This window comes from Salvelinus fontinalis, chromosome 3 (assembly GCF_029448725.1).
Source record: "Salvelinus fontinalis isolate EN_2023a chromosome 3, ASM2944872v1, whole genome shotgun sequence".
NCBI classification, from domain to species: Eukaryota; Metazoa; Chordata; class Actinopteri; order Salmoniformes; family Salmonidae; genus Salvelinus; species Salvelinus fontinalis.
In genome coordinates, this window is record NC_074667.1 from 29,075,836 (window position 1) to 29,147,924 (window position 72,089).

Below are 72,089 nucleotides of genomic sequence, written 5' to 3' on the forward strand. Positions count from 1 at the left end.
TACTGTAACGTAATTATGTGAAGTTGTCAATCTTCTTACATCGTTATATTTTATTAGGGTATTGTCCAAACATACAGGTAACTGCCAAAATAAAAGAAACCCCAACATAAATGTTTTAATAGGGCGTTGGGCCACCACGAGCCAGAACAGCGTCAATGCACATCAATATAGATAGAACAAGTGTCTGGAACGTTATTGAAGGGATGCGACACCAATCTTCCACAAGAAATTCCATCATTTGGTGTTTTGCTGATGGTGATGTAAAACTCTGTCTCGGGCGCCACTCCAGAATCTCCCACATGTGTTCAGTTGGTAACTGAAATGGCCATGGCAAATGGTTTACATCGTTTTCATGCTCATCAAACCATTCAGTGACCATTCATGCCCTGTGGATGGGGGCATTGTCATCCTATGGGGGCATAGCCATGACAGCCCAAATAAATAGCCCAATCTTTAAATTATGATCCAAACTATGGCGATATGTCAATACATATAGCCATGATAGCCAAAATAATGGCTTGCCCGGCATTTTTCTACATGACCATAAGCATGGCGGGATGCTAATTTCTTAACCCTTGTGTGGTGTTCGGGTCTGTGGGACCCATTTTCAATGTTTACTAAAGGAAAAATTGTACAACCTGAGACTCATTGGCCTTGGCTCATTTTCTGTGAAGAACATGTAGAATAATACATTTTCATTGAGTGCACACTGTGCTCCCCCGTACACATGTATATGTTGTTTGGGTCCAGTTTCCCCAAGTGTGGGAAAGTGTTTGCGTAGGTGAAAACAAGTAAAAATGAAACCTAAATGTGTGCTGTGTGCCTTCACTCTGTCTTCCTCATCCCTGGGACTGCTGTTTCAACATAGCACCAATAACCTGTCTGTCTCCCAGCCTGTCTGCCTGTCTCCCGCTTTTCTCACACTCCTTACCCTTTGTAATGTGTGAAACTGCACAAAATGGTGCCAGCACATTTTCAATGTTATCACAATACACTATTTCGATACATTATTTTGATACATTGTAAAACAATCTTATTTTCCCACACACCAATCCACCCAGGTGCAAATTGGGGTAGAGACACAACAAATAAATAGTTTTGCATGGGTGGCTCCTTACCACAAATCAATCAGTATGGCATAAATAATCTCTGCTCATAGGGCCTATTTTTGCAGAGAGAAGCTAGTGTGGAAGGAGCGTCTTCCACTTTGGAAGATTATGAATATTCTGAATATGAGGATCATGTCTCTGTTCATTCAGAGTCTGACAGTGAGTTGGAAGAAGAGGGTGAGATTGATCCTCAACCAGCACCAGCCCATCAGCAACCAGCTCATCAGCAGCCTGAAATGTAATAGTCTTCTTGCCCAAGGAATTACCCACCACGTATGGCAGCCAATGTGATAAGACTGCAACCAGGGCCGACGCAAATTGTGGTTACTCATGTGCAAGACATAAAGTCTTATTTTGAACTGTTCATCCCAGACACGATCCAGAATTTTTTGGGGGACTGGACTAATTTGGAGGGAAGGTGTGTTTTTGGAGAGAGATGGAAGGAGATGGAGCAAACTCATTTAAATGCATACTTTGGGATTCTTATCCTTGCTGGTGTGTTCCGATCCAATAGGGAATCCATAGAATCCCTGTGGGATGCAGAAATTGGCAGAGAACTTTTCAGTGCAACAATGTCTCTGGAAAACGACCACATTATTTCCAGGATTATCCGCTTCGTTAACCGAGACGCCAGACCAGCTCGGCGGCAGAGAGACAAGCTAGCTGCAATCAGGTCAGTGTGGGACAAGTCTGTGGACCAGCTTCTCTGTTTTACAACCCTGGGCCCAATGTTACTGTTGATGAGCAACTTATGCCATTTAGGGGTCGCTGCCCCTTCAGGCATTACATACCGTCTAAACCCACAAAATATGGAATCAAGATCTGGGCTGCCTGTGATGCTGCTTCATCACATGTGTGGAACTTGCAAGTGTATATGGTGAAGCCAGATGGAGGAGTCCCTTCTCCATCATTTTCTATTATGTTATTGACTGTACGTTGGTTTATTTCACGTGTAACTCTGTGTTGTTGTTTGTGTTGCACTGCTTTAATTTATCTTGGCCAGGTCGCAGTTTTAAATGAGAACTTGTTCTCAACTGGCTTATCTGGTTAAATAAAGGTGAAATAAAAAAAATATATAAAAAAAGAACCAAAGGATGTGGGTTGTCTTGGACATGACACAGGGACTCCGTGTCCACAACATCACATGCGATAACTTTTTTACCTCACACAAGCTGGGAGAGGAGTTCCTCAAGAAGAAGCTGACGATGGTAGGAACAGTGCGAAAAAACAAGCCAGAGCTCCCACCTCAGCTGTTCAATACATGGAACAGACCTTTCAATTCCTGTAAGTTTGTGTTCATGGCTGACACGTCCTTAGTGTCCTACGTGCCAAAGAAAGGCAAAAATGTGGTACTCATGAGTACGCTTCATAGGAATGGTAGAATCTGTGGCCAGGAACATGAAAAAAGAGAAATCATAATGGATTACAATGCCACAAAAGAAGGATTGGACAATTTAGACAAGCTGGTGACTGGCTACAGCTGCAAAATAAGAACCCTACGCTGGCAACTTGTGATATTCTTCAACATCTCTGCGTACAACACATTTGTAATCTGGATGTCGTTGAACCCAGACTGGAACAGAGGGAAGCTCCAGAGGAGACAGATCTTTCTCGAGGAGCTGGGCAAGGCATTGGTAAGACCTCAAATCCACGAGGCAACATATCCCAAAGACCCCAGTTTCTGCAGCCATCGTGAGGAGGATTCAGGAGGAGGATGTTGGTGCCCCATCCGCCCGACAAACAGAACCAACATCTCCTATAGAGACATACCCCAAGAGACTTGCCGATGTAATTGCTGCAAAAGGTGGATCGACAAAATATTGACTTTGGGGGGATGGGGGGTGAATACTTACTCAAGTTTGCCGTTTTTTTTGTCTTATTTCTTGTTTGTTTCACAATAAAAAATATTTTGCTTCTTCAAAGTGGTAGGCATGTTGTGTAATTCAAATGATACAAAGCCCCCCAAAATCTTTTTTAAGATTCTCGAGCCACTCGAGAGCACACTTACCTGCCGATCTAAAGATTACGTCTCCGTAATATAGCATGGGTAGGATGGTCATCTGAATCAGGATTAGTCTGGCAGCTGGGGTGAAAGAGGAGAAATTACGATAGAGGAAACCAAGTCTGGATTTAACCTTAGCTTTGATATGTGCTGAGAGAAGAACAGTGTATCGTCTAGCCATACTCCCTAGTACTTGTATGAGGTGACTATCTCAAGCTCTTAACCCTCAGAGGTAGTCATCACACCTGTGGGGAGAGGGGCTTCTTCTTACCAAACAACATGACCTTTGTTTTGGAGATGTTCAGAACAAGGTTAAGAGCAGAGAAAGCTTGTTGAACACTAAGACAGATTTGTTGTAGAGCGTTTAACACAAAATCCGGGGAGGGGCCAGCTGAGTATAAGACTATCATTTGCATATAAATGGATGAGAGAGCTTCCTACTGCCTCTATGTCGTTGATGTAAATTGAGAAGAACATGGGGCCTTGGTGACAGGCAGTAGCTGAGACAGCATATGTTCTGACTTTATACACTGCACTCTTTGAGAGAGGTAGTTAGCAAACCAGGCCAAAGACCCCTCAGAGACACCATTACTCCTTAGCCAGCCCACAAGAACGGAATGGTCTACCCTATCAAAAGCTTTGGCCAAGTCAATAAAAATAGCAGTACAACATAGCTTAGAATCAAGGGCAAAGATGACATCATTGAGGACCTTTAAGGTTGCAATGACACATCCATAACCTGAGCGGAAACCAGATTGCATATCAGAGAGAATACTATAGACATCAAGAAAGCCAGTCAGTTTTTCCAACAATTTTGATAAACAGGGCAAAATAGAAATTGGCCAATAACAGTTATGATCAGCTCAATCTCCCCCTTTAAATAAAGGAAATGGGAAACTCTCCAGAGAAGAGAGAGGTTAAAAAGGTCAGAGATAGGCTTGGCCATGATAGGGGCAGCAACTTTAAAGAAGAAAGGTTCTAAACCATCTGACCCAGATGGTTGTTTGGGGTCAAGTAAGGAGCTCCTTTAGCACCTCGAACTCAGTGACCGCCTGCAGCAGGAAACTTTGTAGCGGGGCAGTGGAAAAAGAGGGAGGAGCATCAGGGCTAGTCACATTTGAAGGCTTGGGAGATGAGGAAATGTTGGACGGTCAAGGAGGCATGGCTGAGTCAAAAAGGAGTCCTGACTTAATGAAGTGGTGATTAAAGAGCTCAGACATGTGCTCTTTGTCAGTAAAAACCACATCAACATTAACTTCTTGGGGTTAGACCCAAAGAGAGAGAACTGCTCCTTAAAAAAGTAACTAACTTTGGCCTTCCGTATAGCCTGAGTGCACTTATTTCTCATTTGCCTGAATGGGAGCCAGTGAGCCTGAGTATGCATGTGCCGAGTCTTTTGCAAAATGTAATTCTTGAGGTGGAGTAACTCCGCAAGATCACTTTCGAACCAGGGCCTGAACCTGTTCTTAGTTCTTATTTCTTTATGGGGGCGTGTTTGTTAACAATACCACTGAAAAAATCAAAAAATAGGTACAAATCATCTTCGACAGAGGGGATCATGCAGATTCTATAGCAATTTACAGAGGCCAGGCCATGAAGGAAGGCTTGCTCATTACACTTTTTTAGCAAGCGTCTATGACAAATCAGGACAGGTCGTTTCACTGAGCAGCCATTACGAACACAGGCTGTAAAACAGTGATCACTAATGTCATTACAGGAAACACCAGACTGATACCTATCAGGATTATGCGTGAGGATAACATCAAGGAGAGTAGCATTTTCTGTGTGTTTGGAGTCATACCCTGAGAAAGATTTAGGTAGTCCCATTGCTTTAGAACTTGGTCAGGTGGTTTAAACTTGGTCAGGTGGTTTAAATGTCCCAGTTTAGGTCACCTAGCAGGACAAATTCATACTTAATGTAAGGGGCCAGGAGAGAGCTTAGGGCAGTTAGGGTACAGGCCCGTGCTGATGGAGGACGATAACACCCAGCAACAGTCAACAAAGTGCTGTTTGAACGTTTAATGCTTAAAACCAGCACATCAAATTGTTTGCGGACAGACAAAAGATAAAGGTAAAGATTGCCACTCCACCACCTTTGGAAGATCTGTCTTGCCGAAAAAGGTTATAACCAGAAAGTTTAACATCAGTATTCAAAACACTCTTCCTTAACCACATCTCAGTAATGACCAACACATCTGGATTGGAGCTGTGAACCCACACTTTCAATTGATCCAAGCTTCTAGTGTTAACGTGCAAAAAACCCAGGCTGTTACGAGAGCAGAAATCAGTGAAGCAGATATCAGAGCACAAGTCAGAATTGGGGCTAGCAACAGTAGATGGGCCAGGGTATACATGCACATTTCCAGATATCATCAACACTAATACAGTCAGGGCACAGCAGAGGACAGGGAGAGCTCTGCAGTGTTGATTTATGACATTTGATTGTATATTAGATAGCAACAAGATCATATTGTACAGCAATTTCGTCAGATAACATGAATACAAAGCCGACGAGAGGTGGTTAGAATAGGATGGGAGGCCAAGAGTCCGTGTAACCAACAGAGAATAAGACTCCTGAGTGTGGGAACATAGTCTGTCCCATGGTTGGGTAAACAAACAACAAATGTTCATAGGAAACAAAGCATACAGGAGTCATGAGGCAAATAGCATAAAGCACAAGAAAAAAATATGACTTGGGGCTAGCCATTGTATGTTCAGTCACTCGCCCCAACAGTGCGTGTGCTGAAGGCAAGCGAAAGCTCGGGAGAGAGGGGGAGTGTGTCGTGGGTATCTGTACCAGACAGGGGGAGACAGGCCAGGGCAGACGGTGAACAGATCGCCAGGTGGAATCCAAGCAGCAGTGCAGCAGGCAACGGGAGTAGGTGTCATACCCACTTGGGAGAACCTTTTTTCTGGGGGCAGATTCCTTTTAGAAAATGACAGGGGATGGTCTCTGAAAAGCGGGAGAGAGCTTCAATTTGGGTGGGGTAGGCTGTAGGCTGTGAGACTGTGAGACTCTCCTGCCATTGTTGGGCTCGAAAGCTTTGACACCTCTCACTTCACACCTCAGTGCTAATTGAAGTTGTATCTGTTCTGTCCTAGCAAGCTTGGTAGCCTTAACTTAGCGTTCAATTCTTATAAAGTAAAATATATCACTGGAATGTATTTTTCTTTTTGGCTTTAGTACATAAACTGAGGTTAACGTATTATACACACAGTGCATTTGGAAGTATTCAGACCCCTTAACTTTTTTCACATTCTGTTATGTTACAGACTTATTCTAAAATTGATTAAATTGTTTATTTCCCCCTAATCAATCTACACATAATATCCCATAATGACAAAACAAAAACTGATTTTTAGACATTTTTGAAATATAACATTTATATAAGTATTCAGACCTTTTACTCAGCACTTTGTTGAAGCACTTTTGGCAGCGATTACAGCCTCAAGTCTTCTTGGGTATGACGCTACAAGCTTGGCTCACCTGTATTGGGGGAGTTTCTCCCATTCTTCTCTGCAGATCATCTCAAGCTCTGTTAAGCTGGAGGGGGTGAGTCGCTGCACAGCTATTTTCAGGTCTCTCCAGAGATGTTCGATCGGGTTCAAGTCCGAGCTCTGGCTGGGCCACTCAAGGACATTCAGAGACTTGTCCCAAAGCCACTCCTAAGTTGTCTTGGCTGTGGGCTTAGGGTTGTTGTCCTGTTGGAAGGTGAACCTTCATCCCAGTCTGGGGTCCTGAAAGCTCTGGAGCAGGTTTTCATCAAGCATCTCTTTGTACTTTGCTCCGTTCATCTTTCCCTCGATCCTCACTAGTCTCCCAGTTCCTGCCGTGAACATCCCAACAGCATGATGCTGCCACCACCATGCTTCACCGTGGGGATGGTGTCAGGTTTCCTGCAAACCGCACGCTTGGCATTCAGTCCAAAGAGTTCAATCTTTGTTTCATCAGACCAGGGAATCTTGTTTCTTATGTTCTGAGAATCTTTAGGTGCCGTTTGGCAAACTCCAAGAGGGCTGTCATGTGCCTTTTATTGAGGAGTGTCTTCCGTCTGTCCACTCTACCATAAAGGCCTGATTGGTGGAGTGCTGCAGAGATGTTTGTCCTTCTGGAAGATTATCCCATCTCCACAGAAGAACTCTGGAGCTCTATCAGAGTGACCATTGGGTTCTTGGTCACATCCCTGACGAAGACCCTTCTCCCCCGATTGATCAATTTGTCCAGGCAGCCAGCTCTAGGAAGATTTGTGGTGGTTCCAAACTTCTTCCATCTAAGAATGATGGATGCCACAGTGTTCTTGGGACCTTCAATGCTGAAGACATTTTTTGGGACCCTTCCCTAGATCTGTGCCTCGACACAATCCTTTCCCGGAGCTCTACAGACAATTCCTTCGACTTCATGGCCTGGTTTTTGATCTGACATGCACTGTCAACTGTGGGATCTTATATAGACAGGTGTGTGCCTTTCCATATGTCCAATAATTGAATTTACAGCAGGTGGACTCCAATCAATTTGTAGAAACATCTCAAGGATTGTTAATGGAAACAGGATGCACCTGAGCTCAATTCCAAGTCTCATAGCAAAAGGTCTGAATACTTATGTAAATAATGTTTTTCTGTTTTTATCTTTATAAATTTGCAAAAATTCTAAAAACCTGTTTTTGCTTTGTCAATCAACACAATAGTGATGCCATACTGTATGAGTACCTTTTTTAGACAAATTATCAGGTCCCATCATAGCCCAAATAAGGCCATTTCTTTACATCTGATTTATTATGTCATATGCTACAACATGGGTCCGGAATTGGTTAGGTTGGCCAACTACAAGATCAGGGAAAACTCTGCCCCAGCAGCCTCGTCTCATGATTTAGTGGCCATATATTGACATGTTGAAAGTCAATATGTAATGAAAAAGGCATGGAACCATTTGTCTTGTCTAGGACATGTGTATTGATTCACTGGCTGACCCAAAGCCTAGGGCTAGTATTCATCATTTCATAATTTTCCTGATTTTTCACCATAGCTGTGGGAAGGGTTAGGTTAAGGGGTGTTCACCCCCTGCGCCTACTCAAAACATCTTCCCGGAGCTATGTTTGAAACACATGACCAGCACTGAAGAATTATCCTTAATAATAAAGCACATGCAACTATCGTTGCATTTGCAGACAAACATTAAAATACAATTCCTGCTATGATGAGTAGGCCTAGGCCTAGATTGGATACCAGTAGCCTAGTCACTGCAGGTTAGAAAGTTATTTAACTCACGACTGTTTTCAAAAAAGTCTTATGTACAGAGCATACATTTGGGTCAGCCCAAGGGGTCAAAATGGTGTCCTTTTATGAATGCATTTCATGCAACTATACAGTACTTCCGTTTTACAGACTGGTGACATTAGCAGAATATGTTTAAATACCACAAAAAATACCGAAATGACAGGCTACTTTGATACTGACCAAATGAGATCAATCGAAACAACCTTGTCTTGAATGTAACCAATAGCTCCGGTTTACAAAAAAGATGGGAGACGAACATATTGTACAATATGACATCAATCAAGACTAATTATATAATTTTGGCAATTTTAATAACATTTACCAGGAGGTGCTGCAGCATCTCCAACACCGCTACTTCCCGTCGCTATGAATAGTAGGCTTTGGTTTCAGCCTAGAACTAACAAAAAACATACTGTCGGTATTACAAGCAGAAGGATAAGATAATTATATGACCCCGTGTTACTAGTCTTTGTCCTCTGTGACCTCTAGGTATAAGGTAATTTCCTTTACTTTTTAAGTCAATCCCCTGATTCAATTAAATGATTTTCTGAACTGAGGGCAAGGGCAATTAAATTTGAACCAATCTTTTTCACACCCTCAGTATTTGAAATTGAATTCAATGAGTGAAATAATTTTGACATGTACAAATGCACTGAATTCAAGGATTTTACATTCTAGGGTTCCTAGAGTGATTTGTTTCCATTTCCACCCCTGCACACCACCACCATGTTCACCATGTTTAACTGTTGCCATGAGGATTCACCCTGATCACGTGAGACTTCATGAGAAATGTTTTTCTGGTTGTCTCTGCAAAAGTTGAATGAGAAAAGACCCTTTGTGTTTCCAGCGCTGCTCGAAGTGGCTTCACATACAGTGTCTTGAACAGATTATGGGCAAGTTACAAGACAAATAACAAGAGGTCCTACTGTGTCAAGGAGTTAGACTAACATAAACATCTTATAGGACTGCATTGGGTTTCATGAGCGTTCAACAGGGGTATCGCTCCATGTCGCGAGGAAAGTATGAGGACTTTAGAGAGATTGAGAAAGTGATTGATGGACATTGAAAGCAGTTAGAGTGAGAGATGGAGAGTGAGGATGATAATGAGAGGGGAAAAGAGTGAGTCAGAAAATGAAAGAGCAAGTCAGAGGAACAAGTTAGAGAGAGAGGGTGGGGGAGGGAGAAAGAAAGAGAGAAAGAGGAGGGGTTTTAAGACTGCCTCTCAATGAGGTACCAGTGAGGATAGGCGGTCACTGACACACACCACCACCCACACTCGCTCAGTCAGTCATTGAAGACAGAGATGGCTAAGCAAAGTTGACCATTGGACCCTAGACTTCTTGTAAGTCAACATCCGGACGTTGATCATTCCCTCTTTCGGATTGTCACTCCTTTCCTTCTCTTTGCTCTTCATCATTATGCACATCAAGTGGGAAATAATCTCATCTTCACCAAAGACAGGAACTCTGCTCCAATGACTCTAAAAGTGGACTCTACTCTGTTCTACTTGCCTAGGTCAGCCAGATGAACACACACAAACCAGCCCACAAAGCCAAGGTAGGTCCCCTACTCTGGAACCTGGGCATTTTGAGGTACTGGTAACATTCCAAAATGTTTTGTTAACGGTAATAACTGATGGACTGCTAATAGTAAGTACCTACTATAACAATTGTATTTTATTAAGCCATTGACGCATGTGTGAATTTGACAAGACAGTTATTTAATTGTATTAATCTGAGTAATTTACTGCAGTAGCCCAGGCAATGCACAGAGTGGTTACTGTTACTGTGAAGTATTTAGTCTGTAACGTGATACCCAGATGTCTAGCCAGTAGATTTTAGGGAAGTGACAATAAATAGTATTTTTTCTTCATGTAATGAGCCCGGGACACGTCACAGGTTTATGAAACAACTTCTGTGGCGCAGCTAGAACACACAGTACCACACTCAAAACATCTAAGAGGACATAAGTGTCTTTTAAAATGTAAATTCTTGACTCACTAACTCAGCTCTTCTTGTTGGTTCTTTGAGCTGCTAGTTTGTGTAACTATTTTAATGCTAGAAAGTCGTACGTTTAGTTGTTTTATAGATGAACACGTGGGGCCGTGCTGAGGGGGGAGTAAAATCACAGTTGGGGTGCCCGGTTTAAGGACATAGTAGATAATAAGTTGTAGTAGATAACAAGTTGTAGTGTCCCTAAACACTGCTCCACTATCCAGAACTCAAGATGTCATTGTATATGGGTGATTTTGCAACTACGGGCACTTTTGGCATGTCATATTTAAAATAAAATGTTTCTTAAAAAATACTTTTATCTAAATAAATACTGTCCTCATTTTATCAGGAGCCATAACCTGGTATTGGCTGTGACCATTTTATTCAACAATAGATGCAATTTACTTCTGCAAATGTTATTACCATCACATCACAAAACCATCATAAAATCACAAACAACATGTGGTTTGGGATTATTTGGTTTATCTGTCAATAGGATTTGTCACGACTACATTTAGAAATAATTGTTTTAATAATTCCTTATTGCATAAATATGGCTGTTTGCTGCCTGTGTTTGTATACCTGCACGGCAGCTACAGTACCATGAACAATGCAATTACCTGTCGAAATGGTTATGTACTTACTCATTTTTAAGTTAATCTGTTGAGAACAAGTGCTTTACACTTGATGAAGAGAGGAGTGTGATATTTAATGTGTACATATATTTTTTATTCAGAAATATTTGTAGATTGTGGTGGTAAAGACCGTGTGGCAATAACGACAGGATAATGTTGTTAAAAATAACTTTGCGGAAATGGGTATTTACAATATGATCGATTGTTATAAAAACAGTAAAAGATTATGCGATGAGCAATGTTGAGCAGGGGTTTACCCATTTGATACAAAAGTTTTACAAAAAGTCATTCTTTTCTGATGGCAATAACCTGGAAATTGTCATTACCGACCCTATTTGTGGTGGTAATGACAGTGTTTTAATGACAATTTGCACATTTTTGGGATTTAACTACCAGGTTTACTTTGTTAATATGATCAGCTTCCATTTGATAAACTCCAACCACAATAGAAGGAGATGTATCCTTCCAAATAGAGGACCATCTAGATGACGTACAACCGTTTGACACATTCCAAGTTACTTTACTTGGAGGTGGATATATAATATAATATATTATATGTCATATCCTTGTTCTTCACTGTCACTTCACAGTTCTTGTGTGACTTGATATGTACAATTTTGAAAAAGCACAGCGTGATGGTAACGATGCAATACTGTGGGACAAATTCGGGAAAACTGTATTTCGTGGAATACGATAGATTTAGTGCTTATGCACTTTGAACATTAACTTTCAAAAAATGTTCATGTTGAAATACATTGAAGAAGTTCAAAAGTAATGTTCTGGGCCAAGTGCCTTGTCAATGCAAAACAGTAAAATGTATGGTTATGTTAGGGTCCACTTGTAGAATAATAGTGAAGACATCAAAACTATGAAATAACACATGGAATCATGTATAACCAACAAGCCAACCTTTGCCTTGATGACAGCTTTGCGCACCCTTGGCATTCTCTCAACTAGCTTCACCTGGAACGCTTTTCTAACAGTCTTGAAGGAGTTCAAACATATGCTGAGCACTTGTTGGCTGCTTTTCCTTCACTCTGCGGTCCAACTCATCCCAAACCATCTGAATTGGGTTGAGGTCGGGTGATTGTGGAGGCCAGGTCATCTGATGCAGCACTCCATCACTCTCCTTCTTGGTCAAATAGCCCTTACACAGACTGGAGGTGTGTTGGGTCATTGTCCTGTTGAAAAAAATTATAGTCCCAATAAGCACAAACCAGATGGGATTGTGTAATGCTGCAGAATGCTGTGGTAGCCTTGCTGGTAAAGTGTGCCTTGAATTGTAAATAAATCACAGTGTCCCAGCAAAGCACCACACCATCACACCTCCTCCTCCATGCTTCACGGTGGGAACCACACATGCGGAGATCATTCGTTCACCTATTCTGCATCTCACAAAGACACTGTGGTTGGAACCAAACATCTCAAATTTGGACTCATCTGACCAAAGGACAGATTTACACCTGTCAAATGTCCATTGCTACTGTTTCTTTATCCCAAGCAAGTCTCTTTTTCTTACTGGTGTCCTTTAGTAGTGATTTCTTTGCAGCAATTTGACCATGAAGGCCTGTATCATGCAGTCTCCTCTGAACAGTTGATGTTGATATGTGTATGTTACTTGAACTCTGATGCATTTATTTGGGCTTCAATTTCTGAGGCTGGTAACTCTAATGAACTTATCCTCTGCAGCAGAGGTAACGCTGGGTCTTCCTTTCCTGTAGCGGTCCTCATGAGAGCCAGTTTCATCATAGTGCTTGATGGTTTTTGTGGCTGCACTTTCAAAGTTCTTGAAATTTTCCGGATTGACTGACCTTCATGTCTTAAAGTAATGATGGACTGTCATTTCTCTTTGCTTATTTGAACTGTTCTTGCCATAACATGGACTTGTTATTATACCAAATAGGGCTATCTTCTTTATACCACCCCTACCTTGATTATATCAAATGCATTAAGAAGGAAATAAATTCCACAAATTAACTTTTAACAAGGCACACCTGTTAATTGAAATGCATTCCAAGTGACTACCTCATGAAGCTGGTTGAGAGAATGCCAAGATTGTGAAAACCTGTCATCAAGGCAAAGGGTGGCTACTTTGAAGAATCTCAAATATAAAATATACTTTGATTGGTTTACCACTTTTTTGGTTATTACATGATTTCATATGTGTTAATTCATAGTTTTGAGGTTGTCGCATAGAGTAGTCCAGAAGGCTGCACTGAAAAACCTACAGTAACCTCTATCAAATAAAAAGATAGCGTAGCCGCAAAAGTACTGAATCCGGAAGAGAAACAACAGTACTGCCACCAAAATAATACATTATGGGACAGCTATAATCAATGCTGCCCCATCAACAGCTCAATCCAAAATGGTCCCCCCTTGAACTGAAAGAGAGGCTCCTTTTGTAGGGGAAGACCCTCCCATCAGAACATACCAAACACTAATTAATAAAGCAATTACCATAAAAGCCTACATTTTCAACTCAGCTAAACATCATGAATTATATACATTGCACCTTTGCAATTCGTTTCTCATGATACAATATAACACATTTGCAAAATCTCATCTCTACTGATATGGTGTCTTCCAATACGCCAAATCACATGAATGAGCCATTCGGGACAGGCACTACAAAGCCAGCCCGATTGCCGTGGTCCTTATCCCAGCATACCCGGAAGCTACAGAGACGGAGAGAGCGGAACAGAACCAAACAAACAGCACGCTCCTCTGTAACATTGATAAGTACAGTAAACGTTGCTTAAATTAAACATGAATGCTTGTCTGTGTATTCTTTATGCCATAACAAACTGTTACTCACAGGAGGTAAGAATAAAGTGTGTAATGTAGGTACTAAGATAGCAAAGTTAACTTGTGTGTCGACGCACACTGCTAACTGAGCTGATAACGGAGCAGGGAGCGGGTGATGCGTGTGTGAGTTAGTTTACCAAATGCTGCCCGCGGCCAGTGACGGACTTGTCCATCACAGATGTTTTCACTATTATTCTACAATGTAGACAATAAAGAAAACCCTTGAATGTAGTAGATGTGTAAAAACCTTTGACTGGTATTGTATATCAAACTAAATCAAAACCTGGGACACAGAAAAGCCTGTAGTTGTAATATCGCCGATATAGGACCTGCTGAGACTAAAGTTGTCACATTTTAGATGGCTGAAACCAGACAGGAATAAGAGTAGTCCAATGGCATGACTACATCTATGAGATGAATCAGAGATTTGCATGAAAAGTTGAAACATTTTCCACAATCTGGTGTCTGTTACTGTGACTGAATATGGGAATTCTGCCTGAATGCTTAAAAAAGCATTTCTCGTTAACATTTTCACAGAGAAGACGACTGATGAGCATTATGATTGACTGAGTAATCTCCTCCTTTATTTTTTTATTTTTTATTTTTTATTTTTTAGGATCCCCATTAGCCAACGCCAATGGAGGCAGCTAGTCTTACTGGGGTCCGACATATAATGAAAAAGACATTACAGACAAGAGACTTTACAATTTACATACATTTAAAACATTAACTTTATGGAGTGTGGTGCCAAAAAATCAGAGAGTCTCTTTACTACGGACAGACCTCTCCCCATCTTTACAACCATATAATCTATATGTTTTGACAATGACAGTTTACAATCTAATATAACACCAAGTAATTTAGTCTCCTCAACTTCCCAGATTCATTCCCAGATTCAGCTACGGTCTAGAACTTAGGGAATGATTTGTACCAAATGCTATGCTCTTAGTTCTCGAGATGTTCAGGACCCGTTTATTACTGGCCACCCATTCCAAAACAGACTGCAACTCTTTGTTAAGGGTTTCAGTGACTTCATTTGCTGTGGTTGCTGATGCGTATATGGTTGAATCATCAGCATACATGGACACACATGCTTTGTTTAATGCCAGTGGCAGGTCATTGGTAAAAATAGAAAAGAGGAGAGGGCCTAGAGAGCTGACCTGCGGTATACCACACTTTTCATGTTTGACAGAGAAACTTCCATTAAAAGAAAACCCTCTGAGTTCTATTAGATAGATTGCTGCACGATATCGCTGAGGTTGAAAAGCCATATCATCAAACTGAGTCTCAGAAATGGCTAATATATGAATGTTATCTGATGTTAGCAAGTTCTTGATTTCATGAACTTTATTTCTAAGGCTACATATGTTAATATGGGATATTTTTAGCCCTTTCCTGGGTAGCTTATCAGAGATATAAGTAATATAAAAAAGAGCAAACAAAGCAAGATAAAAAAAATATACATTCAGCAGTTCATTAATCAGTTGGTGTGTGTGCTGTGGAGTTGAAGCTACGAACCCATTGGGCTGGCTCTCTTACCCAATCCAGGTTTTTGGAGGGAGGATGGACAATGAGCCTGTCATAGCCAATGTAAGCAATGTCCCTAAGCTCTCTGGTCCCTCGAGATAATGTGAGTTCTCAGTCATTGTTATGATGGATTCACATACAGAACTGGTGTCCTCTCTCAATGACTTACAGATTTCTGTCCTCTTGCCGATCTCCCGTTTAAACTCATCGAGCTGACCCTGGGTAGAACTGTTCTTCAGTTCCTGGACCTCTCTGGTCAGGTCATCCATTATTTTATTAGTTGACTCCACCACCACACTTGAAGCTATTTTCTTGTTGTTGTAACAACTGTTTGTAGAACTATTTTATTTGTTTAAAAGGTCCTTCACCGGTGATGGAGAGACACCACTGTTCTCAACAGTACACCTGCCGGCTTTGGTTTTTGTCATTGTAGCAACGTAGGTTACGCTGTTAATTACTCGTCACAGTTCCAGACAGATCAGGTCACAGGGAAGATTAAAAATAACAACAAACAGCAGGGGTCTAGACCGCCACAAGCCCAGAACAATTAACGGTCCCAGACACAATGGCTAACTACGTAGCGGACTGTGTTCAAGCCCGTTAGCTTGATAGGCAGCTAGTTAGCAGCTCCTTAGACCCAGCCTTGGTCGGCAGGATCAAGGGAAAGATAGTAGCTGTCCCAGCAACTGATGCGAACCGCGTCACGAGATCAAAACTCAAAAGGTAGCTAGCTAGTAAAAAAAAATCTTCAAAATACTTTCAGAAATGTCCAAAACATCAAACTGATCTCTCCCTCGTTCCACATTTAACAGGAAGTGACGACAGCGGCTTTGCGTGTCTAAAAGCCTAGCTAAATGCTTTAGACTTACATTTTATAATGGTAATGGGATATTATACTTTTTTTGTCTCTCCCTCTCCTTCTCTCGCTCCCTGCACCGTTTGATGGAATTCCCTGGCACTGTGGTATGGAACCTGGCTCAAAATGCCCAGACAGACTGAATTCTGCTACATGCAACAGTGGTAACCCCAATGGAAGGGTATCATGTTCAGACAGTCACATTTTGTGATGCAACATTTTCCAATTAATCTGTTAGTATCTGGGTACAATTGTAAGGACCAACGCCAGGGATGAGAAGCAGGTACGGGAAGTCAAACATTTGATCAGGAACAGACCTAAAACAAGACAGGAACAGCGTCAGCACATGGGTATACAAGGACATAAGACAAACAATGCAGAAGCAGGGAACAGAGTGGGGAACCAGACAGATATAGGGAAGGTAATTTTTATTTATTTATTTTATATTTCACCTTTATTTAAACAGGTAGGCTAGTTGAGAACAAGTTCTCATTTACAACTGCGACCTGGCCAAGAATAAAGCAAAGCATTTCGACACATACAACAACAGAGTTACACATGGAATAAACAAACATGCCGTCAATAATACAGTAGACAGAGTCTATATACAGTGTGTGCAAATGAGGTAAGATAAGGCAGGTAAGGCAATAAATAGGCCATGGTGGCGAAGTAATTACAATATACCAATTAAACACTGGAGTGATTGGTATGCAGAAGATGAATGTGCAAGTAGAGATACTGGGGTGCAAAGGAGCAAAATAAATAAATAAAAAAATATAGTATGGGGATGAGGTAGTTGGATGGGCTATTTACAGATGGCTATTTACTGGTGCAGTGATCTGTGAGCTGCTCTGACAGCTGGTGCTTAAAGCTAGTGAGAGAGATATGAGTATCGAGCTTCAGTGATTTTTGCAGTTCGTTCCAGTCATTGGCAGCAGAGAACTGGAAGGAAAGGCAGCCAAAGGAGGAATTGGCTTTAGGAGTGACTAGTGAGATATACCTGCTGGAGCGCGTGCTACGGGTGGGTGCCGCTATGGCGACCAGTGAACTTCTATGCCCCGCTATGGTGGGGATTTACCTAGCAGAAACTTGTAGATGACCTGGAGCCAGTGGGTTTGACGACAAGTATGAAGCGAGGGCCAGCCAACGAGAGCGTACAGGTCGCAATGGTAGGTAGTATATGGGGCTTTGGTGACAAAACGGATGGCACTGTGATAGACGGCATCCAATTTGTTGAGTAGAGTGTTAGAGGCTATTTTGTAAATCACATCGCCAAAGTCGAGGATTGTTAGGATAGTCAGTTTTACAGGGTATGTTTGGCAGCATGAGTGAAGGATGCTTTGTTTTGAAATAGGAAGCTTATTCTAGAGTTCATTTTGGATTGGAGATGTTTAATGTGAGTCTGGAAGGAGAGTTTACAGTCTAACCAGACACCTAGGTATTTATAGTTGTCCACATATTCTAAATCAGAACCGTCCAGAGTAGTGATGCTGGACGGGCGGACAAGTGCGGGTAGCGATCGGTTGAAGAGCATGAATTTAGTTTTACTTGCGTTTAAGAGCAGTTGGAGGCAACAGAAGGAGAGTTGTATGGCATTGAAACTTGTCTGGAGGTTTGTTAACACAATGTCCAAATGTTTAATAATTTTTTAAAAAATGTTGTGGGGGAGGGGTTGTAGTCACAAACTTGATGTAGTAATTTGTGTGCTATGAATATGGGACAAAATACTTTTTAGTACCTAACATACAGTGAATTTGTCCCAATACTTTTGGTCCCTTAAAGTGGGGGGACTGTGAATAAAATGGGTGTAATTTCCAAACAGTTCACCCAATATGGATGAAAATACCCTCAACTTAAAGCTGACAGCCTGCACTTTAACCTCAATGTTCCAAAACATTTGGAGTTCACTGTGTATATACACTGCTCAAAAAAATAAAGGGAACACTTAAACAACACAATGTAACTCCAAGTCAATCACACTTCTGTGAAATCAAACTGTCCACTTAGGAAGCAACACTGATTGACAATAAATTTCACATGCTGTTGTGCAAATGGAATAGACAAAAGGTGGAAATTATAGGCAATTAGCAAGACACCCCCAAAAAAGGAGTGATTCTGCAGGTGGTGACCACAGACCACTTCTCAGTTCCTATGCTTCCTGGCTGATGTTTTGGTCACTTTTGAATGCTGGCGGTGCTCTCACTCTAGTGGTAGCATGAGACGGAGTCTACAACCCACACAAGTGGCTCAGGTAGTGCAGTTCATCCAGGATGGCACATCAATGCGAGCTGTGGAAAAAAGTTTTGCTGTGTCTGTCAGCGTAGTGTCCAGAGCATGGAGGCGCTACCAGGAGACAGGCCAGTACATCAGGAGACGTGGAGGACGCCGTAGGAGGGCAACAACCCAGCAGCAGGACCGCTACCTCCGCCTTTGTGCAAGGAGGAGTACTGCCAGAGCCCTACAAAATGACCTCCAGCAGGCCACAAATGTGCATGTGTCTGCTCAAACGGTCAGAAACAGACTCCATGAGGGTGGTATAAGGGCCCGACGTCCACAGGTGGGGGTTGTGCTTACAGCCCAACAACGTGCAGGACGTTTGGCATTTGCCAGAGAACACCAAGATTGGCAAATTCGCCACTGGCGCCCTGTGCTCTTCACAGATGAAAGCAGGTTCACACTGAGCACATGAGCACATGTGACAGACGTGACAGAGTCTGGAGACGCTGTGGAGAACGTTCTGCTGCCTGCAACATCCTCCAGCATGACCGGTTTGGCGATGGGTCAGTCATGGTGTGGGGTGGCATTTCTTTGTGGGGCCGCACAGCCCTCCATGTGCTCGCCAGACTGCCAATAGGTACCGAGATGAGATCCTCAGACCCCTTGTGAGACCTTATGCTGACACATGCACATTTGTGGCCTGCTGGAGGTCATTTTGCAGGGCTCTGGCAGTGCTCCTCCTTGTACAAAGGCGGAGGTAGCGGTCCTGCTGCTGGGTTGTTGCCCTCCTACGACCTCCTCCACGTCTCCTGATGTACTGGCCTGTCTCCTGGTAGCGGCTCCATGCTCTGGACACTACGCTGACAGACACAGCAAACCTTTTTGCCACAGCTCGCATTGATGTGCCATCCTGGATGAACTGCACTACCTGAGCCACTTGTGTGGGTTGTAGACTCCGTCTCATGCTACCACTAGAGTGGGAGCACTGCCAGCATTCAAAAGTGACCAAAACATCAGCCAGGAAGCATAGGAACTGAGAAGTGGTCTGTGGTCACCACCTGCAGAATCACTCCTTTTTTGGGGGTGTCTTGCTAATAGCCTATAATTTCCACCTTTTGTCTATTCCATTTGCACAACAGCATGTGAAATTTATTGTCAATCAGTGTTGCTTCCTAAGTGGACAGTTTGATTTCACAGAAGTGTGATTCACTTGGAGTTACATTGTGTTGTTTAAGTGTTCCCTTTATTTTTTTTGAGCAGTGCATATTAAATTAAATTGAGATTTGTGTCACTGATCTACACACAATACCCCATAATGTCAAAGTAGAATTATGATTTTAGACATTTTTACAAATTAAATAAACATGAAAAGCTGAAATGTCTTGAGTCAGTAAGAATTCTATCTTTTTATTATGGCAAGCCTAAATAAGTTCAGGAGTGAAAATGTGCATAACAAGTCACATAATAAGTTGCATGGTTTCTCTCTGTGTGCAATTAATGTTTAACATGATTTTTAAATGACTATCCCATTTCTATACCCCAGATATACAATTATCTGTAAGGTCCTTCAGTCGAGCAGTGAATTTCAAGCACAGATTCAAACACCAGGGAGTTTTTCCAATGGTTTGCAAAGAAGGGCACCTATTGGTAGATGGGTAAAAAAAACTGACATTGAGTATATCTTTGGGTCAATACACCCATTCACTACAAAGATACACGTGTCCTTCCTAACTCAGTTACTGGAGAGGAAGGAAACCGCTCAGGGATTTCACCATGAGGCCAATGGTGATTTTAAAATGGTTACAGAAGATTAATGGCTGTGATAGGAGATAACTGAGGATGGATCAGCAACATTATAGTTACTCCACAATACTAACCTAAATTACAAAGTGAGAGAAATGAAGCCTATACGGAATAAAAATATTCCAAAATATGCATCCTGTTCGCAATAAGGCACTAAAGTAAAACTGCAAATAATGTTGCAAGGAAATTAACTACATGTCTTGAATACAATGCGTTATGTTTGGGGCAAATCCAACACAACACATCACTGACTACCACTCTTCATATTTTCAAGCATGGTGGTGGTTACATCATGTTGTGGGTATGCTTGTCATCAGCTAGGACTAGGGAGTTGTTTAAGATTTTTTGTTTAAATGGAAGAGAGCTAAGCACAGGCAAAATCCTAGAAGAAAACCTTGTTCAGTCTGCTTTCCAACAGACACTGGGAGATAAATTCACCTTTCAGCAGAACAATAGCCTAAAACACAAGGCCAAATATGCACTGGAGTTACTTACCAAGACGACATTGAATGTTCCTGAGTGGCCTAGTTACAGTTTTCACTTAAATAGGCTTACAATTCTATTGCAAGACATTAAAATGGCTGTCTAGCAATGATCATCAACCAACTTGACAGAGCTTGAAGAATAAAAAATCAATAAAATGTGTGTAAATATTGTACAATCCAGGCGTGCAAAGCTCTTAGAGACTTACCCAGAAACACTCACAGCTGTCATCGCTGCCAAAGGTGATTCAAACGCGTATTGACTCAGGGGTGTGAATATTTATGCAAATGACAGATTTCTCTATTTTAAAACATTTGCTAAAATTTCACAAGACATGTTTTCACTTTGTCATTGTGCGGTATGGGTGAGAGAAAAACATGTTTTCAATCAATGTTGCATTCGATCTATTTGAACCATTTTTCAAAATGTGGAATAAGTCAAGGGGTATGAGTACTTTCTGAAGGCACAAACTATACAGACTGAGTAACATTTCAACTAACTATCTACTAACCGTAGCTCTAACCCTAACCTGAACCCTTATCCTAACCGCTACTATAAACCTAACCTTAGCAAGCTGTTGCTTATCAATAGATAGTTTGTTGATGGTAAGACCATCTCTAGAGCATTTACAGATGAAGCATTTGGACTATCCAAATAAAGTGTGACTGTCGCCCCTCTCTCACATTCCACTTTAGTTTAGTAGGTATCCACTTTAGAAGTGAGCAGTGCAAGATAATAATTTACCGGTCTTAATTGCAAGTCGAGGGCAGAGGTAATTTCCTCACAAAACAATCCTTTAGATAGTAGTGGTCAACTCTTTCTGTTGTCGGGTGTTGAGTGCTGCCATGTTCCCAGAGGTGAATTGTGAACAGACAGGAAATGCCTGATGCTGGAGCGAAAAAGACCTGCTATTGATCCTTGCAATTGATCTTTGCAATACAGTGAACATCCCACACCATATTAAGATGTACATGTTGACAATTATTTTAAAATAAGTCTAATTCATAGTTATTTTGCAAAGGAAAGCTACGACAAACCCACGCATTTCAATGCATGCCACTGGAACCATAAGTAACAAACACTTATGGTAAACTATTAGGAATCAAATTCCACCTTATATCATTGCAAAACATACTTAATCAATTAGATAGAATATGCAGTTGTTTGCCTTGAAAGAAAGGAAAGGAAATAAGCACATATATTCCATCTGGACATGATTATGTGGAGAACCATCTCCATAAAGTATGTGAAAGTGCCCACGCTTTCCCTGAAACAGTGCCGAATCCCTGCTGGGAGGACTATTACTGCTCTTACCTTGAAGTACACTCCACCAAGAAAAGGAGCCCCCAGGAACCTTTGCATTTCAATATTATTTTCTGAAAATGTTATTTCAAGTTCGGGTTAGAGTTCCATTATGAACATTTTAAATAATATATTGTTACTGGTATTTACATGATTATCATTGTTATTGTTATACATTCACATTTTAATATAATCAATAATATTAATCAATATTTAAATATTATCAATATTATATTGTAACAAAATGGTGACTTGTAACATACACTTACAGATATAGGATCTTAATTTGACGAGTATTGCCATAGCAAAATAATCCTGCAGCAGCAGGATTTCAACGTTTAGTCCATAATGTTGCTGAATTGGTGGTTAGGCTATTAGCTGGACATAAGTAGGCTATATGAAAAGTGCAATACTATTTATATAGCCATGTTAGTACAGGTTTTCAGTGAATTTATATAAATCACAAAGCTAGTCTGTATTTTCAGCGGAGAATTACATTTTTCTCAGTTACAAAAGTGTGATCAAATTAAGATCCTAACTTGTATGTCAGCTTTTAACAAGGCTGCAGAACTGGTCGTGTTCAATCTTAACCTTTAATGACTTTAAAACAGAACACAGGAAAAATAACTACTCTCACGGGTGGCCAAAAAGAACATTATGAAAGCTACTTCTCCAATCTTCTGACAGAATACCGCTACTAGAATATATATGGTTTAATATAAATACAATTTATCTACTGATAATAAACTAGGAAACATTTTTATTCAGTGATAGAAAAACCTGTCATTACAAACTCGATTTGCTTCATTTGGACGGCCAGCTAGAGGTGCTGAAAAGGCACTATGCCTCGCTCAAAGTTGAATTGAGGCACATTTCCCAATCCATACGGCTTGCAGGTCAACGCAAAATTGATGGGGAGGGCTAAGGGGAGGTGTTGAGATTGATCCTTAAGACTAGCTACATTTCTTTACTTCAGTGGGGCGGCAGGTAGCATAGTAGTTAGAGCCTTGGGCCAGTAACCGGAAAGTTGCTGGATCGAATCCCCGAGCGGACAAGGTAAAAATCTGTCGTTCTGAGCAAAGCCACTGCTCCCTGGGCACTGTGGATGTTGATTAAGGCAGTACCCCCGCACCTCTCTGATTCAGAGGGGTTGGGTTAAATGGGAAGACACATTTCAGTTGAATACATTCAGTTGGACAACTGACTAGGTACCCCCCTTTCCTTGATTTGGTTGCTGAGTCTGTGCCTGTCAGGCAAATCCACTAGTAAAAAATACATTTTAAATGCTCCGCACGTGCCAGCAAAAAGGATCCTCCAAGAACCCCTCAACTAACCAAAGGTGCAAATAAGAATCCATTGACTAGCAAAGGTTGCCTGTGCACATGTTATTTGTGTCGGGTCACCTCTGTTTACACCAAGGTAAACCGTAATATTATAAAGTAAAATTTGCTACATCAAGTACTTTGTTTCTCTGTCTGGCCCTCTGTAGAGCCTCAGCTCTGTAATAAAGTGAAAAAACAGTACTACGAGCAATTTTGGGCTGTAAGCATTATGACATTTTGATCTAGTATCTATTGTTAGCAGTTAGCTTTTCCAGATGTTTATAACCAGTGTTCTGCAACAGTATGGAATTGGTAGCAGATTGACTAGCTCTTTCCCAGCTCTCAACACGGCCTTCAAAAGTTTGTCGTCAAAAACTCAAAAATGTTCTCAAATAGACAGGCCATAAGATGCTATGTAAGAAAAATAGCATGATTTTATTGAATATCAAATTTGAAAACATATTTAAAAAATGTTTCATACCCCAGGTGACTTAGAATTGTATTAATGTAATATGATATTAAGTAAGCAAGTGTGGATGAAAGGCACCATTGTGCCTATAATTTTGGAACTCACTATTGAACATTATTGATCAATATTCCATTATTTTGCTCTCCTATTAACGGTGAGCAACAGCACTTTGAGATGTAGATCCCTGAGCAGTAGTACTGTAGTAGTGGAAAAATAAGTTGTTGTTGTAGTGCTATCTAGTAATAGTAGTAGTAGTACTGTAGTAGTTTGTAAAAGTAGAAGTAGTATTACTAGAAGTAGTAGCAGCAGTAATAATGGTAATGTAATAATAATGTTATGTCCATTGTAGGCTAGGCATCTGTGCTTCCTCCTCCTCATGTGCTTCCCTTTGGCGTGGGGTGGCGTCCCTGGTCCATGTCGGCACTCTGTGACAAAGGGTCACCTCCTCAACCTCAATTGCCTGGTGAGGACACCTCATACCACACTAAATCATGCAGTAACATCAACAGACTCTACAAACGAAATATCAACTTGAGATACAGTTCATTAAAATCACTCAAACGGTCATAAGTCATGCCTGAATGTATTGATGTTAAGGTTTCCTCCCAAGTTAGACTTATTTTATTGTTCAACGGTTATTATTTTGACCTCATGTGACCCACACACATAACTAATGAGAACTATATGTGGCAGACGTGAATTCTGTACGGCTGCATGCCTGCTCCTACTTTCCTCATGGTGAATCATAACTACCCAATTCTACGCTTCTGTTTTAAATGTCAATGTTTGTATCTTTGTTTGCCATGTAGATTGATAATCAGTTGGAGAATGGCTGGTCAATAACCTACGTGTTCACTGAGCGCCAGAGTTTGGTGAGTATTTCCTACTACACTGCAATTACATATTTCACAACAAAACGAGTTTGATTTGTGCAGATAAAGAATGGTATACCAAAGATAAACAACATCACAATCAGTCAGTGTCAAGATAGTCCTGCACTTTCAAGATGTGCCAGGCTGGCAAACTGATTGAAACGAATGCTCTCACATCTGTCAAGGAGATTCAAGTTCATTACATCTCGTGCTCCTTTCGACCCTTTACGCAACAGTCTATTTGCATTTAGAAGACAAATTTAATCCCATGAAAGAGCCCTTGGTTGTTAATAACCTGGAAGGGAAATGGCTTGAAGATACCTAGAAACTGTGTTACAGGAGGTAAATAGAGAGCGAGAGAGCTGTTTGGGAGCACGGAGTCGGGATGCCTTCCCTCATTTTAACTTGCTGGTTAACAGTTTAAAAGTTTTAACAGTTTAGCTTGCCCAAGTTTATGGTTTATGGGTTAACAAGGTCTCTGACAAATGGAGGTGTCACGGTTGTAGTAAGAACGGGACCAAGGCGCAGCAGATATTGATATCCACATATTTATTCCAAAGTGAAACATAAGCCAAAACAATAAATCAAATAAACGGACAACGGAACATGACTATGTGGTGCACATGCACAAACACAAAATAATATCCTACAAACACAAGTGGGACAAATAGCTACTTAATAAATATGATCCCCAATTAGAGACAACGATTACCAACTGCCTCTAATTGGGAATCATACAAAAAACCAACATAGAAAATATAAACTGGAACACAACATAGAAATTATAATCTAGAATACCCCCTAGTCACGCTCTGACATACTACACAATAGAGAAACAAGGGCTCTCTATGGTCAGGGCGTGACAGGAGGTCTGATTAAAGGTTTTCTCACCTGGGGAGAGGATCAATCACTTCAGTGTGGGCAAGTGATGTACCTTACAGACAGACCATATACTACCATATATATTGTGTCCCCTGGGGTGGGGAACATGCAGGGGAGGTCTTTAGGGGGATCTCAGGGGGTTAGGAAGTGTTTAGACTGAGAGGAAAGCACGTAAGACATATTTAGGAAGGTGTGGTCAAGTGTTGTATCTGACAGACAGGCCATAATAGTATCATGAGAAGCTGTTGGTATGTTGGTAAAAAAGAAAATCCCAGGGGGTAGATTAGCTGTAATGTTGCAGATAGACTGTAGCTTCCATCAATGTAATTGTCTGCATCACTTCCAATCCCCATATATTTTTTTGCAAATATATACACTACCGTTCAAAAGTTTGGGGTCACTTTGAAATGTCCTTGTTTTTGAAAGAAAAGCAACTTTTTTGTCCATTAAAATAACATAAAATTGATCAGAAATATAGTGTAGACATAGGAAATGTCTATTGTAGCTGGAAACGGCAGATTTTTTATGGAATATCTACATAGGCCTACAGAGGTCCATTATCAGCAACAGTCACTCCTGTGTATATATATACATACAAATACATATACAAATATATATATAACCACAAATACATACAAATACATTCATATACTAATTGGAGTAAACTAGCGAACAAGGACTCTAATTCCAGTTTATACATACTGTATACATTTTATGGACACAGACTATTTTACAATAGTTCTATTTTGTTTGTTTTTACCCCTGTCCTTCCCTCAACCTCTCATATCTATTTCCGAAGTCCATCCGGTTTATTTATTTTTGCCATATCTTTCAAACTGTAGTCTTTCACAAAAGTTCGTAAACCATATATGTTATATGGACAGAGTATGTTTTACGTTAGTTATCATGTTGTTATTTGTTGTTATTAATCCCAACCTTCAGCTCCATTCAACCCCTCCCATCTATCTCTCAACACCATCCATATTGGATTTATTTTTGCCATATATTTTTCAACTGTAATGTGATGTTTCACAAAAGTTCTGAAACTTTCTATTCTCATTGGTCCTACAGATTTTAAATTGAAAATAAACATTTTTGCTAAAAGTATTATTATAGTGTTGATAGATTGACTATGACTTTTCAGATCACTAAGTAGCACTATCTGAAGGGTTAGCTCCAGGTAAATATTGCAATTCTTCAGCCATTTCTGGAGCAGTTACCAAAAACAAGCTATAAATGGACAGTACCAAAACAAATCATCTAATGATTCTGTCTCTTCACCGTAAAATATGCAGAGCCGGGAAGGTTGTATCCCCCATATCAATAACATTCTATTGGTTGCAAGAATTTTGTATAACAATTGAAATTGTAAAAAATGACGTTTTGTGTATCAGTTCATAAAACCATTTGCCATGGAATCGGTACGTCGAAAATCTCTTCCAAACTTTTTTTAAATTTATATGGCACGGCTGTCAATTTTTTGGTCCTTAAGAAACTGGTATACCTTATCACAATTTTCTTTAACCAAATATGGTCTTTAATACAGGGCTGACAGGCAAGTTTTTTAAATTTTCCCCCCTTCCACTTTCCTCTTCCATTTTTGCGGTAATGCTGCAATTAGTTGTTTGTCATTTTGGGTAGAGCAGACATTTACCTATATTTTCGTTAAATGCATGTGTGACATAACCCCACGAGGCATATTTATGAAGATTATACTTTTAAAAAATAAATATATAATGTTTTTGATCAATTATTATATTTGAGTTTAACCACAATATTTATTTATATTATTTGTTATGTCTTTTCTGGTGGATTAAAATTTGATAAATTTAAAATTTAAATAGCAATATTTGGGAGATGATTTCCTTTTCAAATAACTGAAAGTGAGAGTTTGAAATCTTAAAAAGGATAAAGACCATTCATGAACATAGAGTGAGACAATCTTACTAATTTCCTAGAGAACCCGTTTGGATTTAAGTATAACATTTGTATGACTGAAGCCTTTACTGAGAGTTCTAAAGCTTTAATATTTGATAATTTCTGCCCTCTGAATACAAATTCATTATATAAATAGGCCCTTTTAATTTTGTCTCACTTGCCATTCCAAATAAAATGGAAAATATTTTTCTCAAACTATTTAAAAAACTGTTCGCTAGGTATAGGCAAGACCATGAGCAAATAGGTAAAATGGGATATGACTAAAAGTTAATCAGGGTGATTTTTCCACAAATAGACAGGTATTTACCTTTCCATGTTAGCAATATCTTACCTATTTTTAACTTCCTATTAACATTTATTGGAGTGAGATCATTTATTTATTTTGGGAAATGTATACTGAGTATATCCACATCACCATCAGACCATTTTATTGGCAAACTACACGGTACTGTAAAAGTCATACTTTTTTGTGATTAAATACGTTAATAGTACACTTATGGTTGTAATCCAATGATCCAGCGTCTGTGGAGGGTTCCAAGTTGTGGATTTATAAGAAAACATGAATCATCAGCATACAATGACACCATTGCTTTTAAACCCTGGATTTCTAATACCTTGATATTATTGTTGGATCTGATTTTAAATCAAAATGTATTTGTCACATAAGCCGAATGCATATAGTCTGTGTAGCCATTTGATTAGCTGTTCAGTAGTCTTACCGCTTGGGGGTAGAAGCTATTTAGGAGCCTCTTAGACCTAGACGTGGCACTCCGGTACCGCTTGCCGTGCGGCAGCAGAGAGAACAGTTTATGACTAGGGTGGCTGGAGTCCTTGGCAATTTTTAGGGCCTTCCTCTGACACCGCCTGGTATAGAGGTCCTGGATGGCAGGAAGCTTGGCCCCGGTGATGCACTGGGCCATACGTACTACCCTCTGTAATGCCTTGTGGTCAGAGGCCGAGCAGTTGCCATACCAGGCAGTGATGCAATCCGTCAGGATGCTCTCGATGGTGCAGCTGTAAAACCTTTTGAGGATCTGAGGACCCATAGCAAATCTTTTCAGTATCCTGAGGGGGAATAGGCTTTGTCGTGCCTTCTACATGACTGTCTTGGTGTGCTTGGACCATGTTAGTTTGTTGGTGATGTGGATGCAAGGGAACTTGAAGCTCTCAACCTGCTCCACTACAGCCCCATCGATGAGAATGGGGGCGTGCTTGGTCCTCCTTTTCCTGTGGTCCACAATCATCTCTTTTGTCTTGATCACGTTGAGGGAGAGGTTGTTGTCCTTGCACCACACGGTCAGGTCTCTGACCTCCTCCCTACAGGCTGTCTCATCGTTGTCGGTGATCAGGCCTACCGCTGTTCTGTCATCAGCAAACTTAATGATGGTGTTGGAGTTGTGCTTTGCCGTGCAGTCATGAGTGAACAGGGAGTACAGGAATGGGCTGAGTATGCACCCCGGGGGCCGCGTGTTGAGGATCAGCGTTGGGGATGTGTTGTTACCTACCCTTACCACCTGGCGGCGGCCCGTCAGGAAGTCCAGGATCCAGTTGCAGAGGGAGATGTTTAGTTCCAGGGTCCTTAGCTTAATGATGAGCATTGAGGGCACTATGGTGTTGAACGCTGAGCTGTAGTCAATGAATAGCATTCTCACATAGGTGTTCCTTTTGTCCAGGTGTGAAAGGGCAGTGTGGAGTGCAATACAGACGGCATCATCTGTGGATCTGTTGGTGCAGTATACAAATTGGAGTGGGTCTAGGGTTTCTGGGATAATGGTGCTGATGTGAGCCATGACCAGCCTTTCAAAGCATTTCATGGCTACATTTGTGAGTGCTACGGGTCGGTGGTGATTAAGGCAGGTTACCTTAGTGTTCTTGGGCACATGGACTATGGTGGTCTGCTTGAAACGTGTTGATATTACAGACTCAGACAGGGAGAGGTTGAAAATGTCAGTGAAGACATTTGCCAGTTGGTCAGCGCATGCTCGTTGTACACGTCCTGGTAATCCGTCTGGCCCTACGGCCTTGGGAATGTTGACCTGTTTAAAGGTCTACTCACATCGGCTGCGGAGAGCGGGATCACACAGTCATCCGGAACAGCTGCTGCTCTCAAGCATTTTTCAGTGTTACTTGCCTCGAAGCGAGCATGGAAGTAATTTAGCTCATCTGGTAGGCTCGTGTCACTGGGCAGCTCTCGGCTGTACTTATCTTTGTAGTCTGTAATACTTTGCAGGCCCTGCCACATCCGACGAGCGTTGGAGTCAGTGTACTACGATTTGATCTTAGTCCTGAATTGACGCTGGTTCGTCGGAGGGCATAGCGGGATTTCTTATAAGCTTCCGGGTTAGAGTCCCACTCCCTGAAAGTGGCTGCTCTACCCTTTAGCTCAGTGTGAATGTTTTCTGTAATCCATGGCTTCTGGTTGGTGTATGTACGTACAGTCACTGTGGGGATGAAGTCCTCATTGAACTTATTGATAAAGCCAGTGACTGATGTTGTGTACTCCTCAATGCCATCGGAAGAATCCCGGGACATATTCCAGGTCTGTGCTAGCAGTCCTGTAGTTTAGCATCTGCTTCATCTGACCACTTTTTTATAGATCGAGTCACTGGTGCTTCCTGCTTTAGTTTTTTCTTGTAAGCAGGAATCAGGAGGATAGAATTACCGTCAGATTTGCCAAATGGAGGGCGAGAGAGAGCTTTGTCTACGGTCTAGAATTTTGTTCCTTCTGATAGGCCACTTTTAATATGCTGACAGCAATTAGGTAAAGCTGACTTAAGTTCCCTTCATTAAAGTCCCTGGCCACTATGGGCGCCGCCTCTGGATGAGCCTTTTTTGGTTTTCTCACGGCGGTGTACAGTCCATTGAGTGCGGTTTTAGTGCCAGCCTCGGTCTGTGGTGGTATGTAGACATTAATGCCTAGGCACCCGCCCTGTATCTTACCAGAGGCTGCTTTTTTGTCCTGCAGATAGAGTGTTTAATGTTAATGTGTTAATGTTGATGTTGTCGTTCAGCCATGACTCGGTGAAACATAAGATATTACAGTTTTTAATGTCTCGTTGTTAGGATAAATGTGCTTTCAGTTCGCCCCATTTATTTTCCAGCGATTGAACGTTAGCTAGCAGGACGGAAGGCATGGGCAGATTAGCCACTCATCGCCAGATCCTCACAAGGCACCCTGATCTCTTTCTGCTAAATCTGCGTTTCCTTCTCCAGCGAATAACGGGGATCTGGGCCTGGCCGGGTGTCTGTATTATATCCCTCCCGTCTGACTCATTGAAGAAGAACTATTTTTCCAGTTTGAGGTGAGCAATCACAGTACTGATGTCCAGAAGCTCTTTTTGGTCATAAGAGACGGTAGCAGCAACATTATGTACAAAACAAGTTACGAACAACGCAAAAAAACGAACAAAATTGCATGGTTGGTTAAAAGTCGATAAGACGGCAGCCTTCCCCTCCGGCGCCAATACCAACATCATAGTAACAACGGTTATTTTAATAGCTAACATTTCGATGCCCATATTAAATAGATATGCCGATAGATGACAACCTTGTTTTACTCCTCTTGACAGTTCAAAACTTTCTGAGAAGTAGCCATTATTTACTATTTTACACCTAGATTTACTATACACGATTTTAACCCATTTTATAAGAGATTGTCAAAAATTGAAATGTTCCAGGCATTTATATACAAACTACAGTCGTACTTTATCAAAAGCCTTTTCAAAGTCAGCTATGAGTAGCAGGCCAGATGTTTCATAGTGTTCTATTGTTTCCAGTACTTGCCTTATATTATCTCCACTGTATCATCCATGTAAAAAAACCTGTCTGATTAGAATGAATAATGTCCAACAATACCTTTTTAATTCTATGAGAATTTTTGCATCACAACATTGGAGTGTAAGGGGTCTCCAATTTTTTTAGTGGACTTGATCTTTATATTTCCCACTTATATCCTGTTTCACTAATAATGGCGTCAGACCTTCTTGTTGACTGTCTGATCATCTACCATTTGCAAACAGCTGGAGTGGTTAAAACATGCTAATAACGGTCCTCTGAGTATATTAAAAAAGAGTTTGGTATACCTCAAATTATATACCATCCTGCCCTGGGGTTCTCGGACTTGAAGGCTTTAAATGCATCAAGAAGTTCCTCCTCTGTAGTTTTGATTTCGCATGAGTCTTTCTGTACGGCTTTTCATTTTACAGAAATAATAGGAAAAAATACATACAATTAGCTTTGGTTAGAGGAGATGGAGGAGATTGAAATCAAATCAAATCAAATCAATTGTATTTATATAGCCCTTCTTACATCAGCTGATATCTCAAAGTGCTGTACAGAAACCCAACATAAAACCCCAAACAGCAAGCAATGCAGGTGTAGAAGCATGGTGGCTAGGAAAAACTCCCTAGAAAGGCCAAAACCTAGGAAGAAACCGAGAGAGGAACCAGGCTTTGAGGGGTGGCCAGTCCTCTTCTGGCTGTGCCGGGTTGAGATTATAACAGAACATTGCCAAGATGTTAAAATGTTCATAAATGACCAGCATGGTCAAATAATAATAATCACAGTAGTTGTCGAGGGTGCAGCAAGTCAGCACCTCAGGAGTAAATGTCAGTTGGCTTTTCATAGCTGATCAGTAATGAGTGTCTCTACCGCTCCTGCGGTCTCTAGAGAGTTGAAAACAGCAGGTCTGGGACAGGTAGCACGTCCGGTGAACAGGTCAGGGTTCCATAGCCGTAGACAGAACAGTTGAAACTGGAGTAGCAGCACGGCCAGGTGGACTGGGGACAGCAAGGAGTCATCATGCCAGGTAGTCCTTAGGCATGGTCCTAGGGCTCAGGTCCTCCGAGAGAGAGAAAGAAAGAATTAGAGAGAGCATACTGAAATTCACACAGGACACTGGAAAAGACAGGAGAAGTACTCCAGACATAACAAACTGACCCTAGCCCTCAGACACATAAAGTACTGCAGCATAAGTACTGGAGGCTGAGACAGGAGGGGTAAGGAGACACTGTGGCTCCATCTGATGATACCAAACAGGAAGGATATAACCCCACCCACTTTGCCAAAGCACAGCCACCACACCACCAGAGGGATATCTTCAACCACCAATTTACCATCCTGAGACAAGGCCGAATATAGCCCACAAAGATCTCCGCCACGGCACAACCCAAGGGGGGGCGCCAACCCAGACAGGAAGATCACGTCAGTGACTCAACCCACTCAAGTGACGCACCCCTCCTAGGGACGGCATGAAAGAGCACCAGTAAGCCAGTGACTCAGCCCCTGTAATAGGGTTAGAGGCAGGCAGAGACAGAAACAAAAACATATGCTTAAAGTACATTGCTTCCTCTTCAAATATAATTTGATTAATCATGGGTGATTCCATCATTTGCAACAAGTTTCAGAAAACTATTTTTGTTAGCATTTCTGTGTTGAAGATTCAAAAATAATTTGGTAAGTTTTTCCCCATATTCCATCCAGTTTGCTTTATTTACATTTACATTTACATTTATTTAAAAAATATACATTGCACTTGATCTTTCTTGAATAAGTTCCTCCATTTATTTTTTGTTTTTCCCCTAACTTATTCTGAGCCACAATGGCACAGTTTTTATTGCTATTTATATGTTCTGTTAGACCTTCTATTTCCTTTGTTAGTATGGACTCCTTTGACCTAAATTGCTTTTGTTTATAGATGAGTAATGAATTGCATGGCCTCTAATGGCATATTTCAAAGTGTCCTATACAATAAGGGTATTTGCTGTACCTATGTTATGTCTGAAAAAGTCAGTTATACATTCCTCTGTCCTAGTTAAAAACAAGTTATCATCCAATAGGCTTTGATTACATTTCCAATATTCTCTCCCATGTGGAAATTCAGCAAGAGTAATGTATATGCCAATTATTTGATGGTCCGACAGCATTCTGTCTCCTATCAAAACTAGAATGACATAAGTAGTCAAGATGACTAGCTTGATAACTTGTACTACACCTTGAGTCTAGTGTTACAGGAAGCAAAGTTGATATGGCTAAGAGGAAAGGACTATCTGTTGAGACATGAGTGGCCGGGGTTGGTTTCCCCAAAGCACCTTAAGTCTAAGTTTAATGTTAGAACCTTTGAAGGAGCATTGTTAAATCTCCAAGCTATTTCCCAAACCATCGTTAGTATCCCTTTCCTGCAGTCAAATCACCAAATTGTCCTCTAGTGGCCTCATGGGTGGAATGTTAATATTTTTCATAAATTCATCATTATTTTATTTTTAACACAGAAAACAGGTGTTTCTATGTCAAATGGATTCGTTGTATTTCAGTCTTCTGTGATGCATATAAAGTGTAACATTGGGATGCAAACTCAAAATGTAATACATTTCAACTCTATGGGCTCTATTGCAATGGTAAATCTAAGCACAGGTGGTAGCGATATAGGTTCTAGGGTGTGTGAGAAATATTTTAGCTATTTTTACCATCTCAATTATCAGAGCGCTCGCTGGCGTTGCTGCGGAATGGCTGGGTTTGATGATGTAGTCGTGGATTTGTCGAGGCTTGGCCAATCAGAATGTGCTCCATGGCAAAATAGGTGGTTGATTCACGTTGTGTATTTCCGGACTTTTATGCATTGCCTTGGAATAAACTCCAATTTCAATGTTAGTCCATTGTAGTTTTTTAAATGCCTTACAGAAACAAAATAACAAATTGTAGACCTGTCTTTGCTAAATATTATAATAATAATAATAATATAATAATGTCATTGTCCTGTGAGAGTCCCACTAAGCATCTTCACTGTATTTCTGATCAATTTGATGTTGTTTTAATGGACAAAAGAATTAGCTTTTCTTTCAAAAACAAGGACATTTCTAAGGGGCCCCACATTTTTGAATGCTAATTAATATATATTACATTTTAGATGAAGGTTGTAACGTAACAGTATGTGGAAAAGGGGAAGGGGTCTGAATACTTTCCGAATGCACTGTATGCGGTTCGGTGACCCTCATGAACCGGCACAAATGTGAAACTTTTTTTTTTGTATTGTTGGGGGGCATTTAAGGGGCAGTATATGTGAAGATCAGTTGTCTCTGAAGTTATTGGGGAAAGATTGACTGTCAGAAGGACAACGTCTCGCAATGGGATGATCGACCACTGAGAGGGATGGGGGCAAACTGAGAGTAGATATTTACACCAGGTTAGTCAACAGGGACTTGTCTTTCACACCAGAATATATATATTTAAACTTTGGTATATGCTCAACTCTTGCCTCTTTTTCAGTTATCAAAAAGTTATTGCAGTGTATAACCCTAACACCAATTGAGTGAGGTGGCAAGCCGTTTCAAAGAGGGGAATTTCCCACTTTTTTCTTCAGATACTTGTCTACAGGGATGAAATGAGGCACATATGTTGAAACCAGGTGTTTGAGCCTTTTTCAGCCCTTTTTGGAAGACTTCAAAATTCTATCTAAGTAAGGGTATTCATCCATATATACACTAAGGCATCAATTAAAAGTTAATGTTGCATTTTAAGAAACTACAAACTTATGGTAGCCACAGTCCTTAATCCATTTCAGGGCTAAACTATGTCTAGAATAGTCGCTAGATCTTCCTTGTTGGTCCTGTTAACCAGGTGGATTGCCTCTGGCACAAATGAGGCCATATGCCTATTGGTGGAGCACTTCAGACAGTGCAGGTGGCGTCCAAGGAGCAGTTTTAACTGCAGGTTGAGGACATGGGTGCAGGCTCCCAGGATGTCATACATCATCCTCCTGGCCTGCTGCTCAAAGAAGGAGGCCAGACTTCTGAGAGGTACCACAGTGATCTTAGAGCAGGTATTCACAATGGCTTGGAGGCGGTCCTTGGAGGGATGTGAACCAGCATTTTAAAGAGAGAAACAGAACACGCTCTTAATGAAAGAACTGTAAAAGGTTTACAATATATATTTGTGAACACTGAATTATTTCAGTTTATGAGGAAGTACTGTCTCCGGTGGGCGTTTTTGATGACGGCGTCTGTGTTTTGTTCAAACTTCCGGTTATTATCAAAGATGGTACCAAGATATGTATACTGGTGCACAATGTCCACCTCCTCATCATGGATGATCACTGGGTCCATCCTGGGGGGCGTCCATTCCTGAAGTCAACAACCATTTCCTTCGTCTTGGACACATTCAACTCCAGCAGCGCACTGTCACACAAGAATGAAGTCCTGAAGGGCTGGGCTGTGGTCCTGCTCAGACCCTGAGAGGAGTTAGAGAAGGAATGTGTCATCGGCAAACTTCACAAAATGGCGGTGGGCATGGGCACCCTGACAGTCATTGGTGTAGAAAATAAAAAAAGATGGGTGACAATACACACCTTTGTGGTGAACCTGTGCAAGTGAGTAGGGTGTCTGACATTAACATACACTCTCCGTGGCCTGTCAGTTAAAAAATCCATATTCCATTAGATAAGGCCATGGTCGAGATTGAACTGTGAGTCATGTTTTCTGGCTAGGGTGGAAGGCTGCATGGTGTTAAATGCAGATGAAAAGTCCAGAAACAAAGGCCCTCCTGCTCTCCAGATGTCTGTCGATGGTATCCATTAAAAACAGCTTGATGTCGTCCACACCTCTCTTTGTGCGATACACAAACTGCAGGGGATCCAGCAGAGCAGGAAGTGCATTCATTTGGTGTTATAGGGGCTTTTTGAATGGGTTAAAAAGGCCTAATCTTTTAAAAATTTCATATGTGTGGTTTGGCGACCCTCATTAATGTCACATGTGAAAAGCCGGTGTTTCTGAGGTGTTTTTTTCCTCTTGTTGGAAGACTTCCGAATTCAATCTAGGTAAGGGTATTTATGCTTATGTAGTCTATGAAACTCTTCAAGCCTTTAGGGTTGTATGAATTGAACTTCTCCCAAAAGTATTATTGGGCATGAATGGGGCAATATACAGTACCAGTCAAAATTTGGACACCCCTACTCATTCAAGGGTTTTTCTTTATTTTTACTATTTTTAAAATTGTCGAATAATAGGATAGACATCACAACTATGAAAAAACACATATGGAATCATGTAGTTACCAAAAAAGTGAGATTCATCATAGTAGCCACCCTTTTCCCACTCTTGGCATTCTCTCAACCAGCTTCATGAGGTAGTCATGCATTTCAATTAACAGGTGTGCCTTGTTAAAAGTTAATTTGTTGAATTTCTTTCCTTTTTAATGTGTTTTAGCCAATCAGTTGTGTTGTGACAAGAAAAGGCTATCTTCTGTATGCCACCACTATTTGGTAAAAGAACAGTTCAAATAACCAAAGAGAAACGACAGTTCATCATTACTTTAAGACATGAAGGTCAGTCAATGTGGAACATTTCAAGAACTTTGAAAACTTCTTCAAGTGCAGTCGCAAAAACCATCAAGCGCTATGATGAAACTGGCTCTCATGAGAACCGCCACAGGAAAGGAAGACCCAGAGTTACCTCTGCTGCAGAGGATAAGTTCATTAGAGTTACCAGCCTCAGACATTTGAGCCCAAATAAATGCTTCACAGAGTTCAAGTAACAGACACATCTCAACATCAACTGTTCAGAGAAGACTGCGTGAATCAGGCATTCATGATCGAATTGAGGCAAAGAAACCACTACTAAAGGACACCAATAATAAAAAGAGACTTGCTCGGGCCAAGAAACACAAGCAATGGACATTAGATCGGTAGAATCTATCCTTTGATCTGATGAGTCCAAATGTGAGATATTTGGTTCCAACCGCCTTGTCTTTGCGAGATGCAGAGTAGGTGAACGGATGATATCAACATGTGTGGTTCCCACCGTGAAGCATGGAGGAGAAGGTGTGATGTTCTAGGGGTGCTTTGCTGGTGACACTGTCTGTGATTCATTTAGAATTCAAGGCACACTTAACCAGAATGGCTACCACAGCATTCTGCAGCGATACGTCATCCCATCTGGTTTGTGCTTAGGGGCTAATGTCAACAAAACAATGACACAACACACCTCCAGACTGTGTAAGGACTATTTGACCAAGAAGGAGAGTGATGGAGTGCCACATCAGATTACCTGGCTTACACAATAACCTGACCTCAACCCAACTGAGATGGTTTGGTATGAGATGGACCGCAGAGTGAAGGAAAAGCAGCCAACAAGCGCTCAGCATATGTGGGAACTCCTTCAAGACTTGGAAATAGAAAATATATTTTGATTTGTTTAAGACTTTTTTTTGTTACTACATGATTCCATGTGTTATTTCATAGTTTTGATGTCTTCACTATTATTCTACAATGTAGAAAATAGTAAAAATAAAGAAAAACTCTTGAATGAGTAGGTGTCTCCAAACACTGGTACTGTATGTGAAGATCAGCTGTCTCTGAAGTTCTCGGAGTCAAGATTTTGACTGTCAGTAGGATTGCATCTCGCAATGGGTTGATTTTACACCAGCGGGGTTTTACATCAACAGGGACTTACTTGTCTTTCACACTAGAATATTTTTTTAAACATTGCAATTTGCTCATCTCTTGCCTGTTTTTCAGTTGTGACAAAGGTCTTGCAGTGTATACACCCAACACCCATTGGGTAGGGTGGCAAGACATTTCAAGGGGGGAACTTCACACTTTTTTCTTCAGATTCTTGTCTGCAGGGATGAAAAGAGGCACATAGAGTATGTTGAAACCAGGAGTTTCTGAGCCTTTTTTTTGCCCTTTTTGGGAAGACTTCCAAATTCAATCAAGGTAGGGGTATGTATCCATATGTGGTCTAGAAACCCTTCAAGCCATTGGGGGGATTTCTATGGGGAATTTTCACTCAAACGTGTCTGTGGAGATGCATATGTGAGTCTCAGGCCAATCAGACCATGGATATAAGAAAGCTTGCCCCTGGACACTTGTAACTTCAGTGGGTGGATGGGCGTGGCACGGCCAACATCAAACTTGATGTTGGGCCAATCGCAGCATCAATATATTACAAATGGCCTTAGGACCTTATAAAGTATAGAAACAAGATAGGCGTGGCCACCCCATCATCATACTTAAGGTTAAAACAGGATATCCCCTTTGAAAATGGACAACTGCAGTGCATTCGGAAAGTATTCAGACACCTTGACCTTTTCCACATTTTGTTTACATTACTGCCTCATTCTAAAAATGATTAAATAAAATGTTTGGCCACCCACCCAAACTGAGCAATCGGGGGAGAAGAGCATTGGTCAGGGATGTGACCAAGAATCCGATGGTCACTCTGACAGAGATCCAGAGTTCCTCTGTGGAGATTGGAGAACCTTCCAGAAGGACAACCATCTCTGAAGCACTCCACCAAATCAGGCCTTTACAGTAGAATGGTAGAGTGGCCAGACGGAAACCACTCCTTAGTAAAAGGCACATGACTGCTCGCGTAGAGTTTGCCAAAATGCACCTAAAGGACTCTGACCATGAGAAACAAGATTATCCGGTCTGATGAAACCAAGATTGAACTCTTTGGCTTGATTGCCAAGTGCCATCGCTACGGTGAAGCACGGTGGTGACAGCTTCATGATGTGGTGATTTGTTTTTCAGCGTCAGGGACTGGGAGACTAATCAGGATCGAGAGAAAGATGAATGAAGCAAAGTACATAGAGATCCTTAATGAAAACCTGCTCTAGAGCGCTCAGGACCTCAGACTGGGGGTGAAGGTTTACCTTCCAACAGGATATCGACCCTAACTACATAACCAAGACAATACAGGAGTGGCTTTGGGACAATTCTCTGAATGTCCTTGAGTAGCCCAGCCAGAGCCCGAACTTGAACCCAATCGAACATCTCTGGAGAGACCTGAAAATAGCTGTGCAGCGACGCTTCCCATCCAACCTGACAGAGCTTGAAAGGATCTGCAGAGAAGAATGGGAGAAACTCCCCAAATGCAGGTGTAACAATCTTATAGTGTCATGCCCAAAAAGACTCAAGGCTGTAATCGCTGCCAAAGATGCATCAACAAAGTGCAGAGTAAAGGGTCTGAACACTTTAAAAAATGTAATACATTTGCAAAAATGTCTAAAAATCTGTTTTTGCTTTGTCATTATAGGGTATGGTGTGTAGATTGATGAGGGAAAATAAAGATTTAATCCGTTTTAGAATAAGGCTGTAACATAACAAAATGTGTAAAAAGTCAAGGGGTTTGAATACTTTCCAAATACACTGTATATTGTCGGTCCAAGACTACAAATACATTAAGTACATTTACATTTTAGTCATTTAGCAGACGCTCTTATCCAGAGCGACTTACAGTAGAGTGCATACATTTTATTACAATTTTTATTTATTTTTTATTCCAATTTTTACAATATTTCATTACATTTTACATACTGAGACAAGGATATCCCTACCGGCCAAACCCTCACTAACCCGGACGACGCTATGCAAATTGTGCTTCGCCCCACGGAACTCCCGGTTGCGGCCGGCTGCAACAGAGCCTGGGCGCGAACCCAGAGACTCTGGTGGCGCAGCTAGCACTGCGATGCAGTGCCCTAGACCACTGCGCCACACGGGAGGCCGATGTGGAGTACACGCCTGGATGTGACATCCAAAAGCCCATTTTGCCAGCTATTTCCACATCTATATAATGTAAAAAAATATATTTTAAGCCCTAACCCTGGTCTGCTTTTGGAAAGGAGATTCAAGTCTCAATACAAATCAGTGTTAAAAAATGCAGTGACGATAGGTTTCTTTTTCCTTTGAAACACAGAGTGAAGTCTGTTACATTAAAGCAGCATTTCCACAAATCCTGGAGCTTCTGAACACACACTTCAAGTATGTCAGGAAATCGGACAACGGGCGTTATGTCAAACTCCTGAAAAGGGTCATATATGACCTCTACTCCCAAAACTGCATACCTGAAATTAATGAGGAGACTGAGGTGAGTGCTACTTACTTATGAGCTTTGCTACTCTAGTCCAGGAACAGTCTCTTCCAAAGGTGTTTTGGATTGTGCCAAGGTGCATCATGCAAAATGCATCATCATGATGAGGTGGCAAGTGACACTTTGCATCTTGAAAATCCTTTGTCTTGAAAATTTGGCTGCTGACAGGCGAAGCGAGAGGGCTTACTCCACCTAAAATCTGTCCAAGAAAATAAAACCACGAATTGAGGCATTCTTGTATGGAGGTCAATGAGTTTTGAATTTGGTCAACAACAAAATGTAATGGTTAGGCTGCAACGAATGCACTGATATAAGTGGACGCAAGTGTCATTTCGGCAACTTAAAAAAAAGACTACTTTATATAGGAGTTGGTCCTGTTTTTCACACGCTCATCTGCCCTCTCACTGGATAGAATGGTCCCTCCTAATCTCGCCTTCGCCCGCCTGCTGTCAATGTATTTCCATTAGAGTGGTCACCCGACTATCTTGTCAATATAATGGATAATCTTTGCTGCTCACATGCAAAACATTTGGTACTGTATCAACAGTACACCAAAGGAAAAACTACCAAAATATAATTTGGGGGTTGATTTTTCCTTTATTATTAAGAGAACCCCTTGTCCAACATCCTCACTGTGAAGTTTGGGCAAGCTAAATGTGAATGTCTTATCCATGATCAAATATTAAATTAACGCCAATACAAAATAAATGACTTGATCCAATCAGAGTGATTGATTGAAAAAATTCTTAGTTGATTTCCTGCAATCAAACAAAATATTTTGAAATAGTTTTACTTTTTGCAAAGTAATTTGTTTTAGAGATCTTTACAAAACCCTTTCAAACTTCTAAATACTCTAAGACTTAAGCCAAGATTGCCGAAAGCCAATGCAGTAGCTTTGAAAACAGACACTTTCATTTTGTGAGAACACTGTATATAATGATCTACAATGGCCTGCTCCTCTTGCAACTCCCTTCACTGAGATCTGAGTTTTCATCATTAGAAACATTCATTAAGCATGATGTGTTATTCAATAAGTGCCATTAAAAACCACTTGAAAGTGTTTCAGGAGGTTTTGAATTGTTAGTAGGGAATGAATGTGACCGTTCCATCTCCTCTCTCCTGTTCTCCTGCCATCCGTGTCACAGGACACCCCCTTGAAGTTTGTCAGAATGCACAGCACCTCGCCCAGAGATGCTCTGACGAAAGCCCGGGGGGTCATTGAGATGTACATGACCCTGATCACCAAGAGCAACGGGCCCGTCGACTGGAACTGCGAGGAAGAGTATGCAGAGGATTACCTAGAATCCACCACTGCCCTTCCCACCACCACCGCAGGTAGCAGGAGATATAAACTAATAATTATGATAATATCTATTAATATCCATTCTAAGAGCTAGGTAGTCGTTTTGTATAGCTTTACTGGTGGTTTCAGTCTCCCATAACTTTCACATACTTCATTGATTGTTATTGCTATTTGTCCCCCATAGTGGTATATTTTATGAGCATAGGCTGGAAGGATCATCTTTCATTTGGATCTGTCAACTTGCATGTTATGAGGAAAATAACATTTATATCCCATATAAAATCTAGTTAATACCTAAATTAACACCAGAAAATCTCAAACACACACCTCAACAATGCCTCATGTTAAAAAGCCAGCAATGCTCTCAGAAATTATTAAGAGATTCTGTGTATATGTTTACTTTGCTTTTTCAGAAGAGAACATTTTGCCATCCATGATTACTCAAAGCTGTTTTCAGACTGTTCTCTTAGAGCTATTTACCCTAACCATTCCCATGTTACATGTCCCTGTCCTCTGCCCTAGCTGAACCTGAACGCCAGTGTACATGTCCAACAGTGGGTCCGGTGACCCCTGATGTCTCCCTGGTGTCCCACAGCGTATGGAGCAGTCCTCCACAGCCCACCCTCTCCCAACTCACCTCGATTGTGCCTCCCAGGCCGACTCATCCATCCCTGGGTACCAAGGGCGCTGAGTCCCAGGTGTTCCTGGTGAGTTCTGATACCGTAAGACCCCCCTTCCCCAGGGAGCTGCAGCAGACTGTCCCCGATGGACGTTCACTTGGAGGGGGCAGAGAGGGGGATATACACTTGGACTTTCGTTCATCTTCATCTAATGGAACTGAGTCAGATTCTGCACTCTACCAGGCAGTTGCTGACACCCCGTCTGCCACGAACGACCCTTCCCCGTCTTCCCCTCCTAGTCTGGTTCTCCTGGGGACCGTTGGCTCCCATGACGAGACATTTTACTACCCCCAGACTGAGAGGAAAAGGGAGACTTCCACAGACCGACCAGCAGGGAGAGAAGCAGCAGGCTCACCCCACAGTCCCTTCGCTGTTGCTGGGGCCAAGCTTGTCACACCAGTCCCTTTCCTTTACAAGTTGATTGGCATCACCCCCAGTAGTGATGAGAGCACTGCCTATGTGTTGGCCAAGAGGTCGCTGGATGCCAGGAACTATGGAATACTTCAGGATGGGGTTTCAACAGAGACCCCTCAACTAGAGGACACTAGAGAAAAATACCCAGGCTCAGAGAGATATTTACATGACTGGAACCCTCCGATTGAAAGCACTATGACCGAAGCATCTCCACGTTTGAAGATGACAGTGGAGGAGCCAGACAAACAACACACAACTACAGAGGCACCCGACCAAGTCACGAAGACTGAGCCAAACCATCCTAGGACATCTTATAAGGAAGTATTCAGCACAGGTAAAGCAAAGCACCCTGTTTGAACTACTTTGTGTCCTCCTACGGATTCAAACTACACACATTCAATTTCATCGAGATTTGCTTAGCAATTCATTTGACTGCACTATTTCCACTGGTATTAACCCTCTAGAGTCTAAGCCCTGTCTAAGCAGGGGGGGGGGGGGGGGTGTATGTCCTAAATCTGAGAGAAATAAAGAAAGAGCAGGAAACTATATATATATATATATATATATATATATATAATGGTGGCAAACCAGGGGGTTTGGTCAAGACATTTACACAGATCAGACACGTACAGAGAAGGATTAGCTCGGTTTCAAGGGTGTTTATTTAAATAATAAATCTAAAGGAAAGGATAGGTCTCCCCCATGAGACCCTCTCCGGGATACCGTCTTCTGGGCTCCGGGTCTTGCTCAGTACCTTGGTCTGTCAGGATCTCGTTCGGGATGCCCACCCGGCTAAAGAGGTGGAACAGCTCCCTTGGCGATTCCCTTGGATACCGCCGCCCGTAGGGGAATGGCCTCGGGATACCGGGTGGTACTAAGCAGGGCCTGAGTGTTCTGATGCGTCTCCACTGCTTCCAGGAGGCCCTCCAAGGTCTGGTGCGTGCATAGACTTGCTGCCCTCTTCATGTTGTGGGGTAGCGCCCGTAGAAGCGATCCAGGACCACTTTGTTGAGGAATGAGGGCGTGGATACGTCGGTTAGGAGCCATGCCCTGGTGACCCGCAGTAGGTCTCTCATCTGGGCTCGGGGGATGCGTCGGGTACGAACCTCCAGTCGTGGAACAGTTGAGCCTGATGGGCCAGGCTGTACCCATAGCGGCTGAGTATCTCCCGTTTGAGTCCGCCGTAATTAGCCGCCTGTTCTTGGTCAGGTCCCAATACGCCTTTTGGGCATTCCCAGAGAGGAACGGGGCCAGCAGACTTGCCCACTGCGGAGTTGGCTATCCTTCCCGTAGCGCTGTCCATTCAAAGGTACAGAAGTATGTTTCAATATCATCGTCTTCCATTAGCTTGATTAAAAACTGGTTGGGATGTGATTCAGGAGACACTCCTCCTTGCAGCTTCCTGATTTCCTCAAGGAGGAGGATGTTTTGTAGTCGCTGTTTCTCCAGCGTTCATTCCTGAACTGCCTATTGTGCTTGCTGGGCCCGGACGAACTGAGCAATCAGCTCCTCCATGCTGATGCTGTGTAAACGTCAACCCTGATCTGACCATGTTATCAGAATGCCCGCATTCTCCACCACTTTTGGCAGACCAGGGGGTTTGGTCAAGATGTTTACACAGATCAGACACGGACAGAGTAGGATTAGCTCGGTTTCAATGGTGTTTATTTAGATAATAAATCAAAAGAAAGGACAGGTCTCCCCCATGAGACCCTCTCCGGGATACCGTCTTCTGGGCTCCGGGTCTTGCTGTATCCTGTCGGGCACAAACACTGAACTCCCTTCTTTTAGCTCGGGCACCGTCTCCAACTATACGGAAGTCACCTTTCTTCCCCTAGTCCCCCTCCTTGTGTGCTGCCCTTCTGGCAGCTTTATGGGACTCGTACAGCTGGTGGGCAATCAGCCCTTGATTACCCACCAACCACAATCAGCCCCAATTAGTCCTGGTAGGAGAGCCCGTCGAGACCTGGCACGTCCAGCAGAGGGAGCCATGGCCTCGTGATGTAGACTCCGTCTGCCACCAGGCCTCGACGAGTCTCCCCCTGGTGGCTGACCTGCTGTATGCCACAATATTTGTATTATTTTATTTTTAACTATATTTTTTTTATTTTTTTATTTATCCCCTTATTTTAGGAACTAAACTGTCTCCATGTATATTGTACTTCCATTCATTTTTTTAATCTTGTACCGGGGATCTTCAGATGAGAGAACCTTCTGGAGAACACCATCGTGTTCGTGAGAGTTTCAGCTTTCCACAGACAGGTTAGTGTTTAGGACAAACCGTTCGGACGCTACAGACGTTTTTGTGAGAAGCCTGATTTTGGGGATTTCTCATGGTCTGACAAACAGCTCTAGCTCGGGCCAACTTTCACAGCAGATGCTGAAGGGCAATGTCACCTGATGTGGTGGATTGAGATGCAGCCCATGCAAAAAAACGATATCCAGCTTTAACAGACGGATTTTGATGGGGATTTCCACGGGGCGAGGAACTTGTAGATCAAGGCTTAACCTGATACTTACCTGATACTACCAAATGCTGTGCTATTACTATTTCACCATGTCATTTATTTAGAAAACATTTCTGCAGTGACTATAGGACCTAGGCTTTCAGCGGGACCACTAATCTTCCAATATGTTGTATCAAACTCAAAAAAAAAAAAAAAAGAAAACTTACAGATAACATAGCATCACTTAATGTGCCTGTCATTATAACTTCTGTAGTCAGACCAAGGAGGAGCAATGCGCTTTGATGCCATTATGACTGAATCAAACATGCCTGGCCACGCTTTGGGCTGCCGCACACACAGAGACAGACACGGCATAGTCACACGTGACACAGCATAAATGCAACCAGCAAAATAAAAAACACACTGTATACACAACCTTTGGTAGCCTAAAACCACTATCACACTGTCAGCAAGACTGACAGCAACACCTGCAGCACGCCATGGTGCTGAAGGTGAGACAACTATGGTCAAACACATATACAGGCGACAGCAGTCACACACGGCATCAAATAATGTTAGGCCTCATGAAATCATAACAATACAAAAACACAACCATTTATTTTACAAAATGAAAATGAGCTGTTGCTTCCCCGTGCAAATATAGTTGATCACGTTCATCACACTAAGGGACAGATCGAAATGTACAGAATGACTACCTGGAGGAAAATGGGAGAGGGTCAAGCTTTTTCAGGGGGAGGAGAGGAATTCGTATTTTTTCAATCTAGTCCAGGGGAGGGTCATGTCATTTGTAATTGATGAAATTTCAATATTTCTCAGTGTTTTAGAACTAGTTGCTTATTAGGATATACATAACGATGTGTGTCTGATACCGCCCCTCATCTCTGATTCTCCGCTGGGCGCGCAATATCAATTTCAATATTGTGGTCTCAATCAAATGATCCATAGCCTATAGGCTGTGAAGTGCCTGCTCGGATAAACACAGAATAAGTTTATATTTCTAAAATAGCTGCTGGAATGGTGTAAATATAATTAGTCTGCATTACACACTGCAATGGATATTCCAAACCTGAGCCCCGGCCTAATCTGCTCTTGCTGATCAACAACGTTTGTGTGTGTTGCTTAACCAATGGCTGTGCTGTTTAAGGCTGCAGTGGCAGTTCAGGAGGAAAGTCAAAGGTTTCTTCAGAAAATAGGCCTTATCCAAAAATGCACCATCTCGCGGGCGGACTAGCCTATAGCCTATGTTCTGTTCAGTTTGAGACGGAGAGCGCAAAGATAAGGAAGACTAGAGGTCAACTTTGACAGCTTGCAACTACTATAATTGATTTGATGAAAAACAAAATACAGCATTTATTGCCCATTATGTATCAATCAGATGTATTGACCTCACAATAAGCCAGATTCTTACATTATGGTGCTGAAACTTGAACCTACTCTGTCTGGGGTGGAAAGCAGGCCTAACTTTTGAAAGTACCATGCTCGTATTCCTAATAACGTCTCAGATATAATTATTTGCAAACAGTGGCAGTTTCGTTGTAAACAAGACACACTGATTTGGCATTGGAGAAACATGATAAGATGAACACACAGGCCTATCTCTGTCCATACTTAGCCTGTCATTTTTGTAATTTGTGTGTCAGCTAATATGTAAAATGACATAGAATTGCATGACATTTTTATAAAAGGCTTTTTTTTTCTCAGACCTGCAAAGACGATGATAGATTCATGCAATGGTTTTACTATAAAGGAGATCTTTCCACCCCTATTCTTGTTCACGGTGGTCTGTGAACCCACAACCTTCTGGCCCGCAGCCCTGTGCACGTCAACATTCCTGTGTTGCCATAAAATGCTTAGAGGACGAAGAACAGTTTCTAAAACTGCATATCTAAGGCTCTGGTCTGTCCAAGAAGTGAGCGTAAACGGTAGACATGTTCTCTGCTATCCACTTTGTTTTCATTATTATTTTGGGGTATAGGGGAGGGTCACTCGTTTTTTTTCAAGCATTCAGGGAGGGCCTTCCATTTTCATTTCACGTCCGATTTTCTCCATGTATCGTTCACTCCCTAACCAGTGATCGGAAGTTCGTGTTCAGCAATTTTTCATTGCTTTCAAAGAGATAACTAATAACAAGTGAGTTGCACCAAAAAAAACTGTGCCACTCACCAGATGATGATCATTTGCAAATTAAGTTTGAAAGAGGGTGAAAGTTAATCTTGAAAAGGGTGTTGCTAACAAATGAGTAACATCCACCTTGAAGTTGATAACAGCTGCTGCAGCTGCTGTCGCCATTGTCACTCTACTACAACACAAGCTTAACTAAAGTTACTAGTATTTGCATGAGAAAACTACTGCTTGCGCCACTGATTATGTTTTCTTGCGCTCTCAGTAGTGACCCGTCTAAGCCTTTAAGAAGGCCTAGACACGTCCCTTTTTTAAACTGTTCCACCCATTGCAAGTCAACATGTGATTGGTTCACTCCACTGTCACCCCAAGATTCACCTCTAATACAGTTGAATCAAAGACAGTACAGTATGAAAGCTAAAACTGCTTCTACAGTAGAATCTCCGATCACACTTGTAGACAATGTTATGGCGATGTTGGCAAGCAAAGCTCATGCGCACTAGAAACACTTCTACTAAGGTCATCCCTCGCCAAACGGCCATGTGCAAAGGCACTCCTTTGATAGGAAGTTGTTTTGCATGAAAATGAAAACGTGTCAGTTTGTCGCTTTCAAGAGGTTGGAGTAATAACATGTTTAACTACTTAAGATATTGGCTCGAATCTTGGTTTCGTGCACCTCTGGGTTTAGAAACTCTGTTGTTTAATGGCAAAGGCCTTCTGTCCAGCTTCTGAAGGCCTGGCTGAGCTAGCTATATATTTCTACGCAGAGACCACCAAAGAAAATCGTGATTGGATATTTTTTTCTCTTCAGTATTAACCCTTCTCTTTCCAACACAAATGGAAGAGATGAAATCAGAAGATCATTTAAAGCATTGTAAAGATGATATATAAATGACAACATTTGAGTTTAAATTGTATAAATGTCAAAACATTTTGTCCTTCTCTGAAGGCCTAGATGGCACTCATGGTTCCCCACTGCACTTTGGACCATCAAATAAATGCCCTTGAGCTTTGAATAAAGATTCAGTCTCCAAACAATGGCTCATGTTCTTCCTCATTCTCCCTCAGATATCCTGTCAGAGAGGACAGATGTGGACGATGCTCCTATTTCAGAAAGGTCCAATGAAGGCTCAGTGAAGGAATTCCGGCATGGGAAAACTGGTCATTCCGATTCAAGCATCTCCTACCAGACAGCCTTTATCATTGCAGCAGTGTGCGGCGGACCAATCCTGATCATAACCCTATTCTGTCTCAGTGAGAAGAAGGTAAGATGGATCACACACTGAACAAGCAATGGCAGTGCCAACCTAAGCTGTCACCCACTCTGCCAACAAGCTGTGAGATAACTATACTGAACAAAAATATAAACTCAACATGCAACAATTTAAAAGGTTTTACTGAGTTACAGTTCATAATGAAATCAGTCAATTGAAATCAATTCATTAGGCAATAATATATGGATTTCACATGATGGGAATACAGATATGCATTTGTTGGTCACAGATACTTAAAAAAAGTATGGGCGTAGATAAGAAAACCAGTCAGTATCTGGTGTGACCACCATTGGCATCATGCAGCACGACACATATCCTTCACATAAAGTTGATTGTGGCCTGTGGAATGTTGTCCCACTCCTCTTCAATAGCTGTGTGAAATTGCTGGATATTGGCGGGAACTGGAACACTGTCGTACACGTCAATCCAGAGCATCCCAAACATGCTCAATGGGTGACATGTCTGGTGAGTATGCAGGCCATGGACTGGAAAATGTTCAGCTCCCAGGAATGGTATACAGACCTTCACGACATGGGGCCATGCATTATCATGCAGAAACATGAGGTGTTGTCGTCGGATGAATGGCAAGACACTGGGCCTCAGGATCTCATCACGCTATCTTTGTGCATACAAATTGGCATCGATAAAATGTAATTGTGTTCATTGTCCATAGTTTATGCCTACACATACCAGTACCCCAACGCCATTGGCAGTACATCAAACCGACCTCACAACCGCAGACCACGTGTAACCACGCCACCCCAGGACCTGCACATCCTGCTTCTTAGGGGTGGGCTTATTTCAGGCAAAGTGAGAGCTGCCCTTGGAGCCAACTGCCTTGGTGCCAATGTGGAGCCGATGAGTAAAGGTGCATTGGCACAATATGGGCAGTTTACATGGGTCTAATGTTTTAACCCTCATTGGGCCCACATTGTGCCAATGTGGGCATTGTGTGCTGGGAAGAGATTAGATTATTTCAAGCAAAGTGAGGGCTGCCCTCACAAGATATGGGCTTCCCACACTGGGACACACTGGGGCAATGCCTTGGGGGCCAATGTGGAGTAGATGAGGAAATGCACATCGGCCCAATGTGGGCAGCCTGCTTGAGGCCAATATTTTAGACCGCATTGTGTTAATCTGGACATCTTTGCTGGGTTAGTGCTTAATGCAAAGTTAATGAAACACTGAAAACAGCCTGAAGTGATTTCAGTAGCACTTCATTCTGTAATGCTGTGTCAGATGGTATTTATCTGGTATTTCAAAATGATGTGGTAATTGACACGTTTTGTACTGTCTTCAAAGAGTTCCCTGCCATTGATAACATACAATTGTGTTTGTTGTCCGTACCTTATGCCTGCTCATACCATAACCCCACTGCCACCATGGGGCTCTCTGTTCACAATGTTGACATCAGCAAACTAATCGCCCACACTTCACCATACACCTGGTCTGCAATTGTGAGGCTGGTTGTACGTACTGCCAAATTCTCTAAAACTGCGTTGGAGGCAGCTTATGGTAAAGAAATGAGCATTAAATTCTCTGGCAACAGCTCTGGCGGACATTCCTGCAGTCAGCTTGCCAATTGCACGCTCCCTCAAAACTTGAGTCATCTGTGGCATTGTGTTGTGTGACAAAACTGCACAATTTAGAGTGGCCTTTTTTTGTCCCCAGCACAAGGTGCAGAATCATATTCTTGATATGCCACACCTATCAGGTGGAAGGATTATCTTGGCAAAGGAGAAATGCTCAATAACAGGGATATTAACAAATGTGTGAGAAATATGCATTTTGTGCGTATGGAACATTTCTGGGATCTTTTATTTCAGCTCATGCAACATGGGACCAACACTTTACGTGTTGCGTTTATATTTTTGTTCAGTGGTAGTTTACATCTACCTCTAACAGTGGGGAAAAACCATGCTAACCCTTCCCTCTCTACTTCCTAAACGAAAATCGAATTACATTTTTTTTTCTTCCAGAGACTCCAAGCCTTTATCCACAGTACCAGCATAATTGAAAACCAGAGGTACATTTATTTAATTATATCCTTAAATGTCATGGTGGTAAAAACAGAAAACATAATGAACAGTAGAGTCCTTTGAAGGCTATTAACACTGATCAGCGCGGCACTGTTGCTAAGCAACAACAACCACAACACAAACGTTATGTTGTTGGAGTGCTACAGCTACAGAAATTGTCAGGTGATGAACTCATTGTTTTGGCTCAAGATCATTTGCAACTTATAATCAATTCCAACTCATATTGATTTTTCCTCTAAAGATATCTGGAAAACTACATTATAGGCTATATAAATGTTAGAAAGCAGCATTTAATCGGTGTGTTCAGTGTTATCCTAGTGATCCTGGTGTCCATCCCTATGTCCAGATCAATGAATGTATTGTTCCAGATAATTGATTAGGATAAAACTGCAGAAATGGTCTGTTCTGTTGCAACTTGGGTAGCCTATATTTACATCATGAATATGATACCTCACCCTCACAATGCCATTGACTAGTCTGCACTGAAACCTAACCTGTGTAATATGTTCCACAGGGCATGCAGCAGCATTGAGGACATTGAGCTACAATATTGTAAAGCCAAGGAGTGAGAGAGCTGGTAAGAGCCACTACCCTTCCTTCCCACTTCTTCAGTGAGAGTGAAATGCAAAATGATTTCTGGATGTCATTAGAGAAGATCTGAAGAGTTTCATTCCAAAATGCTATATTTTAATTTTCAGAAATATTGGTAAATTAGGTTTTATTGTTTGATGGTTTCATTTCAGATAGACAAATAATAATGTTTTTTGATGAATGCTATCCATCAAAATGAACAAAATATATATTTTTGGATACATCCACAAATGATACTTAAAAAGGGTGGAAAAAAATATTCAATACAGAAATATGAGATCTGTATGTAAAACATTAACATTTTACATTTTTGGGACTATACGGTTCTATCTGCAAAAAGATGATTCTGAGATAACTGGCTTTAAAGTTCTGAACCCATATTGGTTTGAATGGTGCTAGAAATGTCTCTGTTGTATTCTTTTGAACGTAACAGCATGAATTGGGGGTATTTAGAGTACTATATAAATAGAGAACATTGAACAGAACAAGGCAATGCCAATAACTAAATTTGGACAAAAATGCAGATAGAACCTCTCGATTTGAGTAATTTAGCAGATGCTGTTATCCAGAGTGACTACATTAACTGCAATGATCTTAAGCTAGATAGGTGAGACTACCACAGTCAATTACACAGGATACGAACATTCCATTCCAGCTAAACAATGTCAAATCTATGAATAAAAAAATTGAGAACAGTTATATTTTACACACACATAAGCAATTATTTCTGATGAAAAAAACAGAAATGTGAAAAAAATGTGGAAATAAAATCTTGAACCCTTATTCCGCTTCAAGCTCTTAAGATGGCCAGGGTCTGGTTTTGTTTTGAGTCTTTCATTTCAAAATGGTATTTATGTGTCTCAATTACTCAAGAAGGGTATCTGGGATTGTGGCCCCATATTTGGGATTGACTGGACCCCTATTGAGATCGGAGAGAACCAGTGTAATATATGACTAGGGACCCGTGTTTAGGACAATGATGTCACATTGTCACGTTCCTGACCTATTTTTATGTTATTTTGATTATGTTTAGTTGGTCAGGGCGTGAGTTGGGGTGGGCATTGTATGTTGTGTGTGTTTGGTTAGTCCATGGGTGTTGTATGTGTATGGGATAGTGTTTGTTAGGTTGTCTAGTTATGTCTATGGCTGCCTAGATTGGGTCTCAATCAGAGACAGCTGTCATTCATTTGTCTCTGATTGGGAGCCAGATTTAAGGTAGCCATAGGCAGTAGGCTTTTGTGGGTGTTTGTTCCTGTGTCCTCACAGGACAGTTGAAGGTTAGTCTCATTTGTTGTTTTGTAGTGTATTGTTTTGCTGTTATCATTAAAAGATGGCTTATTTCCCTCAATCCGCATCTTGGTCCTATCCATGCTCCTCCTCGTTTGAGGAGGAGAACAACATTGACTGCCTTTACACACATGACCTGGATTCTAACTTTTATTTAAAGCTTTGTCAGCCAAATGTCCCTTTTCTTTGCGTCAATTTGTCCAGCATCAACCTCAGACAATTCATTTCATTTTTGGTGTAATTCTCGTTCCTACACAATGCTTATAATAAAAGGTTCAAATCTAGGTCATGTCACATGATAGCCCATAAGCGGAGGTGTAAAATAACTAATTACAACTACTCTCGTTGCTGTAATTGAGTAGCTTTTCCGAGAACTTGTACTTTTGAGCATTTTTCAGTAATTGTATTTCTACTTGAGTAAAATGTAATTAAAGTACTGTACATTTTTCAGTTTATTGCATGCGAAAGATAATGTGTTGCAACGTTCAGTTAACCTTAATGTTTTTGTATTTAAACTCATTTACTTTTACTCTGAGTAACATCTCTCACTCTCTCTCTCTCTGTAGGATTGGTTTTATCTGCCAGTAAGAGATCAACAACCGCGTAATTCATCAAACAAGAGAAGACATGGAAATTTGGCAACTATTTCCCTCTTGTGAAAGTTTTCCATTTTTGTATATAAATATAAAAAAAATGTCTAAAGGTACCTATTTTTATACAAATTAAGTTTATATTGCTTGAAAGATTTAACAGAGAATCATATGCTCTCCAAGTTACACAATATCTGCATACTTCTGTTTTTGCTGTCAAAAAGGTTTGAGTGAATTTATCTGTTACACACAGTGTTAACTTGACTCTCAAAGACTGTTTGGACAGTTTCATGCACACCACACACACAGCTTTGATCTTCCATGAAATAGAATGGACCAAACAATCCTCTAAGTTTTGACCTAGTAGCCATCAGCGCAACAGTGCAAGTCAACATTAAACTAAAGGAAGTCTTTCCATGTGACTGAAAGAGTCTCATGACATTGTTCAATGGAGTTGGGCCCATGAACCAAAGCAATACAAGGTGTCATCACCTCAAGTGGACAGAGGATATATTTTGGGGGATCAATAGATGAAATACAAACAGATTAAATGCAAACAGAACACCCATAGTTATTTGTTTTGAGTGTACTCCCTACATGCCATGAGGGCATACTAGATTCATTTGACTTCTGATATTCTCTTGTTTTATCCCTACCAAATGAAGAAAAGGATTTCAACCTGTCTCTCATGCCATGATGCCAATGAAATTGTGTTATAAAACGGGTAATTTGGATACTGGATGCTGATTGGTTGATAAGAGTTAGTTATTCACAATAATCCACGACAAATGCCAGTTCCATTTGAATTATCATTGAGCATCCGCTGTCCTACAGCTGAGCCAGGCAATTCATAAACTTTCTATCAGAGTAAAAAAAACATTTACACATTATTTCCCTTTACTTCTAGCCTATCATTTGATTTTCAACAGCGGAGGTTTAAACATGCTTGTTTATTATTGCTTGAAATATTTTAGACTATAGAATACCTAATCTTATGCTATCAAAGTTAGACAATATCGGCCTACTTCCCTTTTATTGTGAAAAAGGTTTGAGGGAATTTGTCAGTAATTATTGTACAGCAGTGGTCACTAACCTTTTGAGTTAAGATCACTTTGAGTCAAAATGCAAGCAGAGATCTACTGCTTGGATTATTTTCAACATAACTTAAAAAACGTAAGGCTATGCAACATTAACCTATTAAAAACAGTACTGTTGCTGTAAGGTTTGTGTAGTAGGCTATAGGGCCAATACATTATCACTGCATATCAGCTTTGCTTGAATTGCCTTGTCAATTAATTGTTGTTCAGTCCATTTAAAAATAAAAAAAAATCAATATTTGAGGAACGCTATATGATCACACCAGGTAATAAATATTTTTAATTTACTGGGCTGACGGTGCCTGCATCTGATGGTCAGTCTCAGCGGAGGGAGAGCTGCAGACTGAGGTTCCGCCTCTCAACGTCCCTTTGCTCTCACTTTCCTCCACTGACCAAAATGGAACACTGTCTTCCAGCTGATGGCAAAACTCGAGTCGCACTGCATTATTTCTGCCTCATGCAAAAATGTATGTTGTTACTCCTATGAACAGAGAAAGTGAAATATTCCTTTATATTAAAAAAAGACAGAAGCCGCTAATTAAAACAAAACAAGCTAATCAATACACTTCCCTACTCATTCAATAGAGCTCCAGTATTTGTTGTAGTGCAAGTGTTAAATTACCCAGCAAGAAAAAACAAAAATGGTCGCTCAAACAGAAAGGGGAACTTACAAAAAGTCACTGACAACAACCAAACAAAACAAGTGAGGTTTTAGGCAGGGTTTGGAAAGACACTCATGGGGGTGTCCACAGAAAGTTGACTACTGTGACCTAAAATACAGCCACAATGAGCACCCACTAAATTAGCCCAAGAAGAAGCAAAAAACAAAGAAAATCCACAGCAAACGTAAAGAGGAACCAACCCAAAAAGCGGAGAAAAATGAAAACAGGGACAATCAGATAAAGGCTTGTTTTTCGAGAAGAGAAAAGAATATTAGAATATCAACCAGTCGATTGCAATCGCCCGGTTGGTGACCACTGTTACACACAGTGTTAACTTGGCTCTCAAAGACTGTTTGGATGGTGTCATGCACACCACATAACTTTGATCTTCCATGAAATAGAGGATTCTCCGTCACGGCAGGGGTTAACGACATTACCCTACCCTGTCTCTTTGTTACTGACACTACCCTACCATCAGACATCTTCCAACGTGACTGATAGATACTCAGAGTGAGATTCAGAGTTCTAGAGGGGAATCACCCCCTTCTTTATTACAATGACATCTGTGTTTTGACCTGCACATGTCTCGCAGTGGGGATAGTATCCATTTGCACAACAGTGCAAGTCAACATTAAACTCAATGAAGTCTTCCCATGTGACTGAACGAGTCTCATGACATTGTTGAATGGAGTTGGGCTCGTGAGCCAAAGTGATACCAGGGCTGCATTCCAAACACGTTAATTTTACCCCGTCATCCCTCGCGCTAGCCTCTTTCCCTCAGGGGAATCCCCATCGAAACAGGATCCAGTTTGATTGCCATCTTAAGTGGAGGTTCAGTTCACAAACGTTGAAGATAAGGTTTCAACCTGTCTCTCATCCCATGATGCTCTGATTAGGGTTGAAAGGCGGGAGCCCAGTTACCGAGATGTACATCCCAAAACCGCTCCCTTTCACTGGGAGTGGTTTTCGGAGATGTCCACATGGTCCTAAAGCACACCGTTGTCTTGTTTTCCAATTTCCAATTCCAATGATAAAACTTTGGAGGACAATAATGAAGAAGGGCAAACATGCGATGGCGGTAGGCTATAGCAGTTATTTATTTAGACCCATAACCATTCCATTTTTGTGAAGAGAAGTGAAATCCTTTTGCATCTAATTCAAGTCCTATATTATTCAAGGTTGTCATTAGAATGATGAGGATAAGGACAATAGAACTTATTTCATTTATTTCATATTTCATTCATTTCATATTTTTACGGGAGGAAGATTCCTTGTAGGAAATCCAAGCTAGCTAACGTAGCTAGCAGGTCTTGGTCCACCATTTTTTTCCACGTGGAAAATGAAGTCATTACCTAGCTATAGCTCTTCAGTTTCAGTGCATCTCTTCACTTAACCCTTGTGTGGAGTGCATGTTTTTGTTATTTACCTAATGTTCGCAGGTCTGATGGACCCACGACATTATTGGGTTTTTAAAACAATACAGCCATAACAATTTACGTAAAAATACCTAATACTTTGATCTTGACTTATATCAATTACAAGCAATATAGATATTATACATGGTTAATATTTTCCATTTATCTGATATTTTTGTATTTTTTATCAAATGTGATTTTTGTAAACAACAGTCAATTATAATCAAGACATTGGTGGAATAAATCATGTTATATAAATGAAACAAGGTTTCCATCACTATTGATGTCTATTGCTTCGAACTGAACAAATTGAAAGGACAAATTTAACAAACAGTATTTTATGGAAATGATAAATGAGCCCCATTGATCACAAATTATGGACAGTCTACACACCACATGAGGTAAAGAGTTTTACTGTGTGTGTGTTGCAAATGTATTTCTTACACATGATGCATGTGTACTGTGTCTTCCTGCGCTTCTTCTTGTTGCTGCCAGCTGCAATCTAGAGTGATGACAACACTTCGTTCAGGAATTTTACTAACATCTTACTCACTCACTCACTCACTCACTCACATATATAGTTACAGCAGGCCAAGTTAGGAGAGTCAGACACACACAAATGCAACATCACTCACACATACTTCCGGTATTGGAGTTGTTTGTTCTGTGGGTCGGGCAGGTTGGGCACCAGCATCCTCCTCCTGAATCCTCCTCAATAATTAACTGTATCATTTTTCTGTTAGTAAGCATGAAAATGGGTCCCTCAGACCCAAACACCACACAAGGGTTAAGTACATTTACTTTTGATACTTAAGTATATTTAAAACCAAATACTCTTAGACTCTTTTAATCAAGTTGTATTTTACTGGGTGACTTTCAATTTAGTCATTTATCATTTAGTATTACAATTGGGTACTTTTTCCACCACTGCAGTACATTAATACAGTTCACACTCAAAAACATTAGCCTACTGGAGCTAGTTTCTTGTATTTACCCAAGTGAGCATGTAGCTAGCTACACCTATGGGCTTTATATTGTTCTGTTGTGTGTAATGTGCAGTAGCCTAGATCATATATAGATCATGTATTGGATAACGCCACAATCGTTTGGACTCTTTTGGGCTTGGGCTCATTAAATGTCTTTATTGTAGGGCTCATAAAATGTATTTAATGTATCAGCCTCAGGTAGCATCAGGCTTTTCGATCAAAGCTCTAATCAAATCCAGACACAAGCCTATTTATATGCTTTATAATTCTTTTGAATGACCCTTCCGGTTTTGGTGAGAAATATCGGGTTGTCCGGAAGAAAATGAATTTCTCTGGATGGAACATTTGTAAAATGTTTAACCCTAGCGTTGATGCCAATGAAAGTGTATGCTATAAAATGGGAAATGTTGATATTGGATGCTGATTGGTTGATATGCGTTATTCACGGATTATCCATTTTAATTATTAAACATTTTAATTATCACTGTGCATCCACTGTCCCACAGCCCAGCCAGGCAATTCATAAACTTTATCTCCACTAAAGAACATTACCTATTACTTCTAGCCTTTCATTTGATTTTCAAAAGTGGAGGGTTGTATAAGCCTTGCTGTCTGCCTCTCCAATCTGTGCAACAATGTTGCAATAGAAATCAAATCAACATTTATTGCCATAATTGAAGTTGTTTGTAGAGCCGTGTTGTACAAAACAATAGCATCACTGATTGGATCATCTCTAACCAATCAGAGTATCAAAACGCTGCTTTACTCAAGTGTTCTGGCTCTGGCCCAACCCATCAGTTTATGGGACCAATCAGAATGGTTAGAATGTGTTTGCGTTCTAGAAATCGTCAGGGAGGTACTCAGATCTCGCCTCATTGCAGAGAAGAAACATATTGTCCATGGGTGTGGCAGAGCGATTGGCCCGAGCAAGGAGTTTTGGTAGCAAGCCAACCTTAGCCATGGTTTATTCACAATAATCCACTGGATCTCATGCCTTATTGCTTAAATAACCTTCTCTGTCAGTTTGTATACTTCTGTTTGTGAAGTAAAGGAATACATTTTACCTTTTGATAATTGAGGACTGTGTTGAGAAACTTTTACTAGCATTAGGTTTACACACTTAAATAGAAACTGCAATTCAATTTTCAGCATGTTACCTAAATTCTGAAATGTTTCAGTATTACCTGTGCCCTGTAATAAATGCAATTGAACATCATTGCAGTAATAACCCATGTGTTTCACCATCGGATTATGCTTTCTTTCTGATAAAAGTGATCATTCAACACAATGTATTAGATAATGGTAATCCACACTATCATGTATGTATTAGATAATTGTCCCAAGATCATGTATGTATTAGTATTATATAATGGTAAGCCCCAGGATCATATATGCACTACTTTTATTCTGTATAAAATCATAGTAATAATAATAAAAAATGATTGTTAAGATTGACATGGGCCTTTTAAATATTTTGACTCTTATGTACAATTGCAGTAAATTGAAGTTGAGGGGTGGTACGTTTATATTGGTCCATTTTTCCTTGCTTTATATAGGTAGACCCTCATGTTTTAGGCCGAAATTCAATCTGATCCGCGTTAGATCTGCGTTAAAGCTCGCTTGAGTCAACATTTAAAGGTAATATCCGATTGATCCGGCATCTGCAGCATTCATTGTGAATGCAATCTCCGCAAAAGTGGGAACATTGTCTTTAAAAGCGGCATTATCTACATCAGCAATCAGATTGAATCCCGGTATTAGTGTCTTAATGCAGAAAGAACATTAAATTAAAGGAATCCTCAATACAATTGGACTGATTAATGGTTTTGCCATTTATTGTGATGATTCTGCTCAGTTCGTTATTGCTTTGATGTCTTGTATCCTGTGCAAATGTCATCAAGGTGTAAGATGACTTCAATAATCTAAAATAATGGAAATATAGCAAGTACCCTTTTTGGAGCAGACCTCACAAAACATGCATTATGCTAAAACTTAAGAAGCGTCTTAAAGGAAAGGTTAACTCATTTTGAATGTTTTCTTGTGTATTTGAATTATTGGCGGTCAAGCACACAGAAAACCAGCAGGATGTGATCAAGTCGCTCTCACTACATTGGACGTTTTTTCAAATAGAACCGTTATTTAACTAGGCAAGTCAGTTAAGAACAAATTCTTATTATCAATGACGGCCTACCCCGGCCAAAACCGGACGACGCTGGTCCAAACTGTTATAATCTCAACCCGACACAGCCAGAAGAGGACTGGCCACCCCTCAGAGCCTGGTTCCTCTCTAGGTTTTCTCCTAGGTTCCTGCCTTTTTAGGGAGTTTTTCCTAGACACCGTGCTTTTACATCTGCATTGGTTGCTGTTTGTGGTTTTAAGTGGGGTTTCTGTATAGCACTTTGTGACGGTTGATGTAGAGGGATTTATAAATACATTTGATTTGTGGGCGCCCCTATGGGAGTCCCAATCACAGATGTGACAGAGCCTGGATTCGAACCAGGGACTGTAGTGACACCTCTTGCATTGAGATGCAGTGCCTTAGACTGCTGCGGCACTCGGGAGCAATTAGATTAATAGGAATACGACATTTAGATAGCAAAAATGGCTATCATACATGTCAGATTTCAATATTGTTTGATGTCAAAACTCGGGAGGATGTATTCTGTCGAATGAGCCATTGATCATATTTTGGCTTTGATCCTTCCTCAAGAAATGTTTTATTTAACAGAGGGTCTACCACATGTTTTATTATTTATCTGCCTCTTTAGTCCAGGGTGAATTACATGGTGCCGTTGCCAGATATACAGTTGAAGTCGGAAGGTTACAAACACCTTAGCCAAATACATCTAAACTCAGTTTTTCACAATTCTTGACATTAAATTCTAGTAAAAATTCCTTGTTTTAGGTCAGTTAGGATCACCACTTTATCTTAAGAATGTGAAATGTCAGAATAATAGTAGAGAGAATTATTAATTTAAGCTGTTATTTCTTTCATCACATTCTCAGTGGGTCAGAAGTTTACATACACTCAATTAGTATTTGGTAGCATTGCCTTTAAATTGTTTAACTTGGGTCATATGTTTCGGGTAGCCTTCCACAAGCTTCCCACAATAAGTTGGTTAAATTTTGGCCCATTCCTCCTGACAGAGATGGTGTAACTGAGTCAGGTTTGTAGGCCTCCTTGCTCGCACATGATTTTTCAGTTCTGCCCACACATTTTCTATAGGATTGAGGTCAGGGATTTTTGATGGGCACTCCAATACCTTGCCTTTGTTGTCCTTAAGCCATTTTGCCACAACTTTGGAAGCATGCTTGGAGTCATTGTCCATTTGGAAGACCCATTTGCGACCAAGCTTTAACTTCCTGACTGATGTCTTGAAATGTTGCTTCAATATATCCACATACTTTTCCTCCCTCATGATGCCATCTATTTTGTGAAGTGCAGCAGTCTCTCCTGCAGCAAAGCACCCCCACAACATGACACTGCCACCCCCGTGCTTCACGGTTGGGATGGTGTTCTTCAGCTTGCAAGCATCCTCCTTTTTCCTCCAAACATAACGATGATCATTATGGTCAAACAGTTCCAGAGAACATTTCTCCAAAAAGTACGATCTTTTGTCCCCCATGTGCAGTTGCAAACTGTAGTCTGGCATTTTTATGGCGGTTTTGGAGCAGTGGCTTCTTCCTTGCTAAGCAACCTTTCAGGTTATGTCGATATAGGACTCGTTTTACTGTGGATAAAGATACTTTGTACCTGTTTCCTCCAGCATCTTCACAAGGACCTTTGCTGTTGTTCTGTGATTGAATTGCACTTTTCGCAACAAAGTACATTCATCTCTAGGAGACAGAACGCGTCTCCTTCCTGATCGGTATGACGGCTGCGTACAATTGTTTGTACAGATGAACGTGGTACCTTCAGGCGTTTGGAAATTGCTCCCAAGGATGAACCAGACTTGTGGAGGTCTACAAAAAAAATCTGAGGTCTTGGCTGATTTCTTTAGATTTTTCCATGATGTCAAGCAAAGAAGCACTCAGTTTGAAGGTAGGTTTTTAAATACATCCACAGGTACACCTCCAATTGACTCAAATGATGTCAATTAGCCTATCAGAAGCTTCTAAAGCCATGACATCAATTTCTGTAATTTTCCAAGCTGTTTAAAGGCACAGTCAACTTAGTGTATGTAAACTTCTGACTCACTGGAATAGTGATACAGTGAATGATATGTGAAAGTGAAAAAATATGTCTGTAAACAATTGTTGGAAAAATGACTTGTGTCATACACAAAGTAGATGTCCTAACTGACTTGCCAAAACTATAGTTTGTTAACAAGAAATGTTAGAAATAAGAAATTAAGAAATTACTTACAAGCCCTCAAGAAAGTTAAGAAACAATTCAGCAAATATTTAACCTTTAACAGGTTAGTCAAGGTATTTTGTACATGTAGGTAGGGGTATGGTGACTATGTATAGATAATAAACAGCGAGTATCAGCAGTGTAAAAACAAATGGGGGTAGAAGCTTGGGGGTAGAAGCTGTTAAGCTCCGGATTTGGGGACCCATTCCAATTATTTTCAATGTCCTGAGGGGGAAAAGGTGTTGTCGTGCCCTCTTCACGACTGTCTTGGTGTGTTTGTACCATGATTGTTTGTTTGTGATGTGGACACCAAGGAACTTGAAACTCTCGGCCCACTCCACTACAGCCCTGTCGATGTTAATGGGGGCCTGTTTGGCACTTCCTTTTCCACGATCAGCTTCTTTGGCTCACATTGAGGGAGAGGTTGTTGTCCTGGCACCACACTGCCAGTTCTCTGACCTCCTCCCTATAGTCTGTCTCATCGTTTTCGGTAATCAGGCCTACCATTGTTGTGTCATCAGCAAACTTCATGATGGTGTTGGAGTCGTGTTTGGCTACACAGTTGTGGGTGATGAGGGAGTACAGGAGGGGACAGAGCAAGCACCCCTGAGGGGCCCCAGTCAAGAGGATCAGCATGGCAGACATGTTTGTTGCCTACCCTTACCACCTGGGGGCGGCCCATCAGGAAGTCCAGGATCCAGTTTCAGAGGGAGGTGCTTAGTCCCAGGGTCCTTGGCTTAGTGATGAGCTTTGTGGGGACGATGGTGTTGAACGCTGAGCTGTAGTCAAAGAACAACATTTTCACATAGGTGTACCTTTTGTCCAGGTGGGAAAGGGCAGTGTGGAGTGCGATAGAGATTGCATCATCTATGGATCTGTTGGGGTGGTATATGAATTGGAGTGGATCTAAGGTTTATAGGATAAAGGTGTTGATGTGGGCCACGTAATGCCGTCGGGGTAAGCCAAAAATAAAAATGTGATCCACATTTTTAATTTTTTTTAATTATTATTTTTTTAAATAAAAAAATAAGAATTCTCTTCACATCTTCAAACAGTACGTTTATATTTTCAAACGGGGATTTACATTTGGATGAGGGTTTTTTCTCACATGAGTAGCCTCGTTTCACTGCCAAAAATAAAATTATTCCATCTAGTGTTCAGCGAAATAACAACACAATGTCAAATACAGGTAGCCCAGTCAAATAATTAACATCCAAAAACATTAACTGTTACACCTTCCCCAAACCGGCTGCGCGTGTGCGCCATCGTGCGCTATCGTGCATAAATGTATCCCCCCCCCCCCCCCCCACACCAAACTCGATCATGACACGCAGGTTAAAATATCAAAACAAAGATCGAAAAGCATTAAACATGTATGGTAATTTAGCTAGTTAGCTTGCACTTGCTAGCTAACGTTAATTTGTCCTATTTAGCTAGCTTGCTGTTGCTAGCTAATTTGTCCTGGGATATAAACATTGAGTTCTTATTTTACCTGAAATGCACAAGGATCTCTACTCCGGCATCTAAACGTTCCTTGTATTACCACGACTCCCGGCAAAACAATTGGTCTTTCTATCACCCACGTGGGTATAACCAATGAGGAGATGGCACGTGGGTACCTGCTTCTATAAACCAATGAGGAGATGGCACGTGGGTACCTGCTTCTATAAACCAATGAGGATATGGGAGAGGCAGGACTTGTAGCGTGATCTGCGTCAGAAATAGGAATGAGTTCTATCTTAGCCCTTGGCGTCGCAGACGCTCGTTGGCGCGTGCAAGCAGTGTGGGTGCAATAATTGAATAACATGGATTTCTACATTTATTTTGCGACGCTCGCGCACGCGACGTGTCCGGTCTGGTCAGCATGTTACTCTCTCATGGGAAACCTTCACACTTGTGCAGACATTTAGGAAAACGAAACATAACAATTAGAAAAATAAGCCACAGGAGTTTTTTGCGTGAGAATTAAGACCACTTTCGGGTAGTAAGACATGTATAAAAGCAACAGATACCATTAATAAGAAGGGACTAGAAGTGTCTTATATGGTGAGCTATCAAGTGGCTAGGACAGGCAAGCCCCATACTATTGGGGAGGACTTCATTCTTCCTGCTCCCGCGGATATGGCTGGGACAATGCTGGGGGAAAAGGCCCAAAAAAACTATACAGACAATGGCTTCATCAAACAACACTGTTTCACAATGAATCAGTGATATGGCAGGAGATGTTTTGAAACAATTACTGCTTCGCATACAAGCCAGTAAATTATATGCATCACAGCTGGATGAGTCAACAGATTTAGCGGGCCTGGCACAGCTCCTGGTATATGTCCGTTACGTTTATGGGGGGTCAATTACCCACCGCTCTTGCTTCCAAGGGAATGCCTGACAGATTGAAAGACGTTTTGGACACTACAGTAAAAATGGTTAACTGAGTTAAAACAAATCCCCTGAACTCTCATGTATTTTCTGCACTATGCAATGACATGGGCAGTGACCATGTAATACTTTTACAACATACAGAAGTGTGCTGGTTATCAAGGGGCAATGTATTAACACATTTTTTTTAAATTGAGAGACGAGCTTAAAGTTTTCTTTACTGACCATAATTTTCACTTGTTTGACCGCTTTCATGATGACAAGTTTCTCACACGACTGGCCTATCTGGGTGAAGTTTTTTCTCGCCTGAATGATCTGATTCTAGGATTACAGGGACTCTCTGCAACTACATTCAATGTGTGGGACAAAATTGAGGCTATGATTAAGAAGTTGGAGTTCTTCTCTGTCTGCTTCTTAGGGATAGGGGGCAGTATTCGGATGTTTGGATGACTGAGGTTCCCAAAGTAAAATGCCTGTTACTCAGGCCCAGACGATAGGATATGCATACACTCTAAAGTTTCCAAAACTGTTAGAATAGTGTCTGTGAGTATAACAGAACTGATATGGCAGGGAAACACCCGAGTAGAATTTTTGAGCTCACCACTCATTGAAATTGCTGTCTATGGGAAAATCAATGGAAAACCTCCCAGATTTCAGTTCCTAGGGCTTCCAGTAGATGTCAATAGTCTTTAGAAAGAGTTTCAGGCTTGTTTTTCGAAAAATGAGCTAGAATTTGTAGTTTTTCTAGGTGGCTCCCATTTTGGCTGTAGTATTGTGGTGCTCGTGGATGACGTGCACTTCGCGTGCACTTCGTTATTTATCTCCGGTAATGAACATACTATTCTCCGTCTCAAATTGTATCATTTATTTACATATTAGGGTACCTGAGGCTTGATTAGAAACATTGTTTGACTTGTTTGGGCGAAGTTTATTGGTAACTTTTGGGATTCATTTGTATGCATTTTGAACGAGGGAAACCGGTGGATTACTGAATCATGTGCGCCAACTAAACTGACTTTTTTGGGATATAAAGAAGGACTTTATCGAACAATTACGACCATGTGTTATGTAGCTGGGACCCTTGGGATTACAAACAGAGGAAGATCTTCAAAGGTAAGTGATTTATTTTATCGTTATTTCTGACTTTTGTGATGCCTCTGCTTGTTATGAAAATGTTTGTAATGCTTTTGTATGCGGGGTGCTGTCCCCAAATAATCCCATGGTATGCTTTCATCGTAAAGCCAATTTAAAATCTGATAAAGCAGCTGGATTAACAAGAAGTTAAGCTTTTAAACGATGTAAGACACCTGTATTTTCATGAATGTTTAATATTAGGAATTTAGTATTTTGAATTTTGCGCTCTGCAATTTCACCGGATGTTTGCGAGTTGGGACATTAGCGTCCCACTGAACCGCAAGAAGGACAACACACAAGCACCTGAGTGAGTTGGGTGTGCAATTACGCAGGTACTTTCCCAAAATGGATGACACAAACAACTGGATTCGTTATCCCTTTCATGCCCTGCCTCCAGTCCACTTACCGATATCTGAACAAGAGAGCCTCATCGAAATTGCAAAAGCGGTTCTGTGAAATTTTAATTTAATCAGAAGCCACTGCCAGATTTCTGGATTGGGCTGTGCTCAGAGTTTCTTGTTTTGGAAAATCATGCTGTTAAGACACTGATGCCCTTTGCAACCACGTATCTATGTGAGAATGGATTCTCAGTCCTCACTAGCATGATAACTAAATACAGCCACAGACTGTGTGTGGAAAATGATTTAAGACTGAGATTCTCTCCAATACAACCCAACATTGCAGAGTTATGTGCATCCTTTCAAGCACACCCTTCTCATTAACTTGTGGTGAGTTATTTAAAAAAAATTATGATCAAATAAGGTTTTATATGTAAGACGGCTAAATAAAGAGCAACATAATTGATTATTAGTATATTATTATTTGTGCGCTGATCCTATAAGAGCACCTCCTATGAGTCGGGTTGTGACAAAAACTCACACTCATTCTTATGTTTCAGAAATGTATCATATAGTGTGTGTGTGTGGCAGGCTTACAATGATGGCAAATAACATTTGAGAGTGCACTGACCCTGGTGCTAGAGGGGGTACGCAGCTGGAGGTTGAATGTTTGAAGGGGTACAGGACTATAATGCTGTTGATGTGAGCCATGACCAGCCTTTCAAAGCACTTCATGGCTTCCGACGTGAGTGCTATGGGGCAGTAATAATTTAGGCAGGTTACCTTCGCTTCCTTGGGCACAGGGACTATGGTGGTCTGCTTAAAACATGTAGGTATTACAGACTTGGTCAGGGAGAGGTTGAAAATGTAGGTGAAGATACTTGCCAGTTGGTGTGCACATGCTTTGAGTACACATCCTGGTAATCCATCTGGCCCCACAGCTTTGTGAATGTTGACCTGTTGAAAGGTCTTGCTCACATCAGCTACCGAGAGTGTTATCAAACCGTCGTCCTGGAACAGCTGGTGCTCTCATGCATGCTTCAGTGTTGCTTGCCTCGAAGCGAGTATAAAAGGCATTTAGCTCATCTGGTAGGCTCGCGTCACTGGGCAGCTCAATCCTGGGTTTCCCTTCGTAGTCCATAATAGTTTTCAAGTCCTGCCACACCCGACAAGTGTCAGAGCCGGTGTAGTAGGATTCAATCTTTATCCTCACATCTAGGGAAAGATTTGTAATGTTGTACTTCTTTTTGACGAAATTCGTGCAAATGTTGGGTTTTTGAGCTAGTACCCAATGGACTCCCATTCACTACTTGAAGGAGTATGCTCCTTGTTCCCGAATCGCCCAGAATGTGGTTGGTTTTACTGTGTTTACCTAAGTTTGTTTGCTAGCTAGCTACCTAGTTGGATAGCCAGCCAGCCCATAGAGTGCATTGCATTGTGGATTTTGTAGTTGACTTTTGTAGTCGACATGTTGCAACCAACCTTATAATGGAAAAATGTAACATTTGTTCACAAAAATATTTTTCTCACATATTATTGTTATTTAACACTGTAAATTAAAGGAAAGAGTGTTTACGGGTGGATTTTTCCTTTACATTTCTTCTTAAGAATGTTTTGTGATTCCAGGCCCTGGCTGAAATACATGTGTATTTAGGTATTTCTATTTGAAAATTCACTTTTTTGAGTATTTTCAAATGAACAAGCCAATACTACTACTTACTTTAGAAGTATTTCTACAATGTATACTTTAAACCAAATATTCTACCAGATGCAAAAAACAAAAGGTCATTTTGACTCTGTTATATATCAAAATATGTTTTAAAAATTACAGTATTTGACTTCACATCACATTGAACAGATTATTGTCCTAAGGTATGGTTCACATGTGTTATTTGAAAGTAGTTCTGGGAAAGGGTAATTTTGTGTGTGAGATCTCCCCAGGCGAATTCATGGAGATGCCAGTTTGTCAGTATGTGTCAGTTTGAGGTGTTTGGTGCAGTGTGACAGTAGAGCATCTTGTGACTTGTCCGAAGTCAACTTTTGTTGTGTCCGAACAGTTTGTGCTACACACTAATAGGTGAGAATCTCATGAACACGTGCATGTCGGACGTTTTGCTCTTTGACTCCCACAGGCCTCACAAGACTCGTCTGCGTGTCCATCGGTACCGGTTGAAAAAATGAATGGAAGTATACACTGAGTATACTAAACATTAAGAACACCGTCCTAATATTGAGTTGCACTCTCCAATTTTTTCCCTCACAACAGCCTTAATTCGTCAGAGCATGGACTCTACAAGGTGTCAAAAGCATTCCACAGGGATGCTGTGCCATATTGACTCCAATGGTTCCCACAGTTGTGTCAAGGTGGCTGGATGTCCTTTGGGTGGTGGACTATTATAGATACACATGGGAAACAGTTGAGTGTGAAAAACCCAGCAGCATTGCAGTTCTTGACACAAACCGGTGTGCCTGGCACCTACTACCGTATCCCGTTGAAAGGGACTTAAATAATTTGTCCTGCTCCTTCACCTTCTGAATGGCACACATAAACTATCTGTGTCTGAATCGTCTCAAGGCTTTAAAATCCTATGGCATACATACACGCATACATCCTTCTTTAACCTTTCACCTCCCCTTTATCTACACTGATTAAGTGGATTTAACAAGTGGCATCAATAAGGGATCATAGCTTTCACCTGGTAAGTCTGTCATGGAAAGTGTGTTCGTAATGTTTTGTACACTCACTGTGTATAAACTAAACGGGTATGCTTCTTGGGTGGGGGTGGGTTATACAACTACCCCGAGCAAGCTTTTGAAGTGGGTAATCATGTTAAATACTGTACGTAAATACATGGTCAGACTCCAAACAAACTTAACGAGAGACAGTCAGTTTTATTGGACTCAATTTGATCAATCAGTTTCTCTGGAAATAAAGGCAATTCCAGGAGACTAGAAGTCAGTTGCAATTATATGCGTATTCTTGTCTGAAAGCCTAAATTACGTTATTAGTTTACTGTCTAGTTATTATTTTACTGTCTAATCAGGCTATTTTAATAGGTGTTCATTTTTGCTGCTGACATGGTGTAGCTGATAACCAGTTCTTGTTTACAACAAGTGAGGTTATCACACAGCAACATTTGGCACAAACACAAGACCAGTGGGCAGAAGTTGCTTTTTGACAATGAAAAGGCTGTGGTTGAACTTTAAAATACCCAGCCAGCCCATCTGATAACTCCCACGTCTAAGCGACTGAGGAAGGAAAGCAGGGTTAAGGGCCATCACTTTAACGGTATCATTCAATTTAGATATATGACATTAAGAGCCAGAAAATCTGACAGGGGATGACCTACACAACAGTCCTCTCCACCGCAGAGAGATCAGCCTGTAACATTCTCCAACACCCTCGAACACCCCTGCCCAACCCCTTACCAACCCAACCGGCTAAAACCCAGAGGAACTGGACTTATAAAAATAGAGTCTGGCTCATTTTGTGGTTTTGGATTAATGTAAAGTGGGCACATTAAGTTTGCCTTCAGTACAGTGCCACAAACCAGTCATAAAATACAAAAGGTAACAAATATACAGAACAAAAATATAAACGCAACATGTAAAGTGTTGGTCCCATGTTTCATGAGCTGAAATAAAATATCCCCAAAATGTTCCATACACAAAAAGCTTATTTCTCTAAAATGTTGTGCACAAATGTGTTTACATTTCTTCTTTGCCAAGATAATCTGTCCAACTGACAGGTATGGCATATCAAGAAACGGATTAATTAAACAACATGATCATTACACAGGTGCAACTTTTGCATGGGACAATAAAAGGCCACTCTAAAATGTGCAGTTTTGTCATACGACACAATGCCACAGATGTATCAAGTTGAGGGAGCGTTCAATTGCAATGCTGATTGCAGGAATGTTCACCAGAGCTGATGCCAGATAATTTAATGTTAATTTCTCTACCACAAGACGCCTCCAACATCGTTTTAGAGAATTTGGCAGTACGTCCAACCAGCCTCACGACCCCTTTGGCAAGCACTGTCCCCAAACTAGCTCATTTCAATAGTGACTGGTGACTCGACTTGCATTCTGGAGTAGAATAGCTCCTCTCTATTAGGTAAGTGGGCTCTCAGAGCAACAGCAGCAATAGGGAGCCATATTCGGTCCCATGCCTTGTGTTTACTGATTCCCAAAAAAGGGGGTAGGGGATGCAGCCCATTCCGGACCTCCAGGTCCTCAACAGCATTTTGTAAAAGAACCAATCTCTTCGAGTTAGGGTTCAACAGCTGTTTGGTTCCCGAACAGAGAAGAGAAAACCCAGGCGTCAAGCTAGATTCTTTCTCTTATCTGACAATATCATCGTTCCGACTATACTTCTCCAACAGGGGGCACTTGGTCACGCTCTATACCAGTGTTGTGTTCGAAACCACCTAAAGTGAGTCCGAGTCAAGACCAAGAGCGGGGGGGACAAGGGGTCCGAGACCGAGTCAAGACCGATACCAAACCAGGATTCTGTCAAATCATCACCATAATAAGAGTTCAAAATGTCCAGTATTTCTGTGTTCATATTTCAGAAAAACATATGGATTCTTGAGACATTCAGAATGGTGAAAGAAACGCATGCTGAGGGAAAATAGAGCCACTCTACAAATGATTACTTACTGAAACAGAGAGGGGAACAATCAGCCTTCTACACCTTCAGAGAAGGGCTAAGGATTTATAAAATAATAATAATAACAATATTATTATTTACAATGATGTTCTGATTTTTTCTCTTCAGTTTTTGTTGGAAAGGAAAGGGTTAAAACTTCTTAGGGATCAAATCCCTTTAGCGGGATCGATTTGACAACATTCGGTGAAATGGCAGAGCGCCAAATACAAATTAAATTACTATAAATATTTACCTTTCATGAAATCACAAGTGTAATACATAAAAATAAAGCGTAACTTCTTGTTAATCCAGCCACCATGTCAGATTTCAAAAAGGCAGTTTACTTTGGGCACGCTTTTCATCCGGACGTGAAAATACTGCCCCCTAGCCCAAAGAGATTTTAATGGGTGGGACCGTAAAAAAAAACTTCTGCCTTCTTGAAGGCTGACAGATAACTGCGCAATAGGAAGCAAAACTTCCCCCACGGTCTAGCTAGCTAGCTTTTGTTGTCAGCTAGTTTGCAGAAGCTGCAGTAACTGTTATCAAAGAAGATGTTGTTGATCATTTTTACCTTCTCCCTTTTCCAGAATAACTTTCAACAAAAAGTTAACTTTCAAATGATCATCATCTTATGAGTGGAACTGTGTTTTTTATTGCAGAGCATTTGCTATTGCTAGCCATCTCTTTGAATAAAACTTGTGTGTAATACATTGTTGCATTTAAAGTGGAACTCACAGCATTTTAGCAACATTACACACAGGAAGAATGTGACACTTTGTTTTCTGAAAAGCGACCACTTAGATATGGCAATTTTCACGTTTTCATAAATTCTTACAAATTTTGAGAATTACGTACAGTACCAGCGAAAAGTTAGGACACACCGACTCATTCAAGGGTTTTTCTTTAAATGTACTATTTTCTACATTGTAGAATGATAGTGAAGACATCAAAACTATGAAATAACACATATGGAATCATGTAGTAACAACATTTACATATCAAAATATATTCTATATTTGAGATTCTTCAAAGTAGCCACCCTTTGCCTTGATGACAACTTTGCACGCTCTTGACATTCTCTCAACCAGCTTCATAAGGTAGTTACCTGGAATGCATTTGAATTAACAGGTGAGCATTGTTAAAAGTTAATATGTTGAATTTCTTTCCTTCTTAATGCGTTTGAGCCAATCAGTTGTGTTGTGACAAGGTTAGGGTGGTACACAGAGGATAGCGCTATTTAATAAAGAGTTACCTCTGCTGTGGAGGATAAGTTCATTAGAGTTACCAGCCTCAGAAATTGCAGCCCAAATAAATGCTTCAGAGTTCAAGTAACAGACTGTTACGGCTCTCGTTTGTGGTACGAAGAGTGGACCAAGACGCAGCGTGGAAAGTGTTCATGATTTTTTATTCAAAAACACTCAAACAAAATAACGAAAGTCAAAAAACGAAAGCGAACAGTTCTGTCAGGCAAAAAAACACCAAACAGAAAACAAGATCCCACAAAATCCAAAAGGAAAACGACAACTTATATGTGAACCCCAATCAGAGACAACAATAGCTACCTCTGATTGGGAACCATACTCAGCCAAATACACAAAGAAATAGAAAACAGATTAGCCTACCCGAGTCATACCCTGACCTAACCAAACATAGAGAATAATAAGGATCTCTAAGGTCAGGGCGTGACACAGACACATATCAACATAAACTGTTCAGAAGAGACTGTGTGAGTCTGGCCTTCTGGTTGAATTGCAGCAAAGAAACAACTAAGAAGAAGAGACTTGCTTGGGCCAACAAACACGAGCAATGGACATTAGATCGGTGGAAATCTGTCCCTTGGTCTGAGTCCAAATTCGCGATTTTTGGATCCAACCGCAGAGTCTTTGTGAGACGCAGAGTAGGCAAACGGATGATCTCTGCATGTGTGGTTCCCACCGTGAAGCATGGAGGATGA

The 72,089-nt window shown here is 41.1% G+C and overlaps 1 protein-coding gene across 1 annotated transcript; it reads left to right on the top strand.

Moving 5' to 3' along the window:
* Positions 1–9,646: 9,646 nt before the first annotated feature.
* On the top strand, positions 9,647–58,735 carry LOC129843268 (mucin-2-like). Its single transcript, XM_055911893.1, has 11 exons — positions 9,647–9,727; positions 9,901–9,942; positions 24,148–24,261; positions 24,608–24,670; positions 40,180–40,350; positions 41,499–41,688; positions 42,179–43,084; positions 48,408–48,604; positions 50,593–50,639; positions 51,167–51,229; positions 53,097–58,735. Exons 2-10 carry the CDS (start codon positions 9,910–9,912, stop codon positions 51,219–51,221), a joined length of 1,776 nt encoding a protein of 591 aa, XP_055767868.1. The 5' UTR covers positions 9,647–9,727; positions 9,901–9,909; the 3' UTR covers positions 51,222–51,229; positions 53,097–58,735.
* The last annotated feature ends 13,354 nt before the right edge of the window (positions 58,736–72,089 follow it).

Excerpts from the sequence above, each read along its gene's own strand:
- LOC129843268 (XM_055911893.1), top strand. The coding sequence starts at position 9,910 with ATGAACACACACAAACCAGCCCACAAAGCCAAG. Across the intron at positions 24,671-40,179 it reads TCACTGAGCGCCAGAGTTTG|AGTGAAGTCTGTTACATTAA; the intron begins GTGAGTATTTCC and ends TTTGAAACACAG. Across the intron at positions 48,605-50,592 it reads TCTGTCTCAGTGAGAAGAAG|AGACTCCAAGCCTTTATCCA; the intron begins GTAAGATGGATC and ends TTTTTCTTCCAG.